At 36.3% G+C, this 67,980-nt stretch overlaps 2 protein-coding genes across 2 annotated transcripts; both read right to left on the reverse strand.

Moving 5' to 3' along the window:
* Window positions 1-27,145: 27,145 nt before the first annotated feature.
* On the reverse strand, window positions 27,146-34,552 carry cyp4v2b (cytochrome P450, family 4, subfamily V, member 2b). Its single transcript, XM_083560010.1, has 11 exons — window positions 34,255-34,552; window positions 34,036-34,148; window positions 33,738-33,823; window positions 32,773-32,963; window positions 32,487-32,556; window positions 31,426-31,552; window positions 29,820-29,990; window positions 29,638-29,740; window positions 29,074-29,208; window positions 28,561-28,740; window positions 27,146-27,954 (listed from the first exon to the last, which is right to left on the reverse strand). The coding sequence occupies exons 1-11, from the start codon at window positions 34,445-34,447 to the stop codon at window positions 27,791-27,793; spliced, it is 1,533 nt and encodes a 510-aa protein (XP_083416136.1). The 5' UTR covers window positions 34,448-34,552; the 3' UTR covers window positions 27,146-27,790.
* Window positions 34,553-35,248: 696 nt separating this feature from the next.
* fam149a (family with sequence similarity 149 member A) lies at window positions 35,249-52,391 on the reverse strand. Its single transcript, XM_083560009.1, has 15 exons — window positions 52,065-52,391; window positions 47,957-48,049; window positions 47,683-47,809; window positions 46,951-47,093; window positions 46,084-46,200; window positions 44,269-44,436; window positions 43,577-43,755; window positions 42,968-43,119; window positions 42,781-42,875; window positions 39,539-39,706; window positions 38,771-38,894; window positions 38,423-38,542; window positions 37,508-37,604; window positions 36,941-37,096; window positions 35,249-35,637 (listed from the first exon to the last, which is right to left on the reverse strand). Exons 1-15 carry the CDS (start codon window positions 52,253-52,255, stop codon window positions 35,561-35,563), a joined length of 2,007 nt encoding a protein of 668 aa, XP_083416135.1. The 5' UTR covers window positions 52,256-52,391; the 3' UTR covers window positions 35,249-35,560.
* Between the last annotated feature and the right edge of the window lie 15,589 nt (window positions 52,392-67,980).

Genomic DNA, 67,980 nt, shown 5'->3' on the forward strand with positions numbered 1-67,980 from the left:
CTCACAAATAACTCAGTAAATAATTTTCCATGTTCTTCTTTAGGTATTCTTTGGTTATGAGGGTGTTTCATGAGGTTATTGCTATTCAGGGAAAGTAAGTTCAGTCAAGCATCAGATGTATGTGAATCACTGAGGAGTGATTCACATCTACTGAGGAGAAAGACAGAGTTAAGAAGAAGGAAGAGGGATTAAAAAAGGAGCAATGTAAAAGAAAAAGACACCAGAGGCAAGCAGCTAAGAATAACATGTGATTCTAGGCTGCTTGGCTGACTTATTCCCGAATGGAAGAAGAGGCATTTAGGTCTATGTCGAGTCAGCAAGCATTAACCTCACTAAACTCTATGACATCTGAACCAGTGTTGGCATTTAAAACATTGGGATCATTAGCATTAACTGAAACTTAGCTGATACTCCCCTTACTGACAACAAATCTTCCAAACACATTGCCTTTGGGTAGTTAAAAAAGACGTGGACGGAAAATAGCAGCACACAATACAATATATCTGCCTCTGATAAAACGTACTACAAACCCGATTCCAAAAAAGTTGGGACACTGTACAAATTGTGAAATAAAAAGAAATGCAATAATTTACATATCTCATAAACTTATATTTTATTCACAATAAAATATAGATAAAATATCAAATGTTTGAAGTGAGACATTTTGAGATGTCATGCCAAATATTGGCTCATTTTGGATTTCATGAGAGCTACACATTCCAAAAAAGTTGGGACAGGCAGCAATAAGAGGCCGGAAAAGTTAAATGTACATATAAGAAATAGCTGGAGGACTAATTTGCAACTTATTTGGTCAATTAGCAACATGATTGGGTATAAAAAGAGCCTCTCAGAGTGGCAGTGTCTCTCAGAAGTCAAGATGGGCAGAGGATCACCAATTCCCCCAATGCTGCGGGGTAAAATAATGGAGCAATATCAGAAAGGAGTTTCTCAGAGAAAAATTGCAAAGAGTTTGAAGTAACATCATCTACAGTGCATAAGATCATTCAAGGACTCAGAGAATCTGAGTCCTTGAATGATCTTATGCACTGTAGATCATTCAAGGACTCAGAGAATCTGAAACAATCTCTGTGCGTAAGGGTCCAGGCCTGAAAACCATACTGGATGCCCGTGATCTTCGAGCCCTTAGACGGCACTGCATCACATACAGGAATGCTACTGTAATAGAAATCACAACACGTGCTCAGGAATACTTCCAGAAAACATTGTCGGTGAACACAATCCACCGTGCCATTCGCCATTGCCGGCTAAAACTCTATAGGTCAAAAAAGAAGCCATGTCTAAACATGATCCAGAATCACAGGCGTTTTCTCTGGGCCAAGGCTAATTTAAAATTTTCCACTGTGGCAAAGTGGAAAACTGTTCTGTGGTCAGACGAATCAAAATTTGAAGGTTTTTTTGGAAAACTGGGACACCATGTCATCCGGACTAAAGAGGATAAGGACAACCCAAGTTTTTATTAGCGCTCAGTTTAGAAGCCTACATCTCTGATGGTATGGGATTGCATGGGTACATGTTTATGAATAAAATATTGAAATTTAAAATAAGTTGCAAATTGACCTAATAAGTTGCAAATTGGTCCTCCAGCTGTTCTTTTTATTTACATTTAACTTTTCCGGCCTCTAATTTCTACCTGTCCCAACTTTTTTGGAATGTGTAGCTCTCATGATACAAAAATGAGCCAATATTTGGCATGACATTTCAAAATGTCTCACTTTCAGCATTTGCTATGTTATCTATATTCTATTGTGAATAAAATATAAATTTATGAGATTTGTAAATTATCGCATTCCTTTTTTATTCACAATTTGTACAGAATGGGGTTTGTAGAATATAGTACATTCCTCTGATAATCAAAGAGTCACTGAAAGTACTAGCGCTGTGATAAAACTTTCTAAGTTTTGTTGTATAAATGTTAAGCATATTTTATATAAAGTAAACTGCACATTGTAGGAATCCAGTCCATCATTTCATACACTGGCTGCACTGACTGAACTGACAGTATGTATGTGACCCTTAAATGGGAGCTGGCGTTTAATAGTATTTTAATTACCAATAATTACTCTGTGTGTTCTTAAGGTACCTTCTCATATAGTCCAACATTTTATTACTGTAAATCAAATACACTGCTAGATGTGGAGTAATAGATGAGATTGGATTTTTCACTGGCATGGATTTAGCATATTATTTCCAGTCCTTCAAATTGCTATATTCAATGCTATTTATAGCCACTGTTCATGGGATGCAGTGATGGCATGCGTGAGGCTTTCATATTTTGCCGGAGAGAATGAAATGTCAGTAATGATGAACTGCTTCCTTAATTAATAAAATGTTTTTTTAAATATCCACTACTTAGTGTCATTCAAGCTTTTTTTAATATACAAGCATTATAAAATAGAAAATTATTAATTTGAGCTTGTGAGTGGATGAATCAATGACAAAACCATTTGATCCACTAGAGCTTATTGTTCTACTGTGGAAAAATTTACTTGGGATAAAATAAGGGCACATTCTGAAGATATTGCTCTTGAAAAAAAAGTGCTTCATGTGATTATTGAAATGCACTTATGAAAACTCATGAAAAGATTTTAATTATGGTTCAAAATAGTATCACACTGATATTGAAGATAGAGGTTAAATTAGCACGCCTTCTCTTTCATCAATCATTGAAACAAAGGTGTCATGGGGTTGACCCTGAGATATCACTCTTTGCTTGGCCATAATGAGGCGAACTGAATCTGCACTGTGCTAACTAGAGCAAACAAAGTCTCTTAAATCAGAAACAACTGCAGTCTGCTGGAGGTAAAGTCATCAGTCTTCAGGCAAAGTCAAGAAAGAATGTATAAAACCAAATAAATGAATGAAATCTAGAAAGTGATCTACTAGAAAAAAAAGTATGCTGATTAAATAGGATCAAGTGATTTGTACTGTAGTTCTATCTTAAAAGTAGACAGATAATATTTAGCCAAAGGTAAAGTATGCTAAAAGTATTGTTCAGTTTCTTTGAAGGTATTAAGCAGAGGATTTCTATAGATGTAAATTACATACTGTGTTTTACAGTAATGCAGCAATTTATTAATTTACTAATTATAAGTATACATTTATTTGGATTTTTGCTGTGTTTACTCACAAACTTTTAACTTTTTGTTCATTTTTACTTTTTTTTTACTGTTATTGCTATAATTAAAGCAATGAAATGTTATGTCAAAACAGACATTGTTGTCAAAGCAAATGTATTGAGCTGTTTAGTCAGTTAAATTGTGCCAAAGTCCGCAAAGAAATGAGCTACAGTATGCCAAAGAGACAGAAACCTATCTTTTGGGAACGAATGACACAACAGAAAATGGAACACGTAATTCATACAATGGACACGAGTTGTTTCATGATTTTGTGTCTGTCAGTATTTTACACAATGGCAACATATTCAGAATGCATATTGCATACATCGTGCACAATTTTTAAATTACCTTATACATTCAAATATTCCCGTGCATTCACTTACAACATTCATACCATGCTGCAAGGTTGTCGAGGTACAGTAAGAACAGCATTTGTACCAGAGGTGTGGGTTCATGGGAAGTGCAGTGACTCATGAAGTTAATCGAGCCATGTTCACCCATGCATGCTGATCAAACAGTTTACAAGACCCTTATGGCTTTAGGTGCTGAAACAAACAAAAAGACATTTTTTACACCCAATCAGCTGGTGGGACGCTTTGAATTTTCATTGCCAATAAACATACAATTTATCACTGACATTCGCACTTTTTAGTTCACGTTTTCAGATAATTTAAGTCTGATAACTCATAAACATTAACCTTATGATCAGTGTCAAGAGTCAAGTCAAGTCAAGAAGCTTTTATTGTCATTTCAACCATATATAGCTGATGCAGTACACAGTGAAATGAAACAACGTTCCTCCTGAACCCAGGTGCTACATAGAACAACATAAAACAAACAGTACAGAACAGAAGAACACAGGGCCGAGAACTAAGATCCTCGCCACATAAAGTGCATGTGTGCAGCTGGTGCAAACAGTGCAAAAGACAACACAAGACAGTGCAGGACAACACAGGACAGTGCAGGACAATACACAATACACAAAATATAAAATTAAAAATAGAAATAGCTCCGCCAGTAAAACCTGTCGTAACAGAATAAGGTGCAGTGTAAACAGAAAGATGTAAACAGAATTTGTGCAATTCAGCAGTAGCAGCAATCAAAAATAGAGTTAACTGTAACCAAAGGATTTGGACAGAATATTGTGCAAAATAACAAGTCCCGGAATCAGCAACAGACGGCATGTAAACATTTTGCGATAGTGAAAAATGTGATTGGTATTGAAACCTGGGTGAACGAAGTGTATGATGGGGGTTGAGTCCGGTTTGTGCGGATCAGTCACACAGTTGTGTGTAAGTGTGTGTGTGTGTGTGTGTGTGTGTGTGTGTGTGTGTGTGTGAGAGAGAGTTCAGTTCAGTTCTTTGTTGAGGAGCCTGATGGCTTGCGGGAAAAAACTGTTGCACAGTCTGGATGTGGCGGCCCGAATGCTTCGGAACCGTTTCCCTGATGGTAGGAGTGTGAAAAGTGTGTGTGACGGGTGTGTGTGATCTTCCACAATGCTGTGTGCTTTGCGGATGCAGCGTGTAGTGTAGATGTCCATGATAGAGGGGAGAGAGATTCCGATGATCTTCTCAGCTGTCCTCACTATCCTCTGTAGGGTCTTGCGATCCGAGACGGTGCAGTTCCCAAAGCAGGCAGTGATGCAGCTGCTCAGGATGCTCTCAATTGTCCCTCTGTAGAACATGGACAGGATGGGGGGAGGGAGATGAGCTTTCCTCAGCCTTCTCAGGAAGTAGAGACGCTGCTGGGCTTTCTTGGTGATGGAGCTGGTGTTAAGTGACCAGGTGAGCTTGTCCGCCAGATGAACACCAAGGAATTTGGTGCTCTTGACGATCTCCACTGAGGATCCAGCGATGATCAGTGGAGAATGGTCACTCTGTGTTCTCCTGAAGTCAACAACCATCTCTTTAGTTTTGTCAACGTTTAGAGACAGGTTGTTGGCTCCACACCAGGCTGTTAACCGTTGCACCTCCTCTCTGTATGCTGACTCGTCGTTCTTGCTGATTAGACCCACCACGGTCGTGTCATCGGCAAACTTAATGATGTGATTCGAGCTGTGCATTGGTGCACAGTCGTGAGTCAGCAGAGTAAACAGCAGTGGACTGAGCACACAGCCCTGGGGGGCCCCAGTGCTCAGTGTGGTGGTGCTGGAGATGCTGTTTCCGATCCGGACTGACTAAGGTCTTCCAGTCAGGAAGTCCAGGATCCAGTTGCAGAGGGAGGTGTTCAGGCCCAGTAGGCTCAGCTTCTCGATCAGGTGCTGAGGAATGATTGTGTTGAATGCTGAACTGAAGTCTATGAACAGCATCCTTACATAAGAGTCCTTGTTATCCAGATGGGTGAGGGCCAGATGAAGGGTTGTGGAAATAGCATCGTCCGTGGAGCGGTTTGGACGATATGCGAACTGCATGGGGTCCAGTGCGGGTGGAAGCTGGGTCTTTATGTGCCTCATGACGAGCCTCTCGAAGCACTTCATCATGATGGGTGTGAGTGCAACGGGACAATAGTCATTGAGGCAGGAGACAGAAGACTTTTTCGGCACAGGAATGATGGTCGTCGTCTTGAGGCACATAGGAACAGTGGCGCTGCTCAGGGAGATGTTGAAGATGTCAGTGAGGACATCTGCTAGCTGTTGTGCACATTCCCTGAGCACTCTGCCAGGAATGTTGTCTGGTCCAGCAGACTTCCGTGGGTTAACTCTGCATAGAGTTTTCCTCACTTCAGCTGTGGTTAGACAGAGCACCTGGTCACTGGGAGGAGGGATGGTCTTCCTCGCCACCATGTTGTTCTGCACCTCGAACCGGGCGTAGAAGTCGTTCAGCGCATCTGGGAGGGAGGCGTCACGGTCACAAGCAGGTGATGTGGTCTTGTAATTCGTGATCGCTTGGATGCCCTGCCACATGCGCCCGGGTGTCTCCACTGTCCTGGAAGTGGCCGTGAATTCTCTTGGCGTGTGCGCGCTTCGCCTCTCTGATGGCACGGGACAGTTTGGCCCTTGCTGTTTTCAAGGCCGCTCTGTCCCCTGCTCTGAAGGCAGAGTCTCTTGTTTTTAGCAGCGCACGCACCTTGGCGGTCATCCACGGCTTCTGGTTGGAGCGTGTAGTGACGGTCTTGGAGATAGTCACATCATCAATGCACTTGCCGATGTAGCTGGTCACTGTTGACGTGTATTCCTCCAAGTTGATGAAATCGCCGTTGGTTGCAGCTTCCCTGAACATGTCCCAGTCAGTGCATTCAAAACAGTCCTGGAGGGCAGACATGGATCCTGCTGGCCAGGTTCTCACTTGCTTCCGAACTGGTCTTGAACGCCTGCTGAGTGGTCTGTATGCTGGGATCAACATAACAGAGATGTGGTCTGAGTAACCGAGGTGGGGGCGGGGCTTCGCCTGGTATGCGCCCCGGATGTTTGTGTAAACAACATCCAGCGTGTTTTCTCCTCTGGTTGCAAAGTCCACATTCTGATAAAATTTAGGGAGCACAGTCCTGAGATTTGCGTGATTAAAATCTCCGGCGACAATAAACAAACTCTTTTAGTGTGGTACATATTAAAAATTTTTGTCCACAATTATATATCTCATTATATTCATTTACATTTGCATTTACAGCATTTAGCAGGTGCTCTTATTCAGAGCGACTTACAGAAATCTTTGAATTCTCTTTTAGTAAATACATCCTGATACAGTTTTACTATACTTTACAAACTATGAGACTATGAAAAAACTCTGTTTGAGGTATGGGTGATAAGTGCTTTGAGGTAAGAGGTTTCTGCTTTAGTTTTGGCTTTGCTTAGGGAAGCATCAATGTCTTGTCTGATGCACGTATCTATAGGAAGCCAGGGGAGATAGACTAACAGTGGGGTGGGGTGATGATCATTATTGCATTATGTCAAAAATTTATATACTGATTGGTGTTGATTAATGGTAATTATTGATATGATTTTTACATTTCAAAAAGGAACAAAAATACATTGTTCATTATGAAGGTACATTGCCATCACTGGCTTGCTGAAACCAATTACACAGTATGCTAGTTGCATACTTGCATCTAGTGCATCTTGCACAGTATGCTAGCTGGAGGTTTATATTGAGCTACAGCAGTATTCAATATGCAAGCTCTTAAGACGCTACAAAAAGCAGTTAATGTTTAAATGGTTAAACATTTTATTACATTACACATAAGCAGTATGCATGTTTCTCTAATACTCTAAAGGTAAACAAATTTTAAAAGAAAACAGGAATTGCATTACTGGGAATCTACAAAGATTTAAAAAAGTAACAATAACACATTAACCCTCCATTATCCATTATTAGAAGAACACTACTCCTTACGCAGTTGCCATTATTCTCAATTTTTCATTGTTCACAAAGCCTAGTATGGTTGACTCATTCTCAATGAAAAGCCCTTCTCCAGTGAGAGTCTTTCATAGCAGAGAGCACACTGTCTGTCACGTTTTCCCTAATCATTTGGAAAAGCCCTGGAGTCTCAACTGTGCTTTGCCTGCTTCCCACTGGTGCATGTGTGTCCTTAACCTGCCACTACTGATTGTGTTTCATAAGAGGATGCCTGCACTTTCATTCTGTCAACTTCTATGATAAGTTTTGCTGAAGGCGAAAGACTAACCTGTTCAGATGTAATGCTTTAAAATATTAATGCAAAAACCTGGTAGACAGGAAAAATGGTAAACATTTTTTATTGTCTGTGCACATTATGCATTATGTAATGAAATCACGAAATCATATTGTAGAACTCAGATAGGAATTGACAAATATGTGCTTTATTAAATTAAGGCACAGTTGAAGAATAATGTTGTTTAAAGGGCCGGATTTAGAATTTATTGATAGTGGCCCACAATTATTTAGACACTAAACTACATTACAGTCATATATTTCACTACATTACAAATTAAATTAAACCAACCGGCTAACAAGTACGCTTTTTCAAGCAAAACATTTCCACAAAAATAGACACATAGACAGACAGACAGACAAACAGACAGACATACACACACACACACACACACACACACACACACACACACACACACACACACACACACACACACACCGTCATTATTATGTAAAAAATTATTTTACCTTGTCTGGCTAGGGACATGTTTTCAAGTTTTAACTAACAAAGTTTTTAGCATTCATTCACACTAGAGCACCGATAATGTGCTATTTGCATACCATACATCTTTAACGTTTAGGTCAGGGTTCTGATGGATATTTCAATTTACTTTTAAGCTTTAAATGATTATCCTGCTGAAAAGATCACTACTTTTGTCATTTGATTAAATTATTGTCTGTTTATGCAATTTTGCATCTTTTATACCTATTTACACTTCTTTGGTGTGCCACATGGGTCTAACTAACTGGTCCTTTCCAACTAACTCTAGACTGTTCCAGTAAGGTAGTATTTTAATTAACATTTAATATAAAACAATCCTTTATTGTGGTGAAATTGTTGTGTTAAAAGTACACATAGAAATCACAATTAATATTGATCAAAAGAAAAAAGCTATAAGTATGCCAAGGATTAACAAGAAAATCAATATCATGTGTATGATTTAATCTCCTAAATCTTTGGCAAATTAAGTCCCATGGCACTTGTATAACTTCTTAAATGAGCTGTCAGATGGGCTTAATGTTATCATTATCTTTCCAGCATCTGTGATTAGACGAGGTTATGTTTTGTCATTTGCACTTTGACCTTCTTGATGTTGGACTTGAGTGCACAACTATGAAATGTGCTAGAAAACATTTTTTTATCTTGGCACAAGAGCAAACTCATTGTGTTTTATTTATTGTTTGATCAAATTTGGTGTTTATATTTAATGACAGACTGCATTGTCTTCGCCATACAAATGTGTAATGTTAATTATGTGCAAGGCTGCCTCTAATGTGGGGTAAGACTGGATGTTTTGTATGCACATTGTAAACAATAAAACCCACAAAAGTATCTATTTTTGGAACAAAAGTCATCCCACAAGCAGATGTCTTGCTGAAAGCAATGGCTCATACTCTTCTAGTTGTCTAGTATTTTAAATATGCCGGACGTCTCCTCTGACAAACACTCTACAGACATTAGCATCAAGTTAATGAGAGCTATCTTGTTTGCATGATTCTAACAATATTCATGGACATTAAGAAGGATTATGTAGGATACAGTAGTCTAATCTTAGTTCAGTCTTCTCTTTAGTGACATGCACTTTTAAATTCATTTTCCTGCTTTTATTACAAGAAGTACAAATTCTTCTGTCCCAAACAACTTCAATATTAAAGCTGATAAAAATCAATTAACTTGAATGTTATGTCAATAAAATTTAATATTGTGTGTGTCAGGGCAATGTAATCAAGGATGGGCAGAATTTATGATACATGTATTTTAAATATGTATTTTAAATATTAAAATTTAATTTTGTCGTTTGTATTTGATAGGGTTGATGAAAATGCCTTTATATTTTGTATCAAAATACTTTATTGTTTTGTACTTTTGTAGTTTTATACTGTAAAATACTTTGTAAGAACTCTACATGATGACATCATAAAAATGCAGCCTCTGATTGGTGCCTACTCAGTAGTTTGCACAGCCTTTTTGAGATCAGAACAGAAAATTAATCTATATGGAAGAAGGCAGTATAAAATATATATTTTACAATACATTGTAAATGCAATGAATAAATGCAATAAATATTTGATTGCCAAATATTGTACCCTAATTGAAGTAGCTGTTCAGCAGGATCATTATTTTGCATACAATTGCATTGCATGAATGAATGCCTGACACATAATATATTATTATATTTATGATTAACAATCAAATGGTTAGTTAGTTAGAAACTAGTTGCTGTGAATAAAGGTGGCATCAGTTGTCTTCTTATGAATGACTTTTTACGTGCTTGTCATTGAGTCAGTGTTGCTGATGCAAAGTAGCCCTTCGTTACCAAACACCAAGTAACTAAATTAGCATACAATTATGAATCATTTATAAACTGTTAAACAATAAACTGTTGATTACTTAAAAATAAAATTTAATCTGGGAAATCACAGGAAAATGTATGTAAATATTTAATCTGTTAACTGGTTAGATATGTCAGATTTATTGCATGGCTCTGCCAAAGAAAATCTGTTGCTATCAAACATTGTTTACTTAATACAGTAATTTATTTTGATACATACTGTAGCTGCTGTATTTTGTAGTTTTGTAGTTTTTGATACACTTAAATTTAAGGTAATTGGAATTTTCTTTTAAAATACATTTTGATGTATCTTTGCCCAACCCTGCTTGAAATGTATCTCCTTGTACAGAGTGCAGATATTTCTGGATAAAGTGACCTGGATTCCACCTTTAAATATAATTTTACAGTGGATTACAAAATTACTTTATCCTCAGTAAATTGGCCCCTAATGCTCTGGAGGTATGGAGGAATAATTGTCTCCATTTGGGTATGACACAAGTTCACATTGAGAAGATCTAATGGACAACAAAAACAATATCTCTGAGGGTGATTTAATGACTGATATTGACTGAAATTTAGAGTCTGAATTTTTAATTTAAATTAACACTCTGGTTTTAAATCATTGAGAGGAGATTAAGACAGGTGTTGGGTATTCAGTGCAAATAAAAAACATGGCATATTTAAGTTTTATTTAGCTATGCTTTGCCTGCTGTCTGTGTGGGTTTCCTCACCCTATCCAAAATCATGTTAGTGGGTGGGTTATCTAAGCTAAATTTCCCCAGCTGTAAAAATATGTGAATAAGGGAAAATGTGTGTGTATGTGGTTTACAAACTTACTTAGATTTGAGGAGTGGCATATCAGTATAACATTTCCACACCTAAATCTTCATAATATGATCGAAAATACAATTTGACCTAAAGTATGTGTTTCTTTAATTCTAAGACTGAATTGTCTGACCAGTGTTTCTCAGGAAGACCACAGCAATATTGTGTGACTTTACTTTTTTTATTTCTTTCTTTGTTTTTTGTTAGTTCAATTCAATTAAATTTGATTTAATTACTCAAATAAATAGATTCAGAATATACATTTTAAATTGATACATTTATTCACAAGCCATGGTAATAAAACTGTTTGAAATTGATTTTAATACAAATTCTATTTCATCACTTTCATTTGTATTGCTCTTTTAACAATGGACATATCCCAAAACAGCTTTACAATGGACATATCCCAAATCAGCTTAACAATGGACATATCCCAAAACAGCTTTACAATGGACATATCCCAAAGCAGCTTAACAATGGACATGTCCAAAAGCAAATGTATTAAATTAAATTGTGATTTATCCCTTATGAGTGAGCCAATGGCAAAAGTTGTATAGAAAGGCTCCCTGAGATGGCATGATGAAAAAGCCTTGAAAAGGAACCAGGCTCAAACAAAAAGACAATCCTCATCTGGGTGACACAGAATGCCTATTTATTATAGTTCCATCATTGTTAAGGTTATCAACTGGATAAGTAAATTTTAAGCCATCATTATAGTTTCAAAAGAGTCATAACCACATTATTCTATCTTTAGGTGTGGGCCAGCAACAGCAAGTGGCTTTCAGTTAAAGAGAATTTCCATTAAGAAGTAGGGCATCAGAATGGATCAGACAGGTCCTGAATATAAAATTTCCTGTTTTTGTTATAACCCTAACAATTCTTTTATGTGTTAATCAGAGCTCTATCTCCCACAATCTACACGAGTGCTGTACGAGTTATGAATCTTCGGAAAGACTGGCACATGACAATAAATAGAGCACATGCGAGATGAGGACAGGAAACAGCTGTCTATGTGGTGTGTTCCCAATTAGCTTGTATGCTATGACCTCTGGCATGTATGCTTGAGGGATCAGCACCATATTTTCACCAAACATGACATTCTTTGCTTTATCTGTGTTTTTTCTTTTCTTTAACTCCCTTTAGGGATCTCTCTTTACAAATTTCTCTGTCGCTTGCTTTCTCTTTTCCAACCGAGCATCATTGATACATTCCTGTATGTGTAGAATAGCTTATTCATACTGCAGACACCTCTTTCACAGGGTGTGTTTAATTGTGCACCATTTAAAGAAAGATAAAAACGACAAAATCTATGAACAAATTAAATCTTGTTGTCTGTATTAATCATCACCTGTTTAAAAAAACCTCATCTATAGCAAACTAACAATGCCATAAATACAGTTAAAAATACATCTTAATATACCTGAAAGTGTATAATGCTAGCATAACTGAGACTCATATGAGCTGATCCTAAATAGTTTATCTGCTTGTTTACGTACAAAAAGGATTTGTCATATTGAGAGACAATTGCTGCAGGCCTGCAATGATTTTACACCCTTAGTGTCCTCCCAATATTTGCTCTGTGATTCACTGAATCATTCATCTGCATTCTCAAAAATATCTCAAAATGACTTCTCACAGATTAAAACAATCATTTGCCTTTATACTGAATCCTCATTCCAAGGATTTAGTTTAAAATGATTAAAGGGAAAACAGTTGAAACACCGTTTAATAAGTGTTTTAACAATCGATTGCTTTTTCCTTCTTCATTAAGCACAAAAAAGGATCAGAAACACCTCCATATATTATTGTCTATAAACATAGTTTACTGTGTCATCACTGTGTTAAAGCTCTATCATGCAAAGAAGAAGCCATATGTGAACATGTTCCAGAAATGCCACCATCCTCTCTGGGCCCAAACTTATTTAAAATTAATTGATGCAAAGTGGAAAACTGTTCTCTGGTCAGATTAATTTAAATTTTTAATTATTTTTGGAAACCATGGACAATGTCTTCTGGACTGAAGAGAAGGGAGATAAGCCCAACAGAGGGGAGATAAGTCTATGGCTTATGGCATATGGCTTGTTATCAGTGCTCTGTTCAGAAACCTGCATCTCTGTGGTATGGGGGTACATTAGTGCATATGGAATGGGGATATTGCACATCTGCAAAGACACTATCAATGCAAAAAAAGGTATATATATATATATATATATATATATATATATATATATATATATATATATATATATATATATATATATATATAGGTTTTAGGGCAACATATGCTTCTATCCAGAGGACATTTCTTTCTGGGAAGGCCTTGCATATTTAGCAAGACAATGCTAAACTGCATATTGTATCTATTACAACAGCTTGGCTTTGTAGAAGAATAGTCTGTGTGCTGAACCAGTCTGCCTGCAGTCCAGACCTTTTACCAACTGAAAACATTTGGCACAACATGAAACATAAAACACGACAAATAAAACCCAGGGCTGTTGAGCAGCTAAAAGCATGTATTAGACAAGAATAGGACAAAAATACCAGCAACCTGTCAGGGTCTGGACTTTTCAGCTGGGTTTGTGCTTTGACCACCAGTAAATATGCACTGGGCCCCTACTCCCTATCCCCTAGCCCCTAGCCTATGGGTTGCCAACTGGCAGACTCTGGTCCGAATCGAACAGCAAGATGCCTAATATATGCCAAACGCTATTTTCTATTAAAATAAATTTATATCAGGCACATCAAGTCCAGCTCAGTAGAGTACCATGCCATTGGTCGCTACTACAATTACTATGTGCACTGTTCGATCAGACGTGCAATGATGCATGCAGTGAAGGCAGCAGAGAGCGATGCGCAATCAGATGAAACTTTCAGTGAGTGAAAAACAAAGGCATACTCAAAAATAAGGAAAGTTGAACTTCCATCTTTAAGTTCAACTCAGTTTAGCCTAACCAACGATTTAATTTAATTTAATTTATTTATTTAAGGTTGAATTGAACTGTACAAATGCACAGATAAAGGGTTTCTTGCACTTTTTCATTTTTCCAACACTGGCAATTTATTTTTGCTTGTTTGTGTTTCTGAATGATATTGCTGATTATATTTTACCAATGCAACTTGGAGCATAGAGACAAGAGAGCAATGTTAAACATTAGATACATTTAGTTAGGTAGAGACAATACGTGTGAAGTTAAAATGTGATGAGATTTCTGTTTAAATTTTTTATTTATTTTTTACCCAGTGATGTATGCGTTTATTATGTATAGTTTGTATTCTTAGTTCAGCCGAAATAAAAGCCCTTTAGCTTTTTCTTTTATTTATCGTTTTTTTACTTACTTTTTTTATTCATTTATAATGTGTCCAATAAAAATGTTGTCTACACTAATTTTTTAGTCTGCTAAAAAGTCTTGTGTTTTCCCTTTTTGTTGTACCCTTCTGTGAGTGCCATATTTTGAGTTTACAGTGGTTTCCAGACTCTCTAACTCCTTGTGTTGTCCTTTCTTGTGTACCCTGTTCTCGAGTTTACCCTGGTTTTTGTCTTACTGTTTAGCAGTTTCTTGTCAAGTCAAGTCAAGTCAAGTTTATTTATATAGCGCTTTTCACAACAGAAATTGTCTCAAAGCAGCTTTACAGAAATCAACAGTGAAGGTGAATGGTGTTCATTTATCCCTGATGAGCAGCCATGGTGACTGTGGCAAGGAAAAACTCCCTTAGATGTTATGAGGAAGAAACCTTGAGAGGAACCAGACTCAAAAGGGGAACCCATCCTCATTTGGGTGACATCAAGAGTTTGATCATAAATCTTTCAACAATACAGAACACTGGAGAGAGAGAACTAACATGAGCACTGGAGTATAAGATTATAAGTAAATGTTCTTTCTACAGTCTTTGGTATAAAAGTAGGAGCTACTGAGCTCAACATTTGTGATCATCACAGATCCAGCAACAGCTTCTCCATGCCAGAGCCTTTAAACACTTCAGTTTCTACTATTTAGTTTTGTTTTTTTGCTTTGAGTTTGGTGCTTTTCCTGTGTTCTGTTTCGAGCTTTGTCCCTCGTGGCTCCTGCCCTGTTCCCGAGTTCCTGCCCTAGCTGTTTTCCCTCATATTGAGTTGGTGTGTCTCGAACCTTCCGTCTTTCCAGACTTCCAGACTGCTCTATACTTTATTATTAGTATATTATCTTAATCACCTTCTCTGCTTGTGTTGATCTTTCGCAGAGGGCGCCGCTCTTCTCCCGAGCCCCGACAAGGTTGTTTTTTCCCCAAGTTTCACCAAGGGTACCAGAAAGGGGGCTGCTCAGCTCTCTAGCCCCGACAATGTTTTCTTCACTTCCGAGCTTTGCTGAGGGTGCCAGAGAGGAAGTTGCCCAGCTTTTGAGCTTCTATCCTGGCACTGTCGCTTCCATGGCCCAAAAGTTCCTTGACTGTGTTTCTGGGGACTGGGGGCCTCGACCAGCCAATGACCCTCAAGGGAACAGGGGGGCCTTCCTCTGAGTGCCCCTGCCCACATAGCTAAGGTGGGAAATGGATTTCATGTGTCAGGAGCCGTGCATTACGGGGGTCCTGTCAGGTTCTGGACCTTTTGGGCCGATTTGTGCCTTGACTACCAGATGCTGCCACTGGACCCTTAAGTGATTAATGTTTTCCACCTGCTCCTCGTTTGTGTGTATTAAAGTTACCCCTTTTGCTTTGGTTCTTGTTGGTTCATTATGTGTGTTGTCTCAATGAGTGTCTGAGTTTTATTGCTTCCTATATAAGGTCGTTTCCTATTTTTCCAAGACACTTTAGTGTCCTCCGTGGTTTTCAAGTCGCTGTATAAGTGTTCTGTTTTGTTTGTGCTGTTTGTTTGTGCCTTGCTCTTGAGTTCTTGTGGTTTTGAGTCCAAGTCCTTTTGTTGTTTTATTCCCGAGTTGTGTTTTTAGTCTCTAGTTGTCCTCCAAGTCTCTGCGTGTGTTTTTCCTTCTGTTGTACCCTTCTGAGTGCCATATTTTGAGTTTGCTGTTTGCTTCTTGGCAGTCTTAAATTTTTAATTAAAATAAACTATGGACTTCTCTTTTCCGAGTGATTTGACTAGACTGCTAGTGTCTGCCACTTGGTGTAGGGACCTGGATTTGAGACATGCTATCGAACCTGACACAGGTTCACGGATGGTAAACAGCCATCAACTTCAAACTTGCCCCATTTTTTCTTTAAATTATAAATTGTGGCAAAGCTGTATCACTGTATACTCTGACCAATTAATTCATGTAGCTGTAAGACTGGACAGTTTGTGAATGTACAAACCCTAGTTTAAGATGCACACCTACACGCATAAAGGTATCAGGCTTCCTCTTCAAGGTCTAAACATGCACATTGCACATTCATTTGTTTTGTGTTGCCAAGCACAAATTTGTTGTTTCAATTAGCACCTTGGTCCTGGATGGACATTGTTTTATTTCCCTCTGTACTGTTCATGCTTGAATGACTGTGAAAGCCACTTGACCTGACAGACTTTGAAGTCTCACATCATCTTGGCTCCCCAGCTAGCATTAGTCCTGTCACTAGACATCATGAAAGTCAGATTTCTTCTTCTGACAATAATTAGGATAAGGGGAGTCTTATTCCATTTACTAAAATGATAGTTTTGGCTCTAAAGTCAGATTTCATGAACTGTTAAAAGAAATCCTTTTTGCACATATACAAAGTTGTCTGCATTAATCCACCAGATTTCAAACCAATAAAACATCACTGTTCTGTTCAAAGAATACTCCATTTAATAAATGCCTTACTAGGTTGCGTAGCAACCAAATGTACATTGCAATACTGCTACATAAATTAATTAAGACACATGCTTATGTGTGTTACAGTGATTAGAGTGGTCTTAAACTCAACTTTAACCAAAAGCTTAGAAGACAAAGTAAATATTTTGAATGGAAAGGGGTCCTCTTATTCCTGTATCCTGTGTATCTAAATCCACCTTGTCAAAGATCATTAATTAATAAAGCTTCTGAAATAAATCTGATTTAGTTTGGAAATATTTGTAATATGCCAAAATGTACATTTGTTTGTGATTGTCCTAACATTTAGATTAGCTGCTTACTTGGGTTATGCATACTTGCATTATGTGCTTATTTCCGCACCTTCAATTGTGTCTGCTAAATGAATAAATGTAAATCATAAGTTGTTTGGTGTCTGTATTAATTGTCCTTAATGATGGTTGCACTGTATGCTCATTCTAGCTGCTAGCTAGTGCATTACTTCTCCTGTTTATTGTGCACGCAGGGGTTAAATTAGAATTTAGGAATAGGTGACTAAAAAGATTAATATTGTGCAATGGTTAGATGTTATTATCCAGATTTCCAGTGTTTTATCCAACGAAGGTGTTGTGCCTGAAGCAAATCTGCCATAATCCATAAGTCAGTGTATGCATCTAATAGGTGTTATTGTGTAATCTTGAGAGAAGTCTTTGTTCAAATAGTTTGGCCAAAATAAGTGTTCTTTCATATACAGCATGTCTTAATTTGCAGTCGTTCTCACTAACCAGAAACTCCCAATGGTTAGGTGACAGTTACAGTATTGTGTTAGACACACTGCATAATTTACTTAATACACCCACACCTTTGCATAACAAACTACTATAGTTTTATAGAAATGTGCCTCATTTATTGTTTATATGAGATGGTTTTATATTGTCACATCATGCAGTTAATATAAAACAACTTTTAGACAAACGTCTGCTTTCAGTTTTTCTTTTTTAAATCACAAGAAAAAAAAATAGAAAAGAAAAAAGGGTGTTTATTGCCCTTAAGCCTAATGGCAATGCTGTGTGTAGCTGGATGGACATTGGCCATAAATTGTAAATATATAGTTAACATAGCTGGCTCTTAGCTAGCAGTATACAAAAGGCAGTTTTCTTTACACCACTAAACTGTTACTGTCTCAGAAAAAGATAACCTCACATTGCAGCTATTTTTTTCCAGCCTAAATTGGGTTTAGCCTCTTGCAGCAAAGGTAAAAAAAAAAAGATTAAAATGTAAGTTTGCAGTCTGGTGGAAAAATGGCACAAAAAGAACTTTGTAGAAAGCAATAAGAAATTATTAGGATTTATTTTTATTTCTCATTTACCTAATCATTTTGATCATCTATTTAAAGTGAAATCAAGAATTAAACTGTTCTAATTGGAATCATTAAATTAGATTTCTATTACAAACATTTTGCTGATAGTTATATATATAAAATAAAAACTGCTTATTTAGTCCTAAATATTTAAATGTGTAACCCAATGACAGCCTTAATCAATGACTTGTAGTGCAGGTCATTGTAAAATATTCCTCAGTGACTAAAGTCTGAGATATGAATTACTATTATCTTTATCCTATGGTGCACCAGTTAAATAAACATGAATGTTATACTATGTTTTTTTCGTTAGACTACTACTTGTTTCAGTATCAGTATAGAAACCCACAATGATCTGTTTAAAAGGAGTTTTAAGGTCTTGCATCAGAAATTATATTTGACTTCAAAACAATGTAACTTATGTTGAGTCTTTTACACTGTTGTGATGTGCTATTGATTAACAATAAAATGCTTTTTTGCAGTGCAAAGGTTCCCTGGTGGTCTAGTGGTTAGGATGCGGTGCTCTCAACGCTGCGGCCTGGGTTCGATCCCCGGTCAGGGAACCGACCCCAGCCATTAGGGTTGCACAATCCTTAGTGCCGGTCCCAAGCCTGGATAACTGGGGAGGGTTGCGTTAGGAAGGGCATCCAGCATAAAAACATGTGCCAAATCAAACATGCGTATGGTCCGCTGTGGTGACCCCTAACGGGAGAAGCCTAAAGAAAGTATAATTGGACTGGTTTATTGCATTCACTATTGATTCATTCATTTTTTACTTTCATACATTCATATTGAGAAACTGTTTACCTTCATGTATAATTGTAATAATTCTTATTACGATAGCATAAATATCAAAAAAAGATAAAGATTTTAATTAAACATGACTATCAATTTAGACAAACAGCTAAAAGCAATCAAAAATGTATAAGAACACAACCAGATATCATGCCCAAAAGTCCTCACAGATAAGCAATATTTGCAAGGGGGAAATGTTCCAATACCCAAAACCAATTATATAGCTACATGTATATGCACTGTATGTCTGTCACATTTTAGAGGAACAACAAATTAGAAAACAAACATGAATTTGAATTTGGATGTTTTATGTTACTTTGCACTGAAACCATTTTATTCCAATTCTCCAATTATTCTCTATGCTTTTCTATATCCAACTTCTACTCCTTGACCTCACTCTTCGTACTTCAGAGACTGTTGGGAACAAGGTCATTCCTATCTCACATTTCTTATCTCTTCCCATTCTGTCCCTTTAATCTACTCTGTTGGGCAAAGGATTATCTCTTTGACCCAGTCTTTACTCCTCAACTCCAAACTGCATCCTTCAGACCAACTTTGCTCTAAGCCATGCCTGTAGAATGAGTGTGGGAATGAATTTGTGGAATGATCAGGTTCTTCCTACTAATATTTTGCAAACACATATTGCAAATAAACTACATTCACAGTTTACCCAGTACCAGGAACCAGGTATGCGCATTCTGCAAGTCTAAAAAGTATAACTGTGTATTTGTTCCTCACAGTTCAGTTTAGTTTAACCAGGAAGGATTCAGCTCAGTTCAGTTTAACCAGGAAGGATAAGCACAGCTTGTACTGTCTGTACATGCAAATAATTTGTATTAATACAAAAGCTTTTATAACTACATCCTGAATATAAAAAAACGATCTTTCGGCTTCTCCCATTAGGGGTCGCCACAGCGGATCATCCGCATGTTTGATTTGGCACGTTTTTATGCTGGATGCCCTTCCTAACGCAACCGTCCCTATTTATCCGGGCTTGGGACCGGCACTAAGGCTTGTGCAACCATAATGGCTGGGGTTGGTTCCCTGACCGGGGATCGAACCCGGGCCGCAGCGGTGAGAGCGCCACATCCTAACCACTAGACCACCAACTACATCCTGAATATATTAACGAAAATTGTTCATGCACAATAATATTAGCGAACAGAAATTTTTTAGGTCTTCTAAAATATTGTCCATTGAATTGAGGTCTAGGTTTGGAATGTGCCATTGTAGCACAGTCTAACTTTGGCAGTGCGCTTGGTGTCAGTGTCCTGTTGGACGGTGAACCTTCACCTCACTCTCATGTATCATGGCAGTCCGGAACACGCTTTTATTCTTGGATTGTCTTACACGTATGCCCTTAGCCGTAACTGGTTCCCCAGTCCATGATTAGGAGAAGCAGCACCACTTAAAGCTTTTGAGAGCAAATCTCACATATTTCATATTGACTATTAAACTGCTTCATTTATTGCTCTCTTGTACCAGCACCACCAATGGAATGGAACTTAGAAATGAGATATGGTTTAATAGGTGTCAAAATGTTAATAAATGTTATCAGTTTAACCTTTTTATAAGAGCAATAATCAAATTAACGTCTCCAATTTATCTAATGCATATATACAGCTTTCAATACTACACTATGTCATGCAGAGCAGAAAAATAGGGGTATTGGCTCCCAAGACAGTTTAAAAAGAGTAAGGTCCTCCCATTTTAGCAACATCTCATAGATCAATTAGCCTGGCTGTAATAAATGAACATGGAAATTCTTAGAACAAAGGTCTTTTTACTTTGCAGTTCCACTGAACTTTTTACAAAAAAGAAGGGAAAAAAGGTTTTAGTGGTTATAACATAAGGGATAATACACACTAAATTGGACATTCCATAGATGCTCCACAGTATTAAAACATTTACATCCGTAAAACTCAGTTGAATTAAACTTGAGAACAGGCATAAGTGACAGTAAATACCCATGTTAGAAAAAATTGTGTTTACCACTGGTTATTTAAATTACTATTGTTTGCACTTTTTTTTTTATATTTTATGTACATAATGTTGTATTATAACTGAATAGATAGTAAAAATGTCTGGAGTCTTGAGACAACTTGTGCTTTCAATAGCTGTATTAATAATGGTTGGAGCAAGAACATTATGAACACAAGAATGTTTACATTCTTACAAAGACAGTATGCTTAGCTACAGACAGGCGCTAAAAGCTGCTAGAGCTGAACACCTGAGCAAACTCATAGAAAATAACAAAAACAATCCCAGGTTCCTTTTCAGTACAGTCGCTAAATTAACAACAAATCAGGGATCTGAAAAATGTGTTCCATCACAGTTTAGTAGTGAAGACTTTATGAATTTCTTCACTGAAAAAATAGATAACATTAGAAAAACAATTGTGGCAGTTCAACCTCTGACAGCATCTCCTGACACAATCGTACTTACAACCCCACAACTACACTGTTTTACATGTATAGGACAGGAAGAGCTGTATGATGCTATTATGAAAGCTAAATCAACAACATGTCAGTTAGATCCAATTCCCACTAAACTACTGAAGGAAGTGTTATATACAGCTGGTGAGCCTCTTCTCAATATTATTAACTCCTCACTATCGTTAGGTCATGTCCCTAAATCCCTCAAGTTAGCAGTTATTAAGCCCCTCATTAAAAAACCTAATCTGGATCCAAACGTGCTATCGAATTACAGACCAATTTCAAATCTCCCATTTATGTCTAAGATTTTAGAAAAGATTGTCGCTGCCCAGTTATGTAACCACTTGCAGGAGAACAATATCTTTGAAGAGTTTCAGTCAGGTTTTAGGCCCCATCATAGCACAAAAACTGCTCTAGTTAAAATCACAAATGACCTGTTTTTAGCTTCAGACCAAGGCTACATCTCCCTATTAGTTTTACTAGATCTTAGTGCTGCGTTCGACACTATAGATCATGATCTTCTCCTCGATCGCTTACAGAATTACATCGGTATTCAGGGACAGGCATTAAGCTGGTTTAAATCCTACCTGTCCAATCGTTACCATTTCGTAGATTTAAATAGAGAGCTATCCAGGATAATGCTAGTAAATTATGGCGTGCCACAAGGGTCAGTTCTAGGACCCCTGCTTTTCACAATATACATGCTTCCATTAGGAAATATTATTAGAAGGCATGGAATTAGCTTCCATTGTTATGCTGATGATACCCAGCTATATATTTCATCCAAACCAGGCGATACAGCTCAATTAGCTCGCATAACTGAGTGTGTTGAAGAAATAAGAGATTGGATGACCCATAACTTTCTGCTATTAAATTCTGATAAAACTGAGATTTTGCTCATCGGCCCAAAAAATAGTACACAGAAGCTCCAGCATCTCAGCCTGCATTTAGACGGTTGTTCTGTAACTACTAGTTCAACGGTAAAAGACCTGGGAGTTATTTTAGACAGCAACTTATCTTTTAATAATCACATCAATCAAGTTACAAAAACAGCCTTCTTTCACCTTAGAAATATTTCTAAGCTAAGAAATATGTTATCTATATCTGATGCAGAGAAGCTCGTCCATGCGTTTATGACCTCTAGAATAGACTACTGTAATGCATTACTAGGTGGATGTCCTGCATCATTAATAAACAAGCTTCAGTTAGTTCAGAATGCCGCAGCAAGAGTTCTTACTAGGTCAAGAAAATACGATCATATAACCCCAATCTTATCGTCCCTACATTGGCTTCCTGTTAAGTTTCGAATAGACTACAAACTACTGCTACTCACTTATAAAGCACTAAATGGTTTGGCTCCCATGTATCTATCCAGTCTTTTAACACGCTACAATCCGTCACGCTCCCTGAGATCTCAAAACTCTGGGCTTCTAGTAGTTCCTAGAATAGCAAAGTCCACTAAAGGCGGTAGAGCATTTTCACATTTAGCTCCTAAACTCTGGAATAGTCTTCCTGACAGTGTTCGGGGTTCAGATACACTCTCCCAGTTTAAGTGTAGATTAAAAACATATCTTTTTAGCAAAGCCTACACATCACACACATCACATCACAACCTTGTGCTCCAGAATATATGATTACATGCACATTATCAACTTGTGCTGTTAATATCATGAACAGCAGCTACGCTAATTCCTCTCCACTGCTTCTCTTTCTCTCCCCATCCCGAGGCATCCTGAGGTTTGGCCAGCTCCAGTCACGTCCCACCTCGTGAAGATTATGGACCTATGGATGATCATGGAGAAGTAGATGCCGAGTGTTTAAAGGCCCTGGCATGGAGAAGCTGATGCTGGATCTATGATGATCACAAATTGTTCTGTATTGTTGAAAGATTTATGACCAAACTCTTGATGTCACCCATATGAGGATGGGTTCCCCTTTGAGTCTGGTTCCTCTCAAGGTTTCTTCCTCATATCATCTAAGGGAGTTTTTCCTTGCCACTGTTGCCACGGCTTGCTCATCAGGGACAAACGCACACCATTCACCTTCACTGTTGTTTTCTGTAAAGCTGCTTTGAGACAATGTCTGTTGTGAAAAGCGCTATACAAATAAACTTGACTTGACTTGACTTGACATTAGCAATTGTATAGTTTTCACTGTGTAACAAAAGACAATGTACAAAGGAGTTCTTCGAGTACTTTGTATGGGCGATCGCTAAAATCTTTTTTTTTGACAAGACGCCAACATAAAAGAACCCGAAGAAGAAACCTGTGCTGTGTCTTGTCTTGAGACACCAGTACACAAACCCTGAGTTATGTAGTAGAATATTTCCTGTATATTCAAGATTGTGCGCCCACATGATTAACTTTCCTTACAGCCAAACATCATTAATAGAAGAACTGTGCAGAATTAACTATTTTGTTTTGGGTAATGAAACCGAAATTTCTTTGCAGATTCTTTGCTTAAGATTTTCTTTGCAGTATTGTACTGAAGAATTTATAAATTTTGTTATTATTTCCTTTACAGATCAAATCAATATACACAAATCACTTGTCGTGTACTGCTTACATTTACGTTTAATTTGAAAACAACTGAATAAATGAGTCAAGTTTGAAAACATTTTGCACCAACAAAATTGGCAAAAAGTATCATGGGTTTTTTATTAATAAATAAAAAGGTATAACAAAAGTTGGAATAAAGCATGTTGGGATGTGCATTAATAGGAAAAAATACTTTGGAGCTGCATTATATTGCTCATACATTACTGTTGTTGATTTTTTTTATTTATTTTGTATTTTTTTATTTTATTAATTTCACCCTGAAGAAGAAATATGTAGTCCTTCAATACAAATAAGAAAAAAAAATTCAGCAGCAGCATAGGACAAAAATGTCAAATTTCTACTAAGAGCCACTTGCTCTGTGTGAACAGTTCCTGGGTTACCTCCCTAGGTCCTAAACATGAAATCATTAGTTCCAGATGGAGGAAAACTCTGATGAAATTCAACTGCATTTCTATGTATTTGTAATCAAACATAAAATCAATATTGCGGCTAATTCTGCATATAACAGAAACACCGTGACAAAGGTTTGTGAACACATAATCGAATTCCTTTGTGCCTTTTAAAAATACAAATCCAGATTTAAACATACCTATACTGTTTTAATGACCTACAATCTTCTGAGAAGGCATTCTAAATATTGGAGTGTGGGTGTGGGGATTTGCTCATTCAATAGTGAGCTCAAGCACTAATGTCATGTGTGAAGGTCTGGGGTGCAGTCAGCATTCTTGTATAAAGTATATGAAAGTGGTTGAGGTCAGGGCTCTGTGCATGGTACACCAATTCCTCCACACCAGCTTTGGCAATAAATGTCCTCATGGAGCTTTTTTCACAGGAAAAATGTCATAAGTCTTAGTTTTAGTAGTGAAGGATAATTGTATTGCTGCATATAATATATTCTTTGTGTGCTTCCACTTTTGAGGCAAGTTAGGGAAGGTTCACATATGTTTGTGATGGACCAATGTCCACAGACTATCGACCGTATAGTGTTTTTTTTTTTTTTTTTTTGTATTTAACATTTTTAGCACTGTGTTGGCATGATAAGTAATACAGGATTGCAACAAATGCAATACTGTGTTAATTACATCATGACAGTTTTGTATAGTTTTTAAATTTATTTCATCAAATAATTGGCTGTGCTTGCATTTTCTATATAGAGTAAGTGCAGCATTAGGAAGGCCAAAAGGCAGGCATCAAAACATGAAAAATGGATTTAGCCAAGACAGAAGAAAGTGCAAAGTGGGTTCAGCCTTAAAAGATGACCTTCACACTATGAGCCACACATCTAATAGTTTTTTCTTTCTTCTTTTTCAACAGTTCAGCCCATCAAAAATTCTCTATTTTTTTGTTTATGTATTTTTCCCTTACAACTCTGTGCCCTTTGGTTGAAAGGGTTCAAGTGGTTATGGAAAGATATATATAAAAAAGAAAGGCTGGAAAAAATAGACTCTACTTCACAGATTTTCTTTTATTGTGCTTATGACATTTTAATTTTTATATTCAGAGAACTTTAAAACAGATGGTGCATTGATGTTTCTGTACTTTTACTAAGTTGAATTAGTCCATCCTCACTGGGTATGGGAGATACTCGACAAATAATACTGTTTAACAAAACAATTTTTGTTCTGTACAGACAGTATTATTTTTTATTTCCTTTTTTTTATTTATTAAATTATTTTATTTTTTACATTTGCAACTACAAATTAATAAGTAAATATAATTAAGGTTTAAATATTACTTATTACCTAATAATACTTAAATAATAAATCATTTCACATAACACTGTCACTATCTAATGATGAGGTTCCAGCTGTGGGGTTATAGCAATTTCAGGTTTTTACTCAAGAAGTTACACAAATTGTTTACAACATTTGTAAACAAAGTTAATCATAGTTCTTACTCTGTTTCTCTCTTACTTCACTTTCTTCTCTCATGTATGACTCCCTCTCCTTCAAAAGCCTTTTACATCAATATTATGATTGAAATAAGGATTTTTTTCTAAGAAAGTGATTTGGCATATGCTCCCATTTATTGGATAGCATTGAGCACTTTTTATGCCAGGGCAGATGTAGGTTACAGCCCTGAGATGAGGCATGCTTTTTGAATGATAGCACACTTAATACCTGCATTATCTCTGTCACTTACCTAAACCAAATAGCAGCACATGGTCACCTTCCCGGCACACATTACAGACAGCTGTCACCCTCGTTCGTGCTTGCGTGCATGTTGTCTGCGTTTATTTGCCATAAATGGGGACACGTTGTTGACATTTTCACATGATTGCAGTAACTGATGTGCTGCAATGACATAAATAATACCAAAACATCCAGGAACCTAGAAACGATGAGAGTTTCAACAGGAAATAAATTTTTTTTTTGGGTTGTTTTTGTTTGTTTTGTTTTTTTGTAAATGAATATATTTTAGTCCTGAGCCTAAATTTTCTTTGTTTTTACACTCATTAACACACATGCACACACACTATTGTATTAAATATATTATATACATTCACTTTAGCAGTTAATTCAATGCAAATATCCAATTGGTTAATTACGTCAGTGTCATGAATGTACTATGCAGATACAGGTAAAGCGCTTCTGTTGCCTAAAATACCTGGCTCACCGCAGAAAAAGTCGAAAGTTGAAAGCTTCCTGGTTTTTTTTATTTATTAAATTTTTACATATTTTTTTGTACACATTTACATATTACATTAAGTTCATACTAAGATGAATATCACTCTTTCTTACAAGGTTATAAGATATTAGATAAGGCTGCAGATAGAGGTCCTTTTCCAGCATCAGTGAAAGGAGGAAAGTTTCACACTCGACTCTACACATGTACCTATTCTTTTTTTTCCATTAGAAACACTTAATATCACTGTAAGCCAATTTGAGCAGATTCCAATATAAAAGTGTTTTCTATTGTTTTGCGTAAAAAAAAAAAAACCAAAAAAACCCCACAAAACAATGGTGTAATATGTAAGTGTCAGGTCTTTCCAGTAACTTTAGAAATCTTTTGAGAATGGAGTTCAGGTTCCTAACCTGGCTTCCTCTCTATTCACTAATCTTGACAGGGAGGCGATGAGGCACAACACTGCCTCTGTGTGGAAGCTACAAAGTCTGCTTTCCCTCAGCATTCTAAAAACCGGATGAAAGGAAGAGAAAGAGCAAGGCTACTCTTATTCGCTGTGTAGTAATCCAGCAAAACTGATTTTGAAACAAAAGACAAAATAATCTATAATGATCAAGTAAAACTTGATACTACACCAATGGTAATACTGCTACAACTACTGCTATTAATAGGATTGATAGTAATATATATTAATAACAATAGCTTGTTAGTTATGTGCTTATCTCTAGGCATTGTCATATAATTTACACTATAATGTGAAAAGAAATTGTATGCAATTGCCTTGTGCTCACCTACTTTAATGAATATACATTCTAAACTGAGGTTTTATTGTAACCTTCATTCAGTACTAGTGTTTGAGTTTCACCTCACACTAGAGTCCATATGTATGTAACAACTTTAACAGCAAAGCAACTATCTTACTGCACAGATAAATTTTTAGCGATCTGTTGTATAAAGCAACTGCTGGCAAACTTTGCCCTGAAACATGCTTCAGTTTAAAAATACCGCAAAAAAAAATTCTAACAATTTTTCCAAAATGATTATCAACTCAGACATGACCGTGACAGAATGATATAATAAAAATAAAAAAAAGTTAATTATTTTACAATTAAATGTGGCTCAGAGTAAAATTTGACCATCATTGTTTATGCAGTTTGTTTTTAGTTTTAAAATGTCTGTCTTAACTATTGTTTATACAGTGTGCTATATACGAAAGCAAACATTTCATACTATAATGTATAGAAAATTTTTACATTTCTATGGGGTGTCTTGGAACAAGACATGTAGACTGTTCTAAAACAACAGCCTCTCTGCCTCATACCTGATGAACTACAAACATTACATACAAGGCATGGCTTGGGTTTAGTTGGTTCTTTTGTCTAGTCGGATCCAGATACCCTTCTCCGGACGGAGAATAAGCTCCCCCAGTGGTCTCAGCTCCTCAAGACTCTGACACGCTTGCACATCAAAGTGACGCAACACAGTAGAAAGAACCACCTTTTCTTCCATCATGGCAAAGCGCTGGCCTGAGGTTACACACACAAACACACAGGAGAAATCTGTCATGTACTATTTTCCATCATATACCACTGTAATTCTGATTTCAAATTCATTGCTGGAAGGCAGCTGACAGAGGGATGAAATGATTAATCTTGGTAGGCATTGCACACTCTTTCTCTCTCTCTCTTGCACATGCAGTAATGTTTCCTTCTGAGTGGCCAGTGGGCTGGAACTTCCTCAGTACCTTATGAGAAACACTCTATCTCAGTCAAGAAGTGGAAGACAGGGTTGTGCTCTCTGGAGATAAATGTGAGAGAAAAGTTAGCAGCTACTCTGTTTTATCCATCCATGCTAAATGGGTGATTGATTCTAGGTGGAGTGTAGATGCACATCCATGAATTGCAGTGTAATGATCCTGGGACGCTATATCATAAAAAGTGGTCTTGCTAATAGGATGTGACCTGCCTGATAAAATAACCCTGACCCAGAAACTTAACAGACTGAAGTTTTTCCACTTCTTCACTTAGAGTTGTGGAAGTGGTTTATATAAAGTTGCAGGTCATAGGCTGCTTTGCTGTGATTGGAATACAGTGTGATTGTTCATGTTTCAGCTTATCTCTTAAGTCTCTCACCGATGCAGTTTCGAGCACCAGCAGAGAATGGGATGTATGAGTATGGGTGTCTTCCTGTACTGTTCTCTGGAAGAAAGCGCTCTGGTTTAAACTCCTCTGGCTCCGGAAAGAAACGTGGATCACGATGAAGAGCGTAAGGGATGATCACAGCATTGACGCCTTCTGGAACTTTGAAACCATCTGGGGGAAATAGTGATTCTTTTTACAACAATTGGTCTATGTTTGAAAAAGTGAGCACTATGTGACAATAAATAATTCCATCAAATGTTTTCATTTCATGGTGTTCATTGACTGTGTTTCCTATTGGCTGCAATTTTATTTAGATTCACACAGAGTGGAATATAGTAAAAGCAGCTGAATATTTTCCCCTTTAGGCAGATAAAAAGGTTTGGAGCCACTTAGAATCTGACTCAGGGAGTCAGCTGTTTCACTGAAATACAAATAATGGCAGTGACAGCAATTATTCAAGTTTTTGTGCACCAAATGATATGGTCGCAATGTGCTATAGCCTACTTATATGACAGTCCTCGCAGATCCTGCGTGCAAACAGCGGCACAGCAGGGAAGATTCGCAGGCTTTCCTTGATGACACACTCCAGGTACCGCAGTCTCTTTAGGTCCTCCACTCCCACATGACGCTGTGATGAACCTGTCCAGAAGTGCAGAAAGAAAGAGAGATAGTAAGAGATATCTCAAAGCTTCATAGTACAGTTTAGGTTTTATTTATAGAAATCAACAGTTGACAAACGTTTTCATTTATTTTACTCACATTATTTGGACTTGGAATTATCTAAGCAAAATGTGCTAAAATTATTGCTAAATATCTAAGATAAAATATTAAGACCAAAGAGTGGTCCCTGTTCCCATTCCATATTTTCCATCTTCTCACTCCATCAGCATGTGAAGGGGATTTGCATGTAACTATCATAAATGTTTTTATTGCTAATAATAATAATCTTTGAATTAACATTTAATTGAACACACATTTTTCATCAACACATGAAAAGGTTATCTATGTTAACATCAATAAATGTTGTTTTTATATCAAATAAAGAAACAGAAAATAAAGTTGTGTTACCAAACACCTCCTGTAGCTCTGCCTGTACTTTCTTTTGGACTTCTGGATGAGCCCCTATCAGATGTAAGGCCCAGTTCATGGAAGCTGCGGTCGTGTCATGTCCCTAATAAACATGCCATAAAAGGTTAGTATCAGGCACAAGATTGTCCATTGTGATATTGTGCAATGTAATTTCTTCCCACTTCAAACATGAAGGTGTCCACTTCCTCCTGAACGTCCTCATGGCTCAGTGCAGAACCAGTATTATCTGTGGTTTTTAACAGCATGTCCAAGAAAGCCCTTCGCTTTCTCCGGCCATGGTCTGACTCACCAACAGATCCTTCACTCGCATACTCTGCTCTCTCTTTGATCACCTTCAAAACACAAATGAAAAACTCAAAAATCTATTCAATATATATATATATTTTTTTTTATCAAAAGGATTACTATTATGCTTCCAAGCTTGTGGGTGTTTAAAAAAAACATGTACTATAAGACCTACTAAAAACAAGCATATCAATGTATATTAATGTATATTAATGTAGTGATATATTATTTGAGAATGCATTATGTTAAGGATTATATAATTGAAACATTAATAGTTTGTGTGGCAATAGGTAGCAGGTTCATTTTACACACACTGTCCACTTTATTAGAAAAACCAGTACAACGGCACATTCATGCAGTTATGTAATCAGCCAATCATGTGGTAGCAGCACAATGCAAAAATCATGAAGACATGGGTCAAGAGCTTTATTTCACATTTACATCAAACATCTGAATGAAGAAAAAGTGTCATCCCTTTAATCAGTTTTTAGAGTGAAAGTTCAGTAGGTGCAAACTCCTTATGGATAAGAGGGCCCAGTGGAAAATGACCCGATTTAAGCTGTTGTCTACAGTAATTTAAATATTCAGTACAAGTATATAAAATATGCACAAAACATCAAACGTTGAAGGTACATACTGTGCTGCTGCTGCTGTTGTATAAATGAGCAATTTAATATGTGTTTCTGTTGAAGTGATTTGTAATATACCAGTAAGTGTACATCCATACACATTCTTGTTCTTAGATATGCAACTCTAAAATGACTAAGTGGGAATGAGTATGGGACTGCATAAGTGTATGGTGCCCTGTGATGCAACTCCTTGCTCCAAGGATTTGAAACCACTGATCTGGAACCACTGGAACCAAACTAGGAAAAAGTGTTTAATGTCCAGTTCAACACCAAAACACTTCACTTGATTTCCTAGTTGATCATCAACTGACCAATCACTAAATAATTATCACTGTCAATACAACTAACATATTACTTACATACACTTTTTCAGCTGATTACTGACCACACAACTGCTTAAAATCATCTATATACACATTGTCTACATGAAGATACACTTTGTGATGTTACTTTTTTAGTAAAAAAGTTAAAAAGTTACTTAGTTTTTTTCAGTTTATACTTGCTGATCTGCCTTACTCCTGTTTATGATAAGCTATTATTGCCTAGCCATTCTGTTTTCTCCTTGCACTTGCATCAACTTGTCTGCTAGTCAACACCTACAGTACAATTCCATGTCCCTACTACAGGACATTTGTTTGTTGTTGGAAACTTCAGAAACTTGTGACAGTTTGTGGAATGGTATTGCAATTCTTAGATCACTGTCAGGTCCTTAACTCGGAATTTTACCATTAATGCCCATTTTTTTTGGGAAACTAATAATAATAATAATAATAATAATAATAATAATAATAATAATAATAATAATAATAATAATAATAATAATAATAATAATAATAATAATGTGAAAACTTACACCTGCAGTGAAGGAGTGTAAAATCCGAAGTCGTTTTGCATGCTCTTTACCCTCTCCTAACATGTTATAAATCCAGTCAGGCCACCACCACGGTGATCTCTGTCTACGAGTGATGATGTCACTCATCCTGTGGGAAGTTTATGTGAAGTTTGATCACAATTTACAAAGTATAAATGTAATGTTCTCCCCACTTCATGGAATTATATATTTTCTCTAGCATAATTCAATGACCAATCACATAACCACAGCCCACTGACTATTAATCATGCAGACTTGTCTCCCATTTACACGCTTCCTGAAATATCCAGAGCACACATACACCTTAGCACAATTATCATGCTTGTGTGATTCTAAGCATGAGCTGTGATTCATGTAGTTTTACTTATCGCCAATACAAGTTTTGTTAGACCTGCTTGGACTGGTCCTTCAAGATCACATTAGTGTTTGTCTGATTTGTGATTGCCCTTGTCTACTTCACTACCTTGTGAGTCCTAAAAAACACCCTATGCTTGCATAATTTTTGACAAGTGATGTGGCCTTATTTATTTCTTTTTATTATAATAGTTTGCTCAAATAATTATAATTATAATTAATTTACTTCTTATTACTTAGTCCATTTAACATTTATATTTAACTTGTTTGCTAAGAAATTACCTAGTTTTTGTGAACCAAAAGCAAAATAAGTATCTCTAATAAAATAAAATTCTATATTGTATAAATACAATGACTCTCTGTATAGGTCCCTAAAATAAAACTGCAACAACTGCAGCTTCTATTTTTCTCCATTCATTCAAAAGGACCACTACAGCATTTCCACTGAACAATAATTATCATTGCAGCTGCTTAATACATTTGTACCAGTACAACACACACTATAAATTCACTTCGTTTTCCACATTATAAGAGCTAATGCTGTGTGAGAATAATTATCCATTCAAATAGACATTGGTGTTCAGTTTCCATTGAGTAGAGAAGGTGACAAACAACCAGTGATTTTATTCCTTCAAAATGCATCTACACAGTTTATATACCCAACGATGTATATTTATGCAAATACTTACTTATACACAGTCTGGACATATTCTGAGTCAGCATTGCTCTGTGCATAGATGTTTTTGCCCATTGCTGTTTCTAGATTGAAAGAAAAACATATGCACTAGTACAATAATGCAATATTAAAATTACTTCAAAAACATAAAATATAAACATACACAAATAAAACACATAAGTACCTAATAAAAATGGCTACACATTATTTAGTAATTAGCTGTTAATAGTTTTATTTTAAAGATTACTGGTCATTTAAAGGTATTGGTATGTTATACAGTGCAAAGAAAATATACCAACCGCATATAATGTCTAAGGCACAGAGTGTAATGTAGCTGAAGCAGTTAAATGGTTCTCCGCCTACATGTTTCAGCATCTTTTGGATCAGAATATCACTCTGTTCATTCATCACCTCCAGGAAGTCAGTGAGGATAGAGAAGTGAAATGTTGGGGTCAGCATTTTGCGTCGATTGCGCCACTTGTCTCCTGTACTGTAATGTGTGGGAGGAAAATCATGAAATCCGTATAGTTATGCTTTTTTTTTTTTTTCTTCTATAATTTTATTTAATGTTTGTTGAGAAGTGCAATTCAATGATACTTGACAATAGTTATAGCATATCTGAGCCCTTATAAGAGATTTTGGTCTCTTATATTTGGTCTAAAGATCACTATAGGTTTATCATACCCTATAGCCATACTACTGGAATACCCCAGAGTTTTGTTTTTTGTCTTCTCCTTCAGTGGTCAGATGTCACTGCTTCTCCTAACACACAACTTTGTTCAGGCTGTCTTTCAGACAATAATTCGTAGTTGAAAATCCATCAAAATAGAAGTGGTTTACAGCTAAGGAATGCACTACGTTAGACGAATCAATCATCAATGACACTCCCGGCTAAGCATCTATGAATAGATGGACTTAACCTTTCCAATCACATCAACCAACAGATGACTTTGACTGGACCCATTGGTGTATTATTTATTTAGTCCAGACAATGTCTAGGATATTGTTGGTTTTTCATGTACTTTTAGATGTTTTTTGTATTATTTTACTGTTTACAAAACTGTGGTATTTTTTAGGTTTAAAAGGCCTTTAATAGCTATCTGGCACTACCTAGATAACTTTTGCACATATACACTAGCATTGCCTGCTCGGGATCAGAAATTCTGACAGTCTTAAGAGCTCTTAAATCATAAAATAAAAACAATTATTATATAGAATTATAATAAGATGATTCCAGCCTTAAACTTTTATACAGTATTTGTACCTGGTGAGTAAACCTGTGCCAAGCCATGGGTGCAGAAATCTGTAGGGGTAAGATTTATCTAGATGCTTAGAATTGCTGAGGACAGCCTAAAAAAAGAGAGAAGAACCTAATTTAAACAACAAGAATATAAATGCCTTGCCTTAATATGCCTTTAATAAATTGCATAATTTCTTTATGCAGAACAAACTGCTGGCGATTTCCCAGCATCACACAGAGCGACCATATGAACATGATTCATCATATTTTATTGCCAGAAGAGTGGGTATTGTTACTAATGTTTTAATTACAGTATACACACCTCAATTGTCTCTGCATGAAATAAAATAAGGAACGGGATGGGTCCCACCCAGACCTTCACAAGAGGCCTATGTCTGTTTTCATTAGTCCCCTCAATAATCTGGTTGAAAAAATCTTCAAATGACATACACATATAAACACAAATGTACCAACTCTTTAGTATTGTATACAATGAAAACATGAGAGATTAACCATGGGGTTAAATAAAATTCTACAGTACCTCCTGCATTGGTTTTGAACTGTAAAGCATTACCAATGAATGGAAAGGCACCTTCCATTCCTGGAATTGGCTTCATCTCACTCCATTTATGTATGTAGCTTTTAAGAGGAGAATATAACAAAGATATCAGAAGTACAAGCAGGATGATAGATGCTAGGCTCCCTAGAGTGTATAATCCAAACACTAGCTCCATTTTTCCAGTAATGGAATTGGCAGCAGTAAATGTTCTGAAAAAGGTGGATAAAATCCCTCTCACGTGAACTTCAGACTTAACTTTAACTGAGGCACAAACAAAGCAAATGATTATCAGGCCATGCTAGTTTTTTTTATGGCCTCCAGCTAAATCATTGACAGGAAGAGCAACAGAATATCAAATATTATGTTACCATGTAAGCTGCACTTTTTTTCTCTTTTTTTTTTTTTTTTTAAACCTGCAAAAACGTGTTTGCTGTTTTCATTGCTTTGCCAAGTCAGAAACTGAGGAGAATAAAAATGGAGGAATATAAAGTACTGTACACTGTTATTATTTTTGTTTTTAAATGGTAAATATTAACTTTACTACTATTCATATACTGAAAGATATATATTCACATGCAAATATAGATTGTAAAGATCTGTATAGTCTGTAAATACAGTATGCCTACTTAAATGCATGTAAAATAAGCAAGTGATAGTTATTCTTGAATGAATGTCAACACATATGTAATCTAGTATTGAAAATATCAAGTTAAGTAAAAAATAATTTTAATTTATACGCATATTGCTGATTTTGGATCTCCCTGCTGTTTTCCCGGCTTTTAAATTTTTGAACTGTTTGTTGGATTCTAAAGAAATCACCCACATTTTGTAAATTATTATACATTTTTAGATGTAGCCCTTTTCATAAAAGCATTTGTAACATTTGCAATGAGTATTATACAAAATTAAGTAAAAAGTAATAAATTATCAGTAAGTCACTCAAATATTTCAACAACATAATACAGAGTTCGACAACTACAGTAAAAATTGATTTATTGCAATACATGAATACATTAATTTTTACATACACCAACTTGGCATTTAAAACGGGCATGGATTTCTCAATACTAAATAATTAAGAATATAATTGGAAATATGTTCATTTTAAATGTCAACAGAACTTCTACTATCTGGGTATTTCTTTCTAATTATAAATGAATGTGTAAATGGCAATAAAACATGTTTTAGTGCAAGTGTGATTACTTGCACAGCAAAGCACCAAAGTATTTTATTCTTCCACATTGTTAGTCACTGAAGAGATACATTCTTTGCAGTGTCCAAACATCTTTTAAATATGCTGTGGTATTACCATGTGAAACTTCTTCCTCCTGTGTACTGGAAACCGACTTAATGCCTTCCGAGCACCTGAAAAATGTTAAGACGTTTTTTTTTTTTATTTGTTTACCGCTATGTAAATCAAAAGGGAACAATGCAGTGTTCTTGGTTTTTGTGTTTGTCCTTCAGCTCTCCTCATTAAACAAATTAATTAATCCCAGTAACTCATAAAACAAAATATCTCAGCTCATGCATAATTCTGAAAAGGTTTCTCATCTTTAAAAGTCTCTCTTTGATTACTTACAATTTGGTTTGAAAGAATGCAATGAATAATTTATATCTATGGAGATTAAAAGTTCTATTCGGCTTCTGCCTGAGGTTGTTAGCTAAAACTTTATAATATACTAGTATATAATGTTATATAGTGTAACAGTGCATTACATGGCTCTGTTGACAAGCAAATCTTTTGGTTCTGTTGTACTGAATTGGAAATGATACATTGACTCATGTTTCATTTGAGGGTATTGACAATTATCAAGGGTAAGCTAAAAATTCAAATATATATAAATTGAGGTTGATGACCTGTTGCAAAAAAAAAATCTTTCCATGGGGTTTGAAGGCATTTAATCGAATCTGAATAGTCATTCTTTGCACATTATAATTTATCATGATCACATCAGTCACATGTTCTGCATATATTGTGGGTTATAACTAGAAGTATAAATTATCTACCTCCACATTGTTACTAGATATATGTTTGCATAATCCATTAAGGAGGAAAATCCCTGAAATCCTAGGAATAATGTCGCGTTTTACCTATTTTCATAGGATGAGGAGGGTAATAACCAAAAGAACAAATTAAGTACCTCTACAGGGTTGCTAGACATACTGGTAAAAGTAAAAAATGATGAGGAGGCAATCCCAGAAAGCCTTAGAGAAAATCTGCTGCTCCACAGAACTGGAGTAAAATAGTTCAGGAACCTTAAAAAGATGTCCCTGGCCACTTCCTCATAGAGCTGCATTAGGTATATTACACTACACCATAAGACAGATCTTAGACAAACAAGAGGAATTATATCACATTATATTATAAATATCTGGGAATTCCTTAGGAGGGGCTAGAGACTGGGCTGACCTTCTCAGTCTGTTTCTGTTGCAACCCCGGTAAAAATGTAAGGAACAAGAATGAATAAATGAATAAACGAACGGAAATCCATGAATTTATTTTAAAACCAGGGTGCTGTATTTGAAATGTTACTGCCAGTGTCCAAATATGTTTTGCCTAAATATTAATAATGAGAACTTCATTATTAATGTCAACTATTGTTAACTAATGTTAACAATTATTAACATCATTAATAATTTCAGATTAATTATTATTGCTTAAATGTACCTATTGATCCAAGTATAGTTGTGTTCCCTCCTTCCCCATCAGAGGAAGAGAGATGTGTGCGTCTTTTCATGGGTGCAGCACAGTCAGAAAAGCCATTTGCTGTAGAAGAGGTTATGCCCATGCTAAAGCCTGTTACACCCATCGGTGTGCCATCACCTGAAACACAAACAACATACTGTTTATTTAAGTAACACTTTAGGCCATACAGTCATACATTCTATTAGATGTAATAATAAATAGCAATGTATTAATTATGTTTAAAATGTGTGATACATTTTAATTTGCTATTAAATGAGATATGCTTAGTACTAAATAAAACTATATAATAGTTTGAGTTCAAATAACAACTTTTAAAGTGATAGACCACCACTTATTTACATGAGCAAAATTATTGGAACAGATAGCATTTGATTGTCTGAAATGGAAGTGTCTAGTATAGCAAAACAGAAAAAAATGGCCATTGCCCTAACAATAATTAAGGAGGGAAATACTTACGATCCTAACCGAGTAACAGTTATATGCATGTGTATCCCTGAGTGTAACATACACTCACTGGCACTCATTCACCTGTTTTGGCGAAGTTCCCAGTGAAAAGGCTTCTCCCTGTCTTCATACTTAAGGCAAAATCCATGGCTGTGTAGGAACATTTCATGGTTGTGTCTGACTGCAGGTGTAATAGGATATTAATTATGGCAGACATTATCTTACATGCCATATAGATTACTTTAACAACACAATAATGTAATCCCAGAAGGATCTAGTGTTTACAGATTAGTGAACAATTGCACTCTAGTAAAAGTGAAAACACTATAAAACATTAAACTCCTTGTAAACATAATGATAATGATTGAAAACAAATGCACATGCTTCATAACTTTCTTATCTCTATCTATGAACAGGCAGTTTAATGGCTGTTATGACTGGGGGTTGTGTCAAATCAGCCACAAAAACATACAATTTAATTTAGCATACAAAACATTCTAGATGACTGTGTGGTTCCAAATTTTCGACAGTGGTTTAAACCAACATATGGACGTTATGGTCAGGTGTCCAGTAAAAACTTTTGGCAATATAGAATTACTCCTGAGTAATCAAGAATTATTATTGGTGCAGGTAATATAGAAAAGCAGAGGACGTAATCTTTATTAATGTCAAGGAAGGAAAGCTGAGCTCCAACAATCCAGCAACTTTATGTATGTTTTGTAATTTGTACCTTTATAGGATGTAGGGTGCCCACCAAAAACTTGCCATCTACAGTCACAGTGAGCCTGAACTCAAACCAAATTATGTCTTATTAGAGATTTTGGAGTCATGTTAGAAACTGTGCTCTTCACTACTATCATCATACTACTATCATACACCTCAGGGAAAGAATGGTTTCTTTAGTTCAGTTCCAGACTATTAAAGAGATGTGTTTAAAGTCGTTTTGGTGGATCACGATGGACTGACACTTTTATTAAAACAGCATCTTTAATAACTTACTCTGAATGTCTGGTTGGTGTTGGGGCGGGATAGGGACTCCAGCAGTAGAGTGGGCTCTTTCAGGGGTGGAAGGCTAGACAATGTGTGCACTGCACCACCTCTCATGATCCGACCCCTGAGCTGGAAAACGTCAGCGTCATATCACAGTGCTATTCATATGTGCAGTTTCATAAACATGATTATGCTTTAATTATACAGTTCACTAGTCCTGGAAAAAAAATGCAAAAATAAACATAGAAAACAACAAGAGTTGTGATGCAACAGTGTTTCTTGCATGGTTATGTCACAACATTAATAAAAAAAATCAAACAGGTACCAGACCAGGTCTTTCATGCCAACATATGTTACCTGTGTATGTCTGAGAGAAGGAATGCTACAATCTTGCTCTGCGGTGTCAACGTGAATGAGAGGAAGTCTGTGGTTCTGAACTGCACTCACAGGTTTGGTAAGCAGGTCCTCAGCTACGGTCGATCTACAGCGCAAACACAGTCACCCATTTACAGAAGTGTGCTTACTCCTGAGATGTCTGTAGCAAGCTTGGTGATCACAACTTATAGGGTTTAATAATGTTTGTTTGGGAGGTAAGCTTTGAATCAGAATCCTTTAGAAGACTTCAACAATAATGAAACCATAATGAATTATCATAGATAAATTATATATTCTGTGTCACCCAAATAAGAATTAGTTCTCTGTTGTATCTGATTCCTCTAAAGGTTTCTTCCTCATAACAATAAATAGATTTTTTCCTTGCCACTGGCTGAGTAGAGAAAAATTCACAGGGATTAATTCATAAAGCTAATATTTAGAGACGTTTTTAATTGTGTAAAGCAGCATTAAGTCCACGTCCAATGTTTAAAGCGCTAAGCAAAAAACTGAAAGGGCTTAATGGGAGAGTTAAACAGCATAAAGTTTGTGTGTAGTGTGTTTGTTACAAAATAAAACAATAAAAAGAAAAACTCTTACTCTAGCTCTTTTGAGTTATCCAAGCCTGTCTACATTCTTCTTATTCCCTCATGAACTGAGAAACATTACACTAACTTTAAAATTAGGTTTTCTTTAGTATCATCTGGTTGTGTGAGACCCAATAAGTAAAAAAAAAATAGGATTATTACTAACAATCTGGTTCCTCGCAGAGAGGTTTGTACTGGGAAGTTGTGACGCTGAAGAGCTTTGCCGCCAAGTCTGGGGAGAATCCGCTGGCCAGAGGGTTTGTGTGAGTGTGTGCTCATTCCATTTGGGGTCTTCAGTGTAGTAAGTGTGGTGCTTCCATCATCTAGGGCACACCTCCAATGGAATTAATACAAAGGAAAAAAAAATATTGTGTTGGCAAAAATGCATTTTTGGTAATATAACTATTTAATAAGCAAAGTTTCAAAGCTTAATCAAAATACATGAATCAGAAACTCCGTCACTAAACCATTTTACCTACGAATTATTTAAATCAGGACAACAAAGAGTGCAGCTAGATTTTGTGTTAGGTATACCAGGAAGTACATTAAAATGAAGATGTAATGTTTTGTTAATAAACATAAATAATGTTTTATAAAGATACTACATGTATGTCAAAGAAAGAATAGAAGACTATTTTATACATATTTGGAAGCTGCTAATAAATCTCTTACTTAACTTTTCTTGCCATTCGTGGTTCGTACCTAAAATGTTACCACAAAGATGGAGGCACACAATTGTAAAGGATGTTTTTTGCATGCTGTAGAATTATGTTTTCCCTTCACTTGAACTAGGAGACCCAAACCTGACGATGTCCCTGTGCATGCTCCATGACTGTATGAGTTACAGAGCTTTGAATCGAACACCTTTGTGACAAATTAGAATGCTGACTGCACCCCAAAGCCCCCTCACTCTACATCAGTACTTGCCTTTGTCCATATAGTGTGATTGCGTGCGTGTATATATATGCGTGTATTCGGCCCCCTTCAACTTTGCGACCTTTTGCCACATTTCAGGCTTCAAACATAAAGATGTGAATTTTTTGTGAAGAATCAAAAACAAGTGGGACACAATCATGAAGTGGAACGAAATGTATTGGATATTTCAAACTTTTTTAACAAATAAAAAACTGAAAAATTGGGCGTGCAAAATTATTCAGCCCCCTTAAGTTAATACTTTATAGCGCCACCTTTTGCTGCGATTACAGCTGTAAGTCGCTTGGGGTATGTCTCTATCAGTTTTGCACATCGAGAGACTGAAATTTTTGCCCATTCCTCCTTGCTCGAGCTCAGTGAGGTTGGATTCAGGTACAGATTCTCGATTGGATTCAGGTCTGGACTTTGACTTGGCCATTCTAACACCTGGATATGTTTATTTGTGAAATATTCCATTGTAGATTTTGCTTTATGTTTTGGATCATTGTCTTGTTGGAAGACAAATCTCCGTCCCAGTCTCAGGTCTTTTGCAGACTCCATCAGGTTTTCTTCCAGAATGGTCCTGTATTTGGCTCCATCCATCTTCCCATCAATTTTAACCATTTTCCCTGTCCCTGCTGAAGAAAAGCAGGCCCAAACCATGATGCTGCCACCACCATGTTTGACAGTGGGGATTGTGTGTTCAGGGTGATCAGCTGTGTTGCTTTTACGCCAAACATAACGTTTTGCATTGTTACCAAAAAGTTCGATTTTGGTTTCATCTGACCAGAGCACCTTCTTCCACGTTTGGTGTGTCTCCCAGGTGGCTTGTTGCAAACTTTAAACAACACTTTTTATGGATATCTTTAAGAAATGGCTTTCTTCTTGCCACTCTTTCATAAAGGTCAGATTTGTGCAGTATACGACTGATTGTTGTCCAATGGACAGAGTCTCCCACCTCAGCTGTAGATCTCTGCAGTTCATCCAGACTGATCATGGGCCTCTTGGCTGCATCTCTGATCAGTCTTCTCCTTGTATGAGCTGAAAGTTTAGAGGGACGGCCAGGCCTTGGTAGATTTGCAGTGGTCTGATACTCCTTCCAATTTAATATTATCGCTTGCACAGTGCTGCTTGGGATGTTTAAAGCTTGGGAAAACTTTTTGTATCCAAATCCGGCTTTAAACTTCTCCACAACAGTATCTCGGACCTGCCTGGTGTGTTCCTTGTTCTTCATGATGCTCTCTGCGCTTTAAACGGACCTCTGAGACTATCACAGTGCAGGTGCATTTATACGGAGACTTGATTACACACAGGTGGATTCTATTTATTATCATTAGTCATTTAGGTCAACATTGGATCATTCAGAGATCCTCACTGAACTTCTGGAGAGAGTTTGCTGCACTGAAAGTAAAGGGGCTGAATAATTTTGCACGCCCGATTTTTCAGTTTTTTATTTGTTGAAAAAGTTTGAAATATCCAATAAATTTCGTTCCACTTCATGATTGTGTCCCACTTGTTGTTGATTCTTCACAAAAAAATACAGTTTCATATCTTTATGTTTGAAGCCTGAAATGTGGCAAAAGGTCACAAAGTTCAAGGGGGCCGAATACGTTCGCAAGGCACTGTGTGTGTATATATATATATATATATATATATATATATATATATATATATATATATATATATATACACAGTACATATATATATATATATATATATATATATATATATATATATATATATATATATATATATATACACAGTACAGACCAAAAGTTTGGACACACCTTCTCATTCAAAGAGTTTTCTTTATTTTCATGACTATGAAAATTGTAGAGTCACACTGAAGGCATCAACGGCTATTTGACCAAGAAGGAGAGTGATGGGGTGCTGCGCCAGATGACCTGGCCTCCACAGTCACCGGACCTGAACCCAATCGAGATGGTTTAGGGGTGAGCTGGACCGCAGAGTGAAGGCAAAAGGGCCAACAAGTGCCAAGCATCTCTCTGGGAACTCCTTCAAGACTGTTGGAAGACCATTTCAGGTGACTACCTCTTGAAGCTCATCAAGAGAATGCCAAGAATGTGCAAAGCAGTAATCAAAGCAAAAGGTGGCTACTTTGAAGAACCTAGAATATGACATTTTTCAGTTGTTTCACACTTTTTTGTTATGTATATAATTCCATATATAATTCCACGTGTTCATTCATAGTTTTGATGCCTTCAGTGTATATCTACAATTTTCATAGTCATGAAAATAAAGAAAACTCTTTGAATGAGAAGGTGTGTCCAAACTTTTGGTCTGTACTCGTATATATATATATATATATATATATATATATATATATATATATACACACACACACACACACACACACACACACACACACACACACACACACACACACACACACACACACACACACACACACACACATAATATGAAAGACACATATAGCTTATTTAAAGTGCGATTTTAAGACTGTATTGAACTTACAATGAACTTTCACCATATCCCTGCTGTCTCTGTTGTAAAGGTTTCGCTTGGATTGTCATTACACCATTTAAATTAGTCCTAAAGACATTTGAGTCCTAAAAAAATGAGAGAATGAGAAAATTTTATTATTAAGCAGACATTCATTGTTCACATAACAGCATTTCTGTCATTTGTTGTAGGTTGCTACCTGCCCATTATATGTGTTTGGCCACAGAAACATGTTCCTGCTATTGTGGCCTCTGCTAGGAAAAATTTGACTTCCCCTTGATGGGAGATGTGATGAACGTTTAGTGAAGATTTGGCTTGTGCTCTCCAGTGTCCATCTCTGTGTTGCTCTATCTGATGCCACAACAGCATAAAAAAGACATGAGAAATTCTAACAGGGCTCTACACATAATACTAGGTAAATAGTTACTTTGAATTTACTAAACATAATATAGAAATATACATATACCTCACACATCCAAAGAATTTCAAACAGCCTGCTATATGTAATATTCAATTTGTGTGCATACATTACATCAATTAAGATCACTTGATCCTCTATATAAATCTCTTGTTACACTAAGCCTTTGTAAATATTTAATCATAAGCCTAGTTGTCCTTAATTCCAAAGCAACTACTTGATGCTTTTCTTTTGTTTGTCTTCTTTTATTAAAACTTGGAACCACTATGAACCATTGCTCTCACTGTGCTTTCTTTATAAAAAAAAAAATAAATAAAAAAAAGTAATACATTATAAAACACTGGCACACAAATCTGAGCATTTCAGTCAGTGTGATTTAGGCAGACCTACCAGAGTGTTGCTTCTCCCAGTGTTTGCACAACAGCACTTCCAGTAAACTCACTACATCCCGCCATACATCATCAAACAGCTCATCAGCCACAGCGGCATGGATGCAGGCATTGGGGGAAACGCGAGGTACACCATCGCAGGAGGAAAAGGCCTTCCCCTGATCCATTTCATCATTGTCCCTAACACAGAAAAGCCACACACACATGCTCACACATGCCATCTTCAATTTGTAATGTACACAAATGTCTCTGTGGTGCAAAAAAAAACAAAAAAAAAAAACAGGAAAAGAACACATTTTCTCATGATTAAAACTAATTAATCATTTATGCAGAGGATTTTTCTCATAAACTACCTTTCAGTGATTAAAAAAAAAACTTTTTTTGTGATTATATTTTTATTGTAACAATATAACATAAGCTTAAATTATGTAATTTTATAGTCTGACTCAATTAATACATTTGGCCCTACACATTCGAAGGGGTTAAGGATGCAGACCACAGTGAAACCACTGTATTTCTAATTCTTAACCATGCTAAAAACTTACTAAAACTTATTTTGATAGCATATTCAAAAGAACAGAAAATTTGCCTGCCTATTTTGGCTTACTTCTTTACTACATAATTCATAGTTAATGAATAAATATGTATAATATTTAGTTCATGTGAGGGAAAAAATAAAATGTTGAGGTTTACCTTTCTCTTCCATCATAAGCTAGAAACTCCTCAATCCTGCCCTCTATCTCATAGATCTCCTCCTCTTGTGGAATAAAAGAACATGATAGACCTGAAATAGGCAACCCGGAGTGTACAGACAAACCAGACACGGATCCTGGAGCTAGTCTGTGACCCTCAATGCATAGCCTGCAGAAAGGGAGGAAAAGTAGAAACAGTATGAAACAAAGAATAGAGAGAGAGAGAGAGAGAGAGAGAGAGAGAGAGAGAGAGAGAGAGAGAGAGAGAGAGAGAGAGAGAGAGAGAGAGAGAGAGAGAGAGAGAGAGAGATAGAGAGTATATGTGTATAGAACTCTTCATAACTGGGCCAGACTGACAAATGCACCACTTATGGGCCTTTTTACAGCAATCACATCCCATTATTCCATAAAACATTGCATAGTTTAATATCAGGTTCTACAGTGAGCTTTTTGCTAGAGGGCTGGTATGTGCATGTAAAATAAAAACATGATTTGTGCTGAACATTTGGAGTCAGTTGATAAATGAATTCTAATAAAAGAGAAAACAGCCCTGAAACCAATCAATAGGATAAATCCATGCATCAAGGGCTTATATATATAAAAGTAAAAGAAATGTAAAATATCCTTTCAATTCATAAAAAAAAAAAATATTCAGAACCTCGCAATACTACGCGTGTGGCAAACTTTCAAAGCACGGAAATGTCCAGCGGGAACAGAAATCCTGAGTAGGTTGTCTTTTTAATCTGGTCATTCCCCGCTCTGCAGAACATGCCTCCCTTATCCATCTGTCTTATCTGTCTGTTGTTGGCCTTGTGCCTACCCAAGCCAGTCATCATTACTCTCTGCTATCAGAATCTCCCACTGAGCCACTCATCACTCTCATTCACTCAAACACAGAATGTCACACTCCAGCTGGGAAGCTAATAGCCCTACTGGAATGTAATACTAGTCAATTAGCATGACATCGTTAAAAATTCAATGCTTTTTCCAACAATTTGCATGCAAGGAATAAATGCTAGTACTATTGAAATATAACACAGCATGTATGGTTTATTTTCAGTAAGATACACAAATTAATGAATTAGCTTTATTTAGACAAAAGTTTATCTAGACAAATATTTTATTTTAAATTCAGATTTTTTTAAATTATGGCATTACTTCTAACTTGCATATGAGTGCGGGCACCTGCATGCTAAGGAATATTGTGAGTCTATTCTCATGTGTGTGTTTGTGTAAAAAAATAAATCATCAAATACATAAAAAGTATTTTATATATTCATTCATTCATTCATTCATTCATTTTCTCCCGCTTATCTGTAATTCGGGTCGCGGGGGCAGCAGTCTAAGCAGGCCCCCGCCTTCAACTGCTGCCCAATCCTCACAGCACCGTCCCTCACGGTCCCTCCTGCAGGTGGTGAGCCCACGGGAAGTATTTTATATACATTTTATTTAAGTTATTATTATAATTTAAGTTTTGATTTGGTCAGGGTTAAGGCCTAACCCAATTCACTCACTCACACACACACACACACACACACACATACACACACATACACCCGATTTAGAGTAACTATTTTGATGGCAGGGAATTAAAAACTTGTAACTAAATTTGGGCATGTAAACTAAATGTAACATTTTGCAAGTTAAATTAATATTACTCAAGGTACATTGGACTGCATGGAAGTAGTACATAGACAATTTGTCATTCAGTCTTATTTAGACATGCTGTCAGTAAACATGTTCCCTTTTATAAGCTTGTGTCACATTATAACATACATAGTTGGTTTTGTGAACTAGTAGAAAAGGGAAAACTTACTCGCTGTAGTTGTCTCTTGTATCCAGACATGGAGGTGATGCTCGAGTCCTAGTGGGGCTGCAATGCACATACTGAATTCCTTCTTGTTTTGGAGGCTCCAGCTGACTGCCTAAAATCCTGGGGTAGCATCAAATGCAGTTTCTTCACCTAGCCATTGTTAGCTTCTTTTTTTTTTATTAACTAATCCTAACACTGTATAATTATGTTTGGAAAAATTATTCTAACAAAAAGATCACCAGCACTTACACAATTACCTTGCTTACAGAGAATAACAAAACTGAGGATCTTCTAAAACAGCAGATACTTCTGAAGGTGTCATAGACACAAAATCTTTAGCTTCTCTATATTTGTAGGTTTGCATATTTACACTTAAATAAAAAAGAAAACACAACAACCCTGAACACTGGTTTGTTCAGTTACACTAATTGTTTTACAGCTTTATCCTTTGGACAGTGGGAAGAAACTGAAACACCTGAAGAAACTCCACACAATCACCCAAGCTCAGGATCAAAGCCAACAGTTTGTGTTTTGTGTGTAATTTCTCTGCTTTGAATGTTTTCTGAGTTGAAAAATTATGCTTAAAACTGTTCATTATTGAAAACCCTTTAGTTTTTTTTTAACCTTGTTTGACTTTCTTTTTGTTCACATTTGTTTTACATATTCCTTATGAGTCTCAATGGTTTTTAGTTTACAGTTTTCTATATAGTTTGTTTTATAGGATCAATTTGATCAATCTGCTTAAGTGTGCCGATAATTCTGAAGTTGACTTATTTTTCTCGCCTCATTTCCAAAGAACAAAACCAATAGACACATTCTAAAGTAAGAAAGACACAAGCACATAGAGATACATGTAGATGGGGTGTGTACCTGAGGTGGGGGGAGTGTGTGTTCCACTCCTCACACTCCAAGCGTAGAGTCTTTGACTTACTGGACACTTTACCTTCATACAGCAGTTCATCCAGGGCGCTAAAAAGCTGTCGCACATGTTGAGTATTCTCCCGGTCAAACTCCTGCATATACAGTGCAGAAAACCAGAACACACACCAATTAACTATTAAGGATTTAATTAACAATATATTATGATAGTCCCTAAACAATATGTTTACTTCAGTAGAAAATGTTCCTACTGCCCCTGTGTTCTGTTAGAGGACAAGTTTGTGGGTTAGGAGAAACTCTAGAAAAAGTTGGTAGATGCCAGAGATAAACCATGACCAATTTGGATGCCACCATTTGGATGACGGCTGTCTTCTACTTCAGCACTGAATGTATTTTTCTTGGCAAAAGCAATGACACGTGATTTTAGTGACTGTGTTAATTATAAACATGTCAATTATCTAGAATGGTTTAGAGTAAAATCATTTACCCTTCTGACCTATATAATTATTCCATGTATATTTGCAAACTGATACAAATAACAGACATTTGCCCCTCTATAACACCACAATGGATATGAAATAAAGCAATTAAGATGTGACTATAGATTAACTTCCAGCTATAATTTAATGGGTTTCACTTTTACAGTTTTTGTATATTTTTGTTTGCATTAAAATTCACATACTAAACAGTGCTGAAAGGAACAGATGGTGCCAAAGATCTTACATCATATCTCCAGGAGTAGATGGAGCTGTGTTCAGTGGAGAAGCCTGTGGCATAGCCAGCACTGCATGAACATGTTGTTAGAAGGCTCACTGGGCTACAGTCACCAGCGGAACTCTGACAGCAGACACTGAAAGACAACAGGGCCATAAATGTTCTAATTATTGCACTGCTTGCAAGACGATATATATTTGGGCATGAAGCTAAAATTGTATTAGACTTTCCATGAATGAAACATAATATGCCTTCTTCTGGTGAAAGGTGATGAACAAATTACCTTTCGTCATTCGATAGAACTCTGTTAGCACTTCCGGTTAATTGGACAGGGCCTGTAGAACTGTATTTGTTTGGCTCTCTGACAAACTTTTTTCTGGAGCATAAAACACACACAGGAAATAAATGCATACCATAGATCAGCATTATATGAAAGTTTTACTTACATTTTTTTTTTTACCATAATGCCATGAATGTGTAATGGATTACAGTGTGCTGTTCCAAGTGTACACTCTGATAAATCTACTTGTAACACAGCTGATTATTGTAACCTGAATAATTCAGAGATAACTAAGGCAAAATGCATAATGCAGACATGCGAGATATGAAGTGCCACATGGTTCATGTGTGTGTTCAGTGAAACAAAAAGGCTATGTTTTTTTTCTGACATTTTAAATTATAAAAAAGAATATTCAATAATTATATTATTTTTGGTATTTGGAACAAAACCCTAAACAATAATGTAAAAAAAAATTGTATATCTAAAATGTACAAAATTAATACCACACTAAGTTTTAAGAAATTTCTTAAACATTTGAAGGAAATGTCATATAATAAAGAAATCACATTTAAAAGAATGAATTTATGAAATATAATTTCTCTAGTTTTCTATAATATAACAGGCTCTGAAATTCTATAAATGCACCAACTTATTCAATCACAAGGAGTTCTATATTCTTGCTGGACCACCCAGTACTGTAGCAGTCTGTGTAAACGTGAGTAGGCAGAGAGCGCAAACTGTTTACTGAAGTACAATACCCAAAACTACCCAATGTTCCATTCATGGTTGCCACTCGCTATAGTGCCATGATATAGAATGCATTAACAGGCAGCATCCTCGCCTGTCCATCCATATAAACCCTCAGAGTCAAGAGGAGGATCTGTTTACCCGTCTGCTCTTTTAGCCTAAAAAGGTCAAAGCAAAACCTAGGGTAAAAGACAAATTCCTTCCTCTCCTGTCCCAGTCTTCACACATGTCATCTGTGGTCCATTAATGAATGATGTGTTCCTTCGCTTCACTCAGATCTACTCTTCTAAAGTTGATCCAAGTTGATCTTTGTGGTATTTTGGGACTCTATCCATACTTTCTCCCGCCCTCCCCTTCTATTTTCCTGTCCTCCCTCGTACTTTCCTACTTTTCTATTAGCATCCTCACATTGCACTAATACACAACAATGAAATGTGCATATGTATCTGCTATTATTTCATACAATATGTGATAATCCAAATACTGTGTGAATACAAATGAATGGGGCTAGATAAAAGAAATCTGAGCACCCATAGAGTTTTGTTGAACTGCAGGGGCTTGGAAAATCCAAAATGTAATAATAAAAATGTTTAATAATACATACATGCTAAATTTACACAGATGGGCTTTCAAATGTCTGCACTGCAACAGATCACCCTGCTATAAACGCATAGATAGCTGTATATTTTACTGACATTTACTGAGAATTTTAAACAAATTGAAACAAAAATGATTAAATTAATTTCCATTTGGGTTCTACTATAAGCTGTCCAAATAAACCATTATATATATATATAAATATTTTTTTCTTTTGCCAAATATATCCAGTGGTTATTTAGCATCAAATTAGAATCATATTGATTAAGGAATTTTTCTACACAACATATATATTGCCAATATTATTCATACACTGAAGAGTTTTTTAGATTTCTGCTTTCACAAGACCCTTTAAATTATACACTTTAGAAAGTAACTATTTAAAGATCTTTTGAGATCCCCATTCTTTTGTCTAACAATGACAAAAGGCCTGGGTAACCTTATGGTGGCTGAGCACTGACAGCCTACAAAATTATTTAGCAATCTGCTGAACTTTCACGCTAAAACACAACAGAGAAGCAATGCGGCAGCCAAGTAACAGTGAAAAGAGAACTAATTAGCAGAATAGTCAGGGCTGTAACGGGTGATGGAGGCTGAAGAGCACTGGCAACAGATCGTGTTTCCTCCAGGGAGCAAACAGCAAATAATTTCAACAGTTTGCTTGCAAGGCCATAATGAAACATGAATGAACTTCATGAAAGCCAATAGAAGAGATTGAATGATATGGATTCAGTCTATCATCAACCTTTTACCACCAAAAGCAAAGGTGCTGTAATTAAAGAGAAGAGATATGTTCTAAATTTTTTGTCTATTTTCAGAGGCACAGCTTTGACATGGCTAAAAGGAAGAAAATGATTTGATTCGGGTTATTTTTGTGGTTCAATTGTGAGTCATTCAGGTTTGTAGCTCCCATGTGAATTATTTTGGCTGAATGTAAAAAAAAAAAAAAATACTCTATCAGAAGGTCAAGAGTTCAAAAGCCAACACATCCAAGCTGTCACTGCTGAGAACTTCAGCCAGGCCCTTAACACTAAATTGCTCCATTGTATGAAATTAGATTAATGTATAATAATGTGTAATAAAGTCACTCTGGATAAAATGCAGTATATGCATATGGTCCCTATATTCCCTTATTTATTCAACATAATGCGCAAGACCAAGGAATATAGTTGTGATGTGTACCAAAAGGTTGCTGTGCTTTACAAAATGTGTACAGTGTGGCTAGAAAATAAAATTGCAGAATAATTGAAAATGGACTAGCAATTGCCATTTCAGTCTCCTGACTTGACACCATAGAAAAGCTGTAAGAGTGAACTGAATCGGAGAGTCCACCAGCATGAACTTGAAATTTGAAGGATCTGAAAAAGGGTGTGTTGTGTGTGCAATTGTTTGTTATCTATGAGAGCAAAGATTTTAGTTGGGTTTTTTTTTTATTTTTTTTTTAAACAAAAGCTCAAATGTTTACACTATAAAGAGTTTTTTAAATGATTTTCTTTTTTTTATATATACCAAGAGTGCCAATATTAGTGCAGGGAACTGCATATCTATCTTTATACAAACAAATGTATAAACACACACACCAAGCATTTCCCAGGTATATATTACACGACCAAAAGTATGTGGACACAATCATCACACCCTTAGTCTGGCCTTTCTCAATATTGTAATTAAATGTTCAGTAATATACACCATGGTAGCAACTTATTGTAATCTGGATGCTTAATAATGTACTAATGGTCCCTTATGATAAATGATCTTTAACCGCTGGTCCCAAACTAGTCCCAATGGTCCAGTACAACATATGATCTGGATTGGTCCTTATTGGTATCCACTAGGACAGAAATGCCCAAACTCCGTAGTGATCTTTGTTTAGGGGGAAAAAATGCAATTTTGAAAAACATTTTTCAACAGGGGTCACTGAATAGCTGTATTAGGCAATGAACGCTATTATACAATAAAAATGATTGTTTCTCATTGTACTATAAGTTTTACTGTACTAAAACTTCAAGTGTATTAGTTAAGCAGATTACATCTTTACATAAATGAGGGGAATTTTAATATAATTCTTGGTATAATGCCACATCTATTTTCGGCCTGTGGCCCTTAAACAAGTTTGATTTTTAGTCCTTCATACAAAAAAATTTGGCCACCTTTGCACTAAACTATAATTGAAGGCAAAAAATTATCCCATGATGACCATTACAGTTTATATAGCTATCAAAATTATGCCAAATTCTATGAGGGTTTCTATTGTTTCTCAGCAGGTAATATACATATTTAAGATCAGCTCAAGTACCTAAAAGCAAGCTGATTAAATGCTTTAACACTTGACTAAACCCTTTGCTCAAACAAGTGGCCTTGTGAAAAGATATGCATAATTCTGCATAATCAACAAATCAATTATACAGCAAAATGAAAACTAAAGCCTGTCCATGTTTCTAAAGACAAGCTAAAAATAAGCCCAAAGGCGAAACTAAATGCTGGTGTAGATGAAGCAATTAGATATGCCAGGCCCAGAGGAAAGACAATACTCACATTCACTCATTAGTCTTGCATGTGATGTGCAGCACTACCCAGGGAATGTCCTAGTTGGTTACAATAATAACAATGAAATGGGCAAAGACAGAACATTTCAGACTAATGGATAGATTCCCTGTAGCACTGCTGTTATAGATTTATAGGGTTTACAAACAAACAAACACACAAAATAAAGCACCTAATGCAATTGATTTGTCTTCACATCTTCTCTCTTTATAAAAAATCTTACCTTAGGCTGCTGTCTTGGCTCGAGTTCATTGTGTCTGGCTCCTTCCTCATCTTTTCCCAAGGAAATGTCCGGATAAGGTGCGACTGATGCTTTTCTAAGTTGGACACGGAACTTCTGGCCAAGGAGCCAAAGCACCTGGAGGAGACAGAGGTGCTCAGAGGCGCTGGAATGTGATCCACGTTTGCTTGCATTTAAAACTTTCCACATTTAAAGATCGGTTCTCATGAGCCGTAAAGACGCCTGTAATGATAAAGCGTAGCTACGGACGCTTAAAGTCACAACCTGCTCTCGGCACGTCACTGATTGAGTTCCTCAACGACCGGAGATGTTTCTGTGGAGCTGAAGATGGCTGTATCTGATTGGTTCTGATGGTTGTCTGTCGTGAAATGTCCCTCCCTAACTTTTACAACCCGACACACGCTATAAACGCGGTACTGATGAGCGACTTGCGAGGAAGAGGTCATTGAACAAGGTTCCTTTCAGAACGAGCAGCTCAATTAAACTAATTGGTATCAGTCTAAAGCTTATATATATATATATATATATATATATATATATATATATATATATATATATATATATATATATATATATATATATATATATATATATATATATATATACAGTATATTATCTTTCTTACTTTAAACGTATTATCATGTTACTAATATTATATTTTGAAATACATTACATATGGAAGTCTGCATTGAAAATCATTATAAAATGCAGATAACAGTAGCTTTAAAATGACTTTCATGCCCTTGTGTCATTATTGTGGAGGCACTGTCACTGTTTGTTTGACGTTTGACTAACGTTGATAGTTATTTAAAATAAATAAATACATGAATGAATTAATTAATGAACCATATTAAGTTACAAAGAGCAGTTTATTAGAAAAAAACGTTGACAGTTTCTGACTGGTTAAACATGTTTTTCTTATATTTAATGTTGATATTGATATTAGTTTACAAGGCTTAAATGGCACCCTCATGGAATTACCCCTATACGCTACAGTACTACGACTGCAAAATGTACAGTAGTATGTAAAGTAATGTCATGCAACACGTTTTAATGAGGCAGTATTATAAACACAAAACTTCCTCTAGCAGAAGTTTCACAGCTCCCAGCCATTTCCAAGCCAATCTTAAGGTGTAGAATGTCCTAAAAAGATGGACACAGAGTTCTTTTTACTTTGAATTTTAAATTAAATCAACTTCATTTCATTTTCTGTTTTAGCCTTTTTTTATTTTTGTTTTGTTTTTCTGTCATTCAAAGTATACAGACAGCATTAAACTTTTGAGAAAGCCAAGCCAGAAGTGACTGAGTAAATAGAAGATTCCTTGAGAGAATCTGTGACTCGGAAAAGGTACGTCACCTTCTTCACCTCTTTAAACTGTAAGATCCAGTTTACATATAATGGAAGGGTGAATATAGTTGTTTTTATGTAAGAGGTTTAACATCAGCAGTCAATCAATAAAGACAGACAAATGCAGGATTTTGTGAGCTCCAGGTGAGACTGGATAATTTTTATAGTAATGCAACTTCATAAATGATCAGATTTAACTGTGTGTATATTGTCGGAGTGACACCAGTGTTTATGCATATGCATATATGTGCATAAAATACAGAAGGCTGATAGTTTGAGCATCTCATTCTTCAACATAATCATAATACAAACCCTGTAGTTTTATTTTTTGGTTCATCTTAAATTTTATTGTACATATAAGTACTTTTACACGTGTTTGCATCTTAAATCTTAATAGAATAATAGAAGTATACAAAACTTTACTATGCTTGGTGTTTCAATGGCTGTATTCTTTGGGTACTTTTTGTGTGTGTGTGTGTGTGTGTGTGTGTGTGTGTGTGTGTGTGTGTGTGTGTGTGTGTGTGTGTGTGTGTGTGTGTGTGTGTGTGTGTGTGTCTGTGTATGTGTGTGTGTGTGTGTGTGTGTGTGTGTGTGTGTGTGTGTGTGTGTGTGTGTGTGTGTGTGTGTGTGTGTGTGTGCATCTCCTAAAGTACACTACTGGGGAAGTACAGACCAAGCCCACCGCAAAACACACATCTGAAGCACACCTCAAAAGGAACTAAGGTCATGACTAAGCAGGGATTTCCTGACTGCATGTACATGCAAAAGGTCAGTGCTTTCTGAGCAGCCTGCATGGATAAGACATAGGATTACACAGTATCTGTTATCCCTCCATTCCACACACAGCTGCTGAGATGCTGGGAATGTGAAGCAAAACAGGCTTTGGCCTCAATTTTTTGAAATGTAAGGCATGCCATTAATAGTGTAATTTTAGTGGATTCTTGCTACAGAGGATACTCTCACCTGAATAGTGTAGCTTTGTACATAAGGCCCAGTGAGTCCTGTGTGTGTTTTTCACAATCATTATATCATCACATTGAGTATTATTTACTTTGACACTTATTCACCTATATTTGGTATTCATTTAATAATTACAATTTTGTGTCACCAAGAACAGGAGGGGTTCTCTTTTTTGTACTCCACAAACCTGGTTCCTCTCTGGGGGGTTTTTTCATCTGTTTTCTAAGTATGTTGTGGTGGCAATGTGTTTTGGTTCATAGGTCAAGGTCTATTACCTTCCTCCAAATTAGGTTGAATGCATTTCTTAAAGACAGAATATAGTCTTCTCAATTTATTCTGCTGCTACCATCATGAGTTACATTGACAATTGTAGTTCAACTGTACCAAGCCATTGTACCAAAACAAGTGGTAACTAAGTGATGGGCACTCCAACCAATGCTTATTACAATGAGCTGCAAAATAGGGAAGACATGGACACCTGTATTATTGTTTGTTAGCAACAAGCTATCCAGAAAAACATGATTTGGTGTGTCATGTGCACAAAGGAACTGTGTGCTCTGTGTTATAGAGGTTGATTTTGAAAGAATTTTCAATTTGAAAGCTGCTACAACTAATTTAAAGCAGAAAAGTGATTATTTTATTTACTGTTGATTGTTTGAGCCATGTTGAAATAACATCATGTGTTAAATTGGAGTTAAGGACACATTAGCTTTCTGAGAAGGAATTATTTGTTGAGAAAGTCATTTGCTTTCAGATATAAGTTAAGATGAACACAGCAATAGATATGGATAACAAAAATTCCAGTGTGCATCTGTAGGAACTCTTATTCACCACTAGGGTGAGGCACAGTATTGGAAAAATAAATCAAAACCTTCAAGTTGTGGATGAAGCCAACAACTAGCTTCGAGAGAGAATTAATCAAATCTAATTTTTTTCATTTTGTTATTTGCATTTCATTAAAAATGTGTGTCAGGAAGGCAAATAATCTCCTGTCAATTCACATAATTAGGACTAAATCCTAATACCGTAACAGCTGGTTATGTGAGTTGGCCTGCAGCCAACATGTCTGGGGTGTGAAATAAGCACACTTGTCCTACAACAACACTGACAACTCGAGGTTATTTCTTGCACAAATGTACATCATAGGTGTGAGTGATCCCTTCAGCTGATTTGTTGGGCATTATGCAGGCATTCATTTATTTCCAAGGTTGTAGAACTGCCTGCAGGTGGAATAGTTGTGTGTAAGGGTGCAAAATAATTCTAGTGGATGCCCTGAAACTACTTATTGAAATGTAGGAAATGATAAAATATGCTATATTTGCATACTATATACTATATATGCTATTGTATATCTTAAGAAACATATTGAGAGAAAACTGTGCTGTTAATTTAGCCTCTTGAAAAAAATATATAAATATATACATATGTTATTATTAGATAGATATCATTGTAGTAGTAATTATGCATTTAATTCTATAAAAAAAAAATGTAAACAGATAGGTAATTGTCAACTCAAAATAAAATGTAATATGGCAGAATGCATGGTCCTCACTTTGACCACTATAAGAACTAGACTGAAAAATTACCCCGATTTTTCATTGTACAAAACTAAAACTAACAAATTACCAACATACACCTATATTTAAAGTTGTCTGTCAGGACCATTACAGGGAGCTCTTGTTTTTAAGGTGCTTTGGTGGCAGGTTTATTTATGAATACAAGGTATAAATAGAGCAAGGGGATACACTCTGATTAGAGTTACGCTTTAGGGGCTTTGAACCCTAGTAGATGGAGAGATGAGAGAGTTGGTGTCGCCTTGGGAGGGCCTGTGTTGAGAGGTATTGAAAGGTCATGTTGAAAGTGATAGGGCAATAATTCAGGCTCCTCATCCAGACTTTACCGAGCTCTCTTTGAATTCTAGTTTACATCTTTGTTAAACATAGGCAGTAACCATGAGCAGCATGATGTAATCCAAATAAATCAGAAGAACCTGTAGTTAACTTTACCTTTAAGTCACCATGATATATTGTATATATATAAATAGATTTCTAATCATATACACATTTGGTGTTTTTCTTTATTTACACATTATATACCATGTGTAAAGTTTGGTAATGATGTGCATATGTGTGTATATATATATATATATATATATATATATATATATATATATATATATATATATATATATATATATATATATATATATATATATGAAAAAATAGAATTAAATTGTAATATCCATAATAATATATGTAAAAAAAAAAATTATAATAAATTATTAATTAAAGAAAATGTAATATCCATTATTTGTGTTATTCTGCTTAGTTTGTGTTGGACTGAATATTGAGCATAAAAGTTTTTTTAGTACTGTACCTACTTTACAGTTCACAACCAATTAAAATGTTACTCTAAAACAAACAATAGTTGTTGTGATACTCCATGGTAGTACAATGGATTATTCCTGTTTACAGACTCTGAGCACTCATAACCTTCAGTGATATATTCAGTCAGTCTGCTTTGATTTAATGGCGATTACCCAGCCTACCCTACTGCCTCAGCTCTGATTGGTCTGCTGCTGTGCTAATCCCAGACAGCTTATCGTATTTGTAAAACGTGAGACACAAAGAGCACATTTGTTTCATTTGCTGAAAGGTGGAGGATGCCTCTCATAGCAGAAAATCATCTCATCTCCTGCTTGACCTTCAATCTGAGTGCAGCATCATAGAGCAGCAACGGGCAATTAGGTCTGTGTAGAGCCCTGTGGGAGCTGCGTCCTCAGATGAAGGTTAAACACAAAGGAGCTATATTCCAGTAGCAGGGTGAAAAGGAGAAGACAAGCAGGCATCTCAGTTTGGAAAGCTTGCAAAAGAGCACTTGAGGTGACAGACAACTGTTCGGGATAGCAGCAGAGGAACTGATATGATTCCCTGTGCAGAAAAGATAACCATAGAGGGATTTATCTGTGACTTTGGTGTTGTGTTCATCTGTGTGTCCCTCTGCCAGAACTAACAGCCCTTAATGACATTACACAGCCAGAATGCCTTCATATGAAGGTAAGTGCAAGTTAACTATGTCAGTTTTAAAATCTACCAGTATTTTGACCTGTATTTTGTTTTGTTTTTTTGTATTTTTACTATTTGTATTAATAATAAACTAAATCATTTTATTTCAACAATTAGTATTATAAATTGTACTTTTTTTCCACAATTCTTACAGAAAAAACAACAGTATATTGAAATAACTACAAAGACAGTAGAATCAAAAAAAAATTTCTAATTACATTCAAAATACAGAAGTTTAAAAATGTCCATTTAAATTCCCACCATAAAGATATTTTAATTACTAATAAATGTTCCTTCCTAATAGACACAGGGCAACATACTGGCTTGGCTTTGTAATTTATGTTCAGAATCACCTATTGGTACAATTGTTGCAAAAACCAGTTTAATCTTATCTAGACATCTGTGGGTTTAATGTTTATGCTTCTGTGCGTATTCACTTAAGGATTCTTATTACTTGTGACAGGTTAAATTATACACTGGAATCCAAAACCTTTTTAAAATATGTACTGTTTAATAGGTGCAAGTCATCAATAAACCAGTTTAGTATAATCATCTGCTGACTGTTGACTTCTATTGATGTGTGAACACTTAGTGTGAGTAAGAAATTATGTTTTGTGATATATGACTTGAGAAGTGCTATCCTTCTTCACATTCTACCAACATCAGATAAATTGTTGTTGACAGGCAAGCTGTTGTGATTACCGATAAAAATGTAGATTGAATGTGAGATTTTTTTTATGTTGTGACACATTATTGGGTTGCTAATACCAGGCTAGACAGTTGTTTCCCTCTCAAGCAAATTTTAAGTTGTTAGAATCCTGCTCTTGCTAATGCCCTCTGTAATAGCTGCCCATGTCTTTGTGTGCATGTGTAGCCTACCGTAACTATATACCTTCTCTTTGTAGGAATATCTGATCTGAATAATGCCAGTCTAAAAAAATGGCTTAGGATAAGAATTAATTGGTAGATTGTGACTTGTACTTTTGTGGTTTGCAATCATGTGCTAAATTTCTCTCTGCACCAGAATAGTTATAATCTACAAAAGCAGTAGCTCACGTTAAACAAACACTTCTTTATAAGGAAAAAGGCCACCTCTGTGTTTTGGCCACAGGTCCTGGATGCTTTATCAGACTTTCTTTTTTTTTTTTTTTTTTTACTAAACATAGAGTTCTTATAATGGCATTCCTTGAGCTGCTCACTGTTTTATCTCATTCAAAGAACACAGTGTGAAATAGAGACCTTATTTATGTCATGTTGACAAATCCCAAACATGTTGAAGGACAAGCCATTAACCTGATTATTCGCCCCTGCTATACTGATAAAATAATCATATAAAACACAAAACTGTGTACTCTGACCTCTATAACATAGTTTATTTTATTTTATTGTATTATTTTACATCACACGTTGTAGGTAAAATTCACATTAAGGTGACATGTCCTTAGCAATTTTGCAGTTTGTGGCTAAAGAACATATCAGTACCCAATTGATAACTTTGCAGTTTAGAATCAGATGTTTGTGTAACTCAATAGCTTCCCTGGATTCAGTTACAAATTCACTTAGTCCAGTTTCCTGTGAACTCCAGGGCTTGGTGTGTCTTTGTGACCATTGTACAAAAGGGGTATGGACAAATATGACCTGTTTTTCCCAGCCTGTGGCTCTAGAACAACCAAGCATGTCTCTGTATGTCATTGTACTCGAGCAGATTCCAGTTTCGCCTAAGTGGGTGTGATAGTGGAAAAATATAAAAGAAGAATGGCATGGAAGGAACTCTTTAGTGGACAGAGGCTTCTCTGTCCTCAGGTAAAACTATCCTTTTGGGGTCCCCCAACGATCAGGAGTGACAGGGCTTCACTGGGTCATGGTAGCGATAGTTTCCTACACCTCTAATGAGAGATCCTTTTCTTTCTGTGAACTTCATAGAACAATGAAAGGAATCCTGTTGAACGTGTTGGTTGATATTCTAGTTCTAGTTGCCTGTAGACATGGTGAAAGTAAACTTTAATGTACTTCATTCAATAGTGTCTGTTTCAATACAGATTAAAATCTCTAGGATATGTATGTGGACAAAAGCAGATACACAGGGCAAAAAAAAAAAAAATCTCTATAAGGGTGAAACTTCTAAAAAATATTTTTGTGAAAATGACTGTCTTTATAGTATTCCAGGACTGATAGGATTCCAGCACTTAACAGAAAACACAGTCCTTACTTTAATTACTAATTTGAGCAGGTGGGGTATACTAAAGAAACTGTGGTGGATTAAAACCCCTAGCATCAGCCACATCGGGAATAAGCCATTACATTTTCCATCAATGTTTAACTCGGTCAGTCAGCTACGTATATCCAAAATAGTTTACCTAATTTGTGGGTTATCCCAGGGCATTGTTAAATTGTATTTCTCAATGGGATAGAACAAATGTAGGGCATCATACAAAAAAATCATTAAGGGATACTATACATAGTGTTGGTGCTGTTGGACTCTGTATTTGGCTTTTAACAATAATAATGTAATGAGCTACACCCAAATTGTTATTTTGGCAGTGTGTATAAAGCTAAGGTTTATTTTACAGTTGAAATGAATAAAAAAAAATATTACTCTTTATATGTTTGATATATTACATTAGGCTTCTAAGTTGGTCTATTTGTCTCTACAAAGTGTTTGTGCTTCAGTAGATATTTCCTTTGAACCAGATTAACATGAGTGGCATTATCATGACCTCAAAGTACTGAATAAAGCTTTTCAGCTGAATCCTACACACTTAGTAAACACACTTTGCTTTTGGGAATTGATGGTTAACCACTTAAACTCACGGGACCTGTTGGTGGGTTAAACTCTTTCCTATTAGTTTCACTGTAATAATTCAAAATAAATACTATATAACAAATATAAATACTATATAAAAACAGTTTATAACTTCTGCCTTTGGGCATGGCCTAACGCAGGTCAAATTGAGTCATGTGTTTAACCTCCGATTTTGAACTTTATGCAGGTACCACAAACTTGTAGTGTAAATGAGTGCTTCTAATACTGGCCATTATCCACCACTTAGTTTTCTTATCAGGGGGGCAAGTCTTTTTATCGGCTGTGTCTCTATGTCTAAGGTATAATTATGCCCCTCTTTGGTAACACAGTGTAGTAGTAAAGGGTTGTTGACAGTTCTGTTAAATTTAGACATGGGGCTGAATGTATCAGGCCCAGAATGTTCCTTGGTGAAATGCCCTGTAGTTTGTATTCAGATGGTTTTCATAGTTTGTCATATTCTCACAAACACTAATGTGTATTTCAACAGCATTTGTTGTGTATTGCACATGTGGCAAAATGTCTCTCATAGGAGAGAATAATAGGAATACATCTGATTTAATATGCTAACCAAAACAAAGTCAAAATTCATTTTGTTAACAATTGCATATTTCAGACACAAATTCTGTGTTCAAATTTAAAGTCTGGATTTTAGACACTTCACATGCCATGCTTTCACAAGTGGATTTTTCATGTCATACATTTCTTTTTGTTTTTCCTTGCATTTTATCACATTCATTTATTTTCACGTTAACCTTTCACATACAGTACAGGCATTCACAAGTAATTTTCACACTAGTTTAAATACATGACCTCTATTTTTGTGGTATAGTAGGTTGATGGAATTTATTCTATCGTAATATTTTTTCCTCCGTCAATCAGATGATTATTTTTCAGTTTGGATGAGCTAAATTGGATGTGTAGTTACTCGTATTTAGCTTGAAATAATATTTCAGATCAATTTTGCTGCAGGAAACCAGTGTTATAATACTATTAGTGATAAAAAAACGTATAATATATTATAATATATTAAACATATAATATATACAATATTATAATATAACAGTCCTCCTATAAGATGCATTTATTTATTTGTCACATGTACATCAGCACAGTGAAATTCTTTCTTTGCATACACCAGCATATTAGGAAGCTGGGGTCAGGGTGCAAGGTTAGCCAGGATACAGTGCCCCTACAGAAGACAGGGTTAAGGGTCTTTCTCAAGGGCCGAACAGTAGCATCTACTTGCTTGCAGTTTTCATTAATAACAACAAGCCATTAGCCAATAATTTCTGACTATGAATGGGTCAAGAAAGTTTGGGATAGATAGATAGATAGATAGATAGATAGATAGATAGATAGATAGATAGATAGATAGATAGATAGATAGATAGATAGATAGATAGATAGATAGATAGATAGATAGATGGATAGATTTTTTTTTTTTTTTCTGGAAAAATCAAATGTTTCCATTAATGTAACAAACAGTAGTACAGATTATATCTTTTACCAGTTAGAAGTCATTAAACATCATTAATTGCTTTGGATTTTGAAATAGTAGTCGTTTGCCTATGTTTGTTTAATGCTGTCAGTTTTAGCAAAGAAAAAATATTAGTAATTTTAGAATGAACTAACAATAAATAAGCCCTCTGGCCTGGCAATAGTTATTTATATATATATATATATATATATATATATATATATATATATATATATATATATATATATATATATATATATATATATATTTGACAAAATAACGAAAACGATGCATCGCCGTACTTAAAGCTCATACAGCACACACTGCAGATGCGTACTCTTTTGCCACACTACACTAAGCTTCTCTGTAGAACGCATTCCATGTGCCATTTCCTGCGCCATCTCTGAGAGCGCGACAAGCCGAGCGCGCTGTTGGACAACTCTATGGCAACCGGGATCCTCTTCACGCCAATGAGAATGCTGGTCGGCAGCGTTAGAGCCAGGCGAGGTCGCCATGCCGCCTCATTGATGCGCGTTTCTGCTCCTCAGCAGGAAAACACACGGAAGGCTGAATACTAATCAGAAGGAAAATGGCTCGGAGAGCTGTGATCGCTTGGCCATGTGCTCCAGCACCCTTGATTGGTTTTGCGTGACTCCTAGGCACAATTGCACTCGATCGTTTTCAGTATTAGAAATATTTTGAAAGAGACATTTTAGGAGACTGGAGTCCGTGTTTCTGACTGGAGGATATGGACCTGTGGGGTTGCTCAAGGTCCGTTTCTTTGGCAGCGCAGCTTGTTTAAGGTAGGTACAATGATTCCTGGAGATTATTGCTCATGTTCATGACGCTGCCTGCTAATGAGACAGACCCTCTGTCAACACAAACGCATGTGCATTTCAATATGAGGGGTATTTTAACAAGCGTTGCTTCATACTGGTTATTTATGTTGATGAACTCCAGCAGGGGGTTGCTTAAACATTAACCAGCAAACGGTTGCTGCGCGACTTTCATTAATGTGTAACAAACCACGCAGTTCATCAGGCTTTCTGCAGCTTCCAGGAGTCTTTAAAGCTCCAACATCGAGCACAAGCGTGATGCAGTCATGCAGCTGCGTGACGTCACGATTGAGCTGCACTGACAGCAGCCGGATTTCATGAAAACCTAAGTGACTATTGCACCTGATCCACAGCATGGGATTAAGAGAAAGCAAAGAAATGTGATAGGTGATGTGAGCCATGTTATGACAATACTGCGACTGTATGGGCTTCCTGCAAATCTCTTATCTCCTCCTATGCCAAAAACTTACCAGTGCATTGGCTCCTGTACATTTCTCTAGGTCTGAGAGGGAGAAATAATGTGTGTGTGTGTGTGTGTGTGTGTGTGTGTGTGTGTGTGTGTGTGTGTGTGTGTGTGTGTGTGTTTCTTTATCAAAGAAAAAGTAAGTGTAATAGGAGACACAATGTGTGATTCAGTAACAAAATGCAATTCTCGGATTAACAGCAGCAGAGGTTTTGGGAGAACATCTAAAGTTGACTAAATGATGCAACACAAAAAAACAGTTTTTTAGTGTTTTATTATTATAATTTTTTTGCAGCTAAAGGGGTTAACTGTTTAAACAGCATGATCATATTGGACTGTTAATTTTTTTAAATAATCAAGCAAAATAAATGAACATTCTTTATGTTTCATGTGTGCATGTCCATTTTCGGGAAGAGGCATAGGTGTGTAACAGGTCCTATCAGTATCTGTTTTAAGGGTTCCTCTTGTGTAACTGCAGCTATCTCTGGTATGAGAATATGAGTAAAGTTAGATTTGCATGGTGTTTTTCTTTGGCTCAGGTTTGTGCTGACACTTTTGGTCATGGTGCATTTTCTAAACTTCCAAGAGAGAGTTTCCCTTCTGTTTAATAGGTTTCCATCTCCTATGTAAATAGTTTTCTTTCTTGTGCTGATTAATATGACGTCATGCCCCTTGTTATAAGGATCGGCTTAAACTATTTTAGATTTTTTTTTTATTTTAACATTTGATTCAAATTTGTCCCCCATATTGCACATGTAATTAATCCATTTAATAGCATCATGAATTGTTTTGAAATTGTGACATAAGGTGAAGGTTGCTGCTCGAATGATAAATAAGTAGTGCCATCACAAACAAACTTAGAAGTAAAAATAGAGTTCACATCATTAACATTACCAAAGCTGAACACTGTTTCACCTGAGGTTGTTTTTCAAATGCAAGCTTTTGACGTTGTTTCCTTTTTTTATATGTATAAACATGTTACATATTTCATTACTTTTCCATGTTTGCATCCTCTGAGGTTAAATCAGGAAGTAATGTGTTTAGAAAAACAGTGAAAGCACCTATTTGTGACTCAGGGGGGGATAACTATCTCTTCAGAGACAGTGATTGATTTTGTCTAACTTGCCAGATAGCATTAGTGTTTGCAGCTCTTACGCAGCAAGTGGCATACCGAGGCCCCAGCCCAGCTTAGATGTTTGCCCTCCTTCTGTGCACTTTAAGTGTTGTCAGTTTCCCTTCTTGAGTCACGGAGTAACTTTCAAGCCTCCAGACATGCATGTCTCCAACTGAAAATAGCTCGTACCACAGGGTTTGATCTCTGGAGCGGGGGCTTACTTTCTCCCCTCTTCTGACTCCCGAAACAGGCAGCAACTTACAAGTTTAACGCTGAAAATCTCAGAGTACTCCTGGGCTGACCGTTTAGGAGGAAGACTGGGAAACGGAGCTTGCTGCCTAGTTGCACCGATTTCTGTCAGCTTGAACACAAAACCTGGCTTGCTGCTTAATGCCTGGTAAGAGAGTCCTCTCTGATTTTCATCCTGTGGTGCAGGTGACTTATTGTATTTAGAGGGGGCACAAAGGATTAATGACAGTCTTATCTTCATATGAGTTCCTAGTTTTAATCTGTCACAGAATGGGAAAGGGTACTTCTTCATGGACATGGTTTAATATTTCTGGTAATGGGCATCTCCACCTATTTTTTATTTGAAACCAATAAATATTATTTAATAATATAAGGTTTCCAATAAGGTTTCGATTAGGACAGTGTTTAAGGTGTAAACACTGTTTAAGGTATGGGTTTAAGATATGCAGAAAAGCTAACTTTACACTGGAGGCTGTATTTAGAGAAGATTTATGAGCATGCTTTAAGGTCTTAATAGTAATGGGAACCCATAATCTTTGGTTCAGAGATTTGTGTGACATTTGAGAACCTGGGAGGGATTTGCCTAAAACTGAGGCATGTCTTAGTTACACGCAATTCTCAACCTCTGATTTAAGCACTTTTTTTTCTTGTACAAATGCACAAGATATCAAAGGCTGTGATTTTTTCTTTTTTCATTTTGATTGTTGTTGTGGTATCTGGTCTTAATCCATTCCAACATAATTAGCTATATATTAGCCATATATTAGCTATAATTAGTGTACATATATACTACAGGTACACCTGCAAGTCACATGGTTTAACTAGTGTTACCCCTGCTTACACTTGGCTGTTTCCTGTGTCTTGAGTACAGATAGAGAAAAGAAGAACAAAAAATCTTTAATATTTTTTTTGCAAATTTGCAGCAATAATTTAATGTTTCATATATATTTTGCATGCAAAGTTTTAATTAAAATATATTATTTGACTACGACTCCAAGTTGCACACAAGAAGCGTCTTCATCCCATTTTTGATTTAAACAACGTTTATCACAAACCTGTATTCACTGCATTCCTGTAACATTGCTTCTTGCATTGTTCATATGGTTAAAATGCATTCAGTAAGACTGATAAAGGGAATGATGTGCTGTATGTTGGTGGGGTGGGTATTATACATATTATGACCTTGTTAGAATGTATATTCATGCACAGTAAAGGTGCTACTTTAACTGACTCCCCATTCCACTAAGTAATACTCATGATTTTTTGACTGCTGGTAAGAGGTATTCAGGGCGGTTTGATATTCTTTTAATGGTGATCACCTGTCATGTGTTCTCTTAGGACTAGTCATTAACATGATAGCTCCCAAAACAAAGGTCATCTTTTCTCAAAAGGTCCAATTTCTAGTTTAAAGAGCATTTTATCTCTAGTTAATTGTTTGTTCTTAACCATGGGACTTCTGCCTACCAAACAAATGGAGCTAGAAATGTCAGATTATGTATATATTTGGCACAAATCACAGATCTGGAAGCACCACTGTTCATGAATGTTAAGTGGTTTGTAGAATTGTGTTTGCACTGGTGGTACTATTTTTTTCTCATGAACATCATTCCAAGTATTTCTCTCAGAGGTAAATATTGCAAAACCCAAATGATAATAGATTATGCCATATTATGTGTCAGCTATAAATCCTTTTGGGATTTGTGTACAGGTATGTAAATGCCACAGTAAAACTTTGGCACTGTGTCCAAAGATAATGAAGACTATATAAGAAATTAACATTTTGTCAGAGTGGCAGTAACTGATGAGCTGAGTCACTCAGCATACACAGGCATGATGCATAATTTAGTCAGACATTTCCATGTTCTAGTTGTTGGCGATTGAGTATAATTTCAGTGGTAATGAACAAACACTTGATATATATATATATACAGTGGGTACGGAAAGTATTCAGACCCCCTTAAATTTTTCACTCTTTGTTATATTGCTGCCATTTGCTAAAATCATTTAGGTTCATTCTTCTTCCTCATGAATGTACACATAGCACCCCATACTGACAGAAAAACACCAAATTGTTGACTTTGTTGCAGATTTATTAAAAAAGAAAAACTGAAATATCACATGGTCCTAAGTATTCAGACCCTTTGCTCAGTATTTAGTAGAAGCCCCCTTTTGATCTAATACAGCCAGGAGTCTTTTTGGAAAAGATGCAACAAGTCTTTCACACCTGGATTTGGGGATCCTCTGCCATTCCTCCTTGCAGATCCTCTCCAGTTCTGTCAGGTTGGATGGTAAACGTTGGTGGACAGCCATTTTTAGGTCTCTCCAGAGATGCTCAATTGGGTTTAAGTCAGGGCTCTGGCTGGGCCATTCAAGAACAGTCACGGAGTTGTTGTGAAGCCACTCCTTCGTTATTTTAGCTGTGTGCTTAGGGTCATTGTCTTGTTGGAAGGTAAACCTTCGGCCCAGTCTGAGGTCCAGAGCACTCTGGAGAAGGTTTTTGTCCAGGATATCCCTGTACTTGGCCGCATTCATCTTTTCCTCGATTGCAACCAGTCGTCCTGTCCCTGCAGCTGAAAAACACCCCCACAGCATGATGCTGCCACCACCATGCTTCACTGTTGGGACTGTATTGGACAGGTGATGAGCAGTGCCTGGTTTTCTCCACACATACCGCTTAGAATTAAGGCCAAAAAGTTCTATTTTGGTCTCATCAAACCAGAGAATCTTATTTCTCACCATCTTGGAGTCCTTCAGGTGTTTTTTAGCAAACTCCATGCGGGCTTTCATGTGTCTTACACTGAGGAGAGGCTTCCGTCGGGCCACTCTGCCATAAAGCCCCGACTGGTGGAGGGCTGCAGTGATGGTTGACTTTCTACAAATTTCTCCCATCTCCTGAGTGCATCTCTGGAGCTCAGTCACAGTGATCTTTTGGTTCTTCTTTACCTCTGTCACCAAGGCTCTTCTCCCCCGATAGCTCAGTTTGGCCGGACGGCCAGCTCTAGGAAGGGTTCTGGTCGTCCCAAACGTCTTCCATTTGAGGATTATGGAGGCCACTGTGCTCTTAGGAACCTTAAGTGCAGCAGAAATCTTTTTGTAACCTTGGCCAGATCTGTGCCTTGCCACAATTCTGTCTCTGAGCTCTTCAGGCAGTTCCTTTGACCTCATGATTTTCATTTGCTCTGACATGCATTGTGATCTGGAAGGTCTTATATAGACAGGTGTGTGGCTTTCCTAATCAAGTCCAATCAGTATAATCAAACACAGCTGAACTGAAATGAAGGTGTAGAACCATCTCAAGGATGATCAGAAGAAATGGAAAGCACCTGAGTTAAATATATGAGTGTCACAGCAAAGGGTCTGAATACTTAGGACCATGTGATATTTCAGTTTTTCTTTTTTAATAAATCTGCAACAATGTCAACAATTCTGTGTTTTTCTGTCAATATAGGGTGCTATGTGTACATTCATGAGGAAGAAGAATGAACTTAAATGATTTTAGCAAATGGCTGCAATATAACAAAGAGTGAAAAATTTAAGGGGGTCTGAATACTTTCCGTACCCACTGTATATAGTAAAAAATCCA

This window comes from Silurus aristotelis, assembly GCF_946808225.1.
Source record: "Silurus aristotelis genome assembly, chromosome: 14".
Classification (NCBI taxonomy): Eukaryota; Metazoa; Chordata; class Actinopteri; order Siluriformes; family Siluridae; genus Silurus; species Silurus aristotelis.

Bases quoted from the DNA above. Each gene is read 5' to 3' on its own strand.
- cyp4v2b (XM_083560010.1), bottom strand. From the start codon at position 34,447: ATGGAGCTAGTGTTTGGATTATACACTCTAGGGAGCCTAGCATCTATC. The intron at 32,557-32,772 runs GTTGGTATATTT...CTTTCAATCTAG, and splicing joins TGCCTTAGACATTATATGCG to AAACAGCAATGGGCAAAAAC. The intron at 29,741-29,819 runs GTGGGAAGAAAT...CATGTTTATTAG, and splicing joins TGGACACCTTCATGTTTGAA to GGACATGACACGACCGCAGC.
- fam149a (XM_083560009.1), bottom strand. From the start codon at position 52,255: ATGCAAGCAAACGTGGATCACATTCCAGCGCCTCTGAGCACCTCTGTC. The intron at 48,050-52,064 runs GTAAGATTTTTT...TTTATGCTCCAG, and splicing joins AGCCAAGACAGCAGCCTAAG to AAAAAAGTTTGTCAGAGAGC. The intron at 47,810-47,956 runs GTAATTTGTTCA...GTTGTCTTTCAG, and splicing joins GTTCTATCGAATGACGAAAG to TGTCTGCTGTCAGAGTTCCG.